The sequence below is a fragment of the Somniosus microcephalus genome, chromosome 5 (genome assembly GCF_052327205.1).
Source record: "Somniosus microcephalus isolate GS21.2 chromosome 5, FLI_Smic_1.0, whole genome shotgun sequence".
In the NCBI taxonomy this organism is placed as follows: domain Eukaryota; kingdom Metazoa; phylum Chordata; class Chondrichthyes; order Squaliformes; family Somniosidae; genus Somniosus; species Somniosus microcephalus.
In genome coordinates this window covers 52,065,808-52,137,896 of record NC_140991.1, presented here as the reverse complement: position 1 = coordinate 52,137,896, position 72,089 = coordinate 52,065,808, and positions in this window count along the sequence as shown.

The following is a 72,089-nucleotide window of genomic DNA, read 5'->3' as shown; positions in this document are numbered from 1 at the left end:
TGGAATACTGCGTACAGTTTTGGTGTCCATACTTAAGAAAGGACATACTTGCTCTCGAGTCAGTACAAAGAAGGTTCACTCGGTTAATCCCGGGGATGAGGGGGTGGACATATGAGGAGAGGTTGAGTAGATTGGGACTCTACTCATTGGAGTTCAGAAGAATGAGAGGCGATCTTATTGAAACACATAAGATTGTGAAGGGGTTGGATCGGGTGGATGCAGGGAAGATGTTCCCGGTGATGGGTGAAACTAGAACTAGGGGGCATAGTCTTAGAATAAGGGGCTGCTCTTTCAAAACTGAGATGAGGAGGAACTACTTCACTCAGAGGGTGGTAGGTCCATGGAATATGCTGCCCCAAAAAGCTGTAGAAGCTACATCATTACATAAATTTAAAACAGAAATAGACAGTTTCCTAGAAGTAAAGGGAATTAAGGGTTACGGGGAGCGGGCAGGAATTTGGACATGAGTCTAGGTTCGGATCGGTCATGGCCCTGTGGGTAGCGGAGCGGGCCCAGGGGCCGTGTAGCCTGATCCTGCTCCTATTTCGTGTGTCTAATTCTGTTAGATTCAGGAGATGGTTCTGTGATAGTGGATTGGCGGTTCGGATCAGATCAGCCATGATCTTATTAAATGGCGGAGCAGGCTCGAGGGGCCGATTGGCCTACTCCTGCTCCTATTTCTTATGTTCTTATGAACCCACCTGTTTCTCCAGTGATGCACGTTTTGCCTCTTTTTTGCTTTTTGATATTTCTCATCACATAACTTTTATTTCTTGGCCATCCCACTACTCAATCTGTCCAATTGATCATGTGTGACCTTTGACCCTCCATTCATATAAAACCGACACCAGCATAGCCTCCCCCTGGCCACCCAGTCCAACAAACATGCATTCCAACTCACCTGAGCCTAATTCAATACTGGGATGTACCCATTACAGCCAAGGCAACTATGAGCAGCGTGAAAAATCTATTAATAAAAAAAGCAAGAAGCTAAACTAATCAAATCACTCAAAATACTGTTTAAAAAATTTGTTTCAGCTGCCATTCCTTTTTTTTTAAGTCAGTCCTCTAAACACAGGTAAAATTTTTGAAAATAAAAATGTACATTTCACATTAAATATGATTAAAAGTACCCATGAAATCATCTTTCATGTCTTTGGGTGCTTTCATTAATGTTTACTTGAAGGCCTCAGCCTCTCTGAATATTGTGTTGATATTCTTGCCTGAACTTTCACTCTGTCAACTGAAAAGTTAATAATTCCACCTGTGTCTGCAATTCCTAGCATACGTCAGTGTGGTTCTTTTAGATAATCTGTGCAACAACTCAAAGCCTGTCTTCCCTCAGGCTTTGAGTTTGTTTTTCCAAATAATTTCAAAACAAGCTAGAGCATCAGCTTATGAACATTTTTTGAGGTAGTTTCTGACAGTTAAACTATTTTAAAGATCTTATTTTTTACTTCAGATGCTAACTAACCTGCTCTGCATTGCCATGATTTTATCTTTTTACTTCAGACTACCAGCAACCAGAGTTTTTCATTTTTATTGATATCGCTGAATGAAAATGGAGAACATCTCTGTTGGCTTAACCCCTTTGATAAAGGAGGCCCCCCCGCCCCCCCATAAAACTACAACTCATCAAAAAAAACACCACCCACATCCTATTCTGCACCAAGAGCCCTAAGCTATCAGCCCTGTCCTTGCTGACCACCAAAGCCACTCCATATCTACTCAATCAATTTTGCGGAGGCTTCTGAAAGAAAGGTAACTGGGCAGAGTGGTTCCAGAGTGTAGGGCCAGGACAACTGAAAGCACCCCCATCAAAGGTGCAGCTAAGAAAAGGAATGGCACAGAGGAGTCCAGCGTCAGATAGGAGGAGCATCTACACTGGTGCATAAGATTTTGAAGTTTTTGGGTAGATATGGAGGGGTTTTGGTGGTCAGCTTAGGACTTTTGGTGCAGAATGGGATGCGAGTGGTGGGGTTTTTGATGAGTTGTATGTAGGGTGGGACTTTGTTTACAAAGGGGTAAAGCCAATAGAGCTGTTTTCCATTTTCATTCAGTGATGTCAAGTGAAGCAATGATGCCTTAAAGAACAATCTTTTCACTTGTTTACTTTTGTTTATTTCAGGTCTGAGTTATTTTCTCTGTTTATACTGACAGAACTCTGAAGAACTGTACTGGTCCACTATAGAAACCATCTGTGAGAAAAGGAATAATTCAGAAGATATTTAGGCCCAAATTTTAACTCGGGTCGAAGGTCGGCATGTGGGGGCTGCTTTGGGTCGAAAGCTCCCATTTTAACTCCCAGAACTCCTTTAAATGATGCAATGCTGACTCTCCTCTGCGAGAATGGCGAGAAGAGGGGGGGGCGGGGGCAGGAGGGCAGGAGCAGGCTTTCGGGTGGCAACAGGCCGCCGCCAGGGAGTTGTCCGGAAGCGATCACAATCAGGGAAGGGGCATATAAAGCCTGGAGGTGGGGAGATCTAAGCTGTCCTTGTGGAGCAAAAGGAAATCTATACATTAAAAAAATATGTACTTCTGTTGTCCTTACCATGACCCCACTCCTGCTTGCTGCCAGTTTTCATTGGCAGCTCCAGCACTGGTCATCACTGCTGTAATTGGAAGTTAAAATCACGCCAGGCCCGAATGATGTCATTGGACCCCGACATTTAACTATTAATGAGGACCCTGCCTGCCTGCGGTGGGTGGCCCAGATGCTGCCAAAAACCCAGGCGTTAAAATGGCAGCCGGCGCGAACGCAGCAGGCCGTGCCCCCCCGCCATTTTAAACCTCCAATCGCTCCATTCCCGCCAGGAGGGCAGGATAAAAATTGGATCTTTTACTTCACATTGCACCTTCTAGCTGGACACAAACAGGAATGCCAAACATTATCTATCTAGACAGGATGCCTTCAAAGCTAAAATCTAAAATCTGTCTTGAAATTTGCCATAGGTGCTTTGCTCAGTGAGTGAATCTGAATGGATAAAATGGCAATATCAGCAATCCTTGAAAAGTAAGGCAAATGTAGCCAGGCAACAGGAGGCACCAATGTAATGACATATGCCACATTATTGATATTTCTGTCATGCAGTCGCTTGGGCCACTACACCAGACTCCTTCAGCATTCTCAGTCCTAATGTTGTTTCAACAGGGAATAGAAGCCAGCCCTGGAATAATTAAAGCAAGCTGGAAGCCAGTGAAATGCTTGCCCTTTAATATGTGCAAATGGGCTATCACTGTCTATCAAGGCTATAGTCCATGTTACGTGACTTGATGCAATGATTATGGTCAATCAAAATGTAATACAAGCTATTGGAAGAGAAATCTAGTGTGGTAGCTATTCTGAAAGCCATTAATAATTTGCTGCTTTGTACTGCATGTCTTTTGTTGCTTAATTGTCCCTGTAGAATTCTATAGGCACAGAAAGCATGGCTCGGAAGGCATTATCCTGGAAAGCAGTTTCTTTTAGAGCAGGACACCTGCAGAATTCAGGTCTAATGGCCCCAAGTCGATTTATTTTCTTATATTTGATTTATGCAGTTATTTCAGCCTCTATTTTTCTGTCCCATTCTTTGGCCTCCATGCATCAACTGAGCGAACATGTGATATTTCAGCTTTAAAAAAAGTCTCCTTTATTTAAAATGAGGGTGAAACTTATACAGCCACTGTATTTTCAAACTACAATAAGAACTTCTCGCTGTTGCTGTGATGGAAAAATTTATGTTTGGATATGCAAAATTGCATCATGCTTGTATGGAAGGAGTTTCATATCTGACAGAGCAATGCTTGTTGTGGAGTAGATTGTAACCTTTGAGATCATTCCACCCCACTGGCTGGAAGAGGATGTACTGTGGGGAGTAGCCTGTCAATTGTGCTAGCTTAGCATCTCCGGTACTATAATCAAATCCACATGGATGTAGCCCATGTGAATAAATTCATGGGAACATCCTGATATATGCAAATGGTTATCGTAGCCCTGATTTTAACCCCCGTGCCCGAGAACAGGACTATGGTGGGGGAGGGGCTGTTAAAATTGCGACAGTATCCTTACCTTACGCTGCACTCTCTCCGGCCAGTTTCGGGAAGGACATGCGGCACTTTTCGCAGGCAGTCCCAGGCCTCATCAATATTCAAAGGTCGGGGTCTGATGACATCATTCAGATTCCGGCGTGATTTTAACCCCAGACCATGTGAGCTGCGCACAGTCCCAACTGTGGCTGGGAAAGCTGCCGAGATTTGGATCCAGGGTCAGAAGAGGGCTCAGGTAAGTGACATTTTACATTGTTTAAAGGTTTTTCTCGTGGGCCAGGAGTAGGAGTGCTCTTCCTGGCCCACAAGGAATCCTTTGAGCAATCGCAATCACCTCTTCAGCAATCTGGGGACTATTTTCCCGCTCCCCCCCCCCCGCAGGTCATAGGCGGTGGCCTGGTGTTGTGTGATTTCCCGCTCCTGCCCGTCGGCCATCGTGCCATTCCTGCCAGCTTTGGCTACGGAAGATAAAATGGCCGGGGCCTCAGGCCAGCCGATCTTCTCACTCACGCCAGTCACACACTCGCAGCCCATGTTAAAATCTGGGCTCAATATCGCTTCTTACACAATAAGTTAGAGAGTAGCTATACTGCTGATCTGAATCCTGTTAAAAGTAGCATCCCCCTCCCCTCCTCTTCCCCCTCCACCCTTGACGTAGAAGAACATTCCACTCTTTATTCATTACATTCTGTACCATTTCTTCAACCTCCCAATCTTCTTTGTGTCATCTCCTGCAGGGAAACACCACCGTCATATTTGAGATCAATTGTGTCTGAAGGGAACAGTGCAGGACTGGTCAGGGTTTTAGAAAACAAAGATGAGACTACACACTATCTCCTTTCCTACTTAGTTCACTGATGGATTTCTGTGCCAGGGTGATACGTAGGGTGAGGAATCTGGGTTAGTGAGTCTAAATTATTTATTATTAATGAGATGACAAGAATTTGGAAGGAAAGAAGATAATTAAAGTGTTCCAACAGCCATTTAGATTTATAGAGGATTTATGAGGCTGGCTTTCAAATGACTATAGTTTACATCAGCATACAGGAAACCTCACTTTCAGACAAAAAAGGTAATATCAGCATTACTGTGGGCAGTAATTTAATACATCTTTAGATGTAGACTGAAGGAGAAAAAAATAGCTTGTTTAATGAAGAATAGCTTCACAGCCTCTAATGCTGCCTCCAGGGATTGTAGCTATAGGTAGAACGTCAAGTGATTGTAGAAAAAATAATTCAGAGTTGAGGTTATGCCAAGTACAGATGCACACTCATATACTTAGCAATTGTCCTTCTGATGCCAGAATGAAAATCTATGTTAAAATGAACAGGTCTGTGGGAACCCAATATATCTGTGCAAAATGTATATCAATTGTTCCATAGCAGGCCTGCATATTGGCTTTTCCAGACCAGTGCCTTGGTATGTGAGGTAAACTAATGGTCTCATAGCAGTAGAAGGACTTGGGCAATAAGAATATGTTGATTTTGAAGCACTTTAGAATCAAATGGAAATGATGCAATTGCAAAAGCTGCCTCCAAACCTGTAGGGACTGTCATGTGTAAATTGTGCATATTTAATTTTAATTCTGGATTCAATTAAAGTCAATGGGAGAAATCAGAGTATGCTTTCGGACAAAATTAAAAAGAAAGTACTTGGAGGCACAACGACTTGGACATTCATTTTGTGCGCAACCACCATGACGGCTTCCAGAGCCCGTGGTGGTAAACTCTAACTGTTCTTCCACACAGTGTACAATAACAACAATGACTTGCATTTTATAGCACCTGTAATGTAGTGAAATGCTCCACAGGAGTGGAATCAGACAAAAATTTGACATCGAGCCAAACAAGGAGACATTAGGACAGGAAGTTAGGTTTTAAGGAGCGTCTCAAACAACTACAACCCTTGGAGCTCTGCGCTCCTCTAATTCTGGCCTCTTGCGCAGCCCTGATTTTCATCACTCCACCATTGGCGGCCATGCCTTCAGCTGCCAAGGCCCTAAACTCTGGACTTCCCTCCCTAAACCTCTCCGTCTCTCTCTCCTCCGTTAATGTCACTCCTTAAAATCTACCTCTTTGACCAAGCTTTTGGTCACTTGCCCTAATACCTCTTTATGTGGCTTGGTGTCAAAGTTTGTCTGATAACACTCCTGTAAAGCGCCTTGGGACATTTTTACTATGTTAAAGACAACATATAAATGCAAGCTGTTGTTGTTGTAAACAATGAGAGAGAGGCAGAGAGGTTTAGTGAGGGAATTCCAGAGCTTGGAGCCGAGACAGCTGAAGGCACAGCCGCCAATGGTGGGGTGAAGGAAATCGGGGATGCATAAGAAGCCAGAATTGGTGCGACGCAGAGTTCTCGGAGGGTTATAAGGCTGGAGGAGGTTACAGAGATAGGGAGGGACGAGGCTATGGAAGGATTTGAACACAAGGATGAGAATTTTAAATTTGAGGCAATGTAGGTACCCAATGAAAGGAGCTGGACCATAGGTGCAATGAAGTCCTTGCAAGTGCTTTTATTTTCTTTGAAAAATCTGAGATTCTTTTAGGTATAATTAGGGTAAAAATTACACAACGTTTCTGGCCTAACAAGGGTGCAATTCCAGGGAGAGGGAATGGCTCTGAAAATTAGGTGGAACCTGAATTTGCTAGGTTTCTACTCCAATAATGCAGCCACAGACAATGCTAATATGGAGGGGCAGGCACTTATGCCTGAACCCCGAAATCCTTGTTGCGGTTTGCTGGTATGTCTGGGGATGTTCCTGGGAGAGCCCAGATATCCTGGCGAAGTACGCCTTTGATAGGCCTAGCAGACCCTAAACCAGCCAACACTGCTGTGAGTTTTGTTTTGGACCTAAAATGGGCCCCTTGAAGTACAGTAAACTCTTGTTTAAATGGCACTTAATCATCCGGAATACTTTAACAACCGGCAAAATAGATAACCGGTAATCTTACCGAATCCATCCAGCACTCGCTTTGCCGAGTCCGAGTCTCCCGCGGTGGCCGAGTTAGTCAATGGTTTTTTTATTTTTGTTTGTGTTAAAAATTGCCTTGGTAGGTATACCTCTCTGTTATCCAGAATTTTTCATCAACCGGCACCATCCTGGTCCCATAGGTGCCGGATAAGAAAGAGTTTACTGTAAAAGTTCATTGGTAACCAATCCCAGGGGAACGAGGCCCAGGCGTCACAGGGCAGTACTGAGTGAAAAAATAATGTTGCCCCTTTACCTCTTTGATGTAAGCTGATTCCAGCTCCTCTTCCTCACTGACCCTGTCCCCAGGATATTATTATTTTGGCTTGAAATGCCAGAATATGAAAACAAATAAAATGTCAAACTGTAAATAAAATTAAAAATTAAATCTTACTGAGAAATCCAAAATATAAATAGAAAATTCTGGAACTGCACACCCGGCCAAGCAGCCTCTGTGAAGAGAAATGACAGGTTTTGATATTTCAGATTTGCATGGCACAGCAGAACACCATCAAAAATCTAAGACCTGAAATGCCAGGAACCTGGGCCAGAAATCTGCTATTATCTAGTTGATGGGAGTGCCAAGTCTCCGCCCTGTTTTCTGCCTATCAGAAACTGCGAGTGAAGTGGGATGGGCACATATGATGATTTATTTCCCATCAGTTACATCCTTGCATCAGTCACCTGCTTGATACATCTGTGCACTGCAGATTGACTGCTGCTGATATTTCCCTGTGGTAGATTGGACTAAGCCATCTTGGTTACATTTCAGGAGTATGATGGCCTTAACAGTTACTTGTACTGCTGGCTTTATGGTAGAAATTTTCTGGGGATCAAATTCCAGGAGACAATGTAATCCTATCCCTGCCTCCCTCCGGAACCAAAGCCTGTAAAGGCATTTAAGGTAGGTATTCATTTGTCTGTAGTTACTACTTTATGGATAAAGGCAACTTGCCTTTATCAGATGCAACCTGATCTTCTATGCATCTTTTTCACACTTTAATTCCTCCCATAAATAACACAAAAGGAATCCCCATTGGAAAGCCCACCTTCAAAATTATAGTTGCAGCAACTAAAAATCTGACAGCCAGAATTCTTAACCAATAAACATTTTTTTTTAAATTCATTCACAGGATGTGGGCGTCACTGGCAAGGCCAGCATTTATTGCCCATCCCTAATTGTGGTGGTGAGCTGAATGGCTTGCTAGGCCAGTGAAGAGTCAACCATATTGCTGTGGGTCTGGAGTCACATATCGGCCAGACCGGGTAAGGGTGGCAGATTTCCTTCCCTGAAGGACATTACTGAACCAGATGGTTTTAATGGTCACCATTACTGATACTAGCTTTTTTATTCCAGATTTTATTTTATTTATTGAATTTAAATTCCCTCCGCTGCCGTGAAATCATTAGTCTAGGCCTACTGGATTACTAGTCCAGTAACATAACCACTATGCTACCGTACCCCGGTATGGTAGCATTCAGCATAAAACTAAAATAAAAACAACTTTCTGAGATTCTTGTCAAAATACAGTGAATTTCCTTTTAAAAATGCTGGTGTGGCGGAACCACCAGAGGATTACGGACAATTGTATATAATTCCTTTTACAGCAATGTAGTACAGCTGGGGGCGGCACCTTTAATGTATCTGTTAACTATACTAGGGCTTCTTTCCTGTACTCCACGTGATGACGTCATGCCGTCCGTCACGTGATCTCTCAACGGCGGGAAGAACGTGATGACGTCATGGCGTCAGAGCTCGGAACCTTCTAGCAGTTGAGCTCGGAACCTTCTAGCAGTTCCAGAGAGGCTTTCAAGCAGACCAGACCTATTTGCATTGTATCCTACAGTTTCCTGTACAGCTTCGTTTGTTCATTAAATTTTATTGTTTTTGATTTTCTGAGTCGATCTCAATTCTTCGGCTAGGAACCCCAGTTCCTACATTGGTGACCCCGATTTCTTCGAACAATTTTCGTTGAAGTTACATCATGGACACGAATGCTGTCACCCTCAAACTGCCGCAATTTTGGAAGCAACATCTGGCTGCGTGGTTTTTCCAGGCGGAAGCCCAATTTGCAATCCGGGGAGTAGCAGCGGATTCGACCCGTTATTATTACGTGGTCTCCGCCCTCGACAGCGCCACGGCCTCGCGGGACGTCAGCCTCCTCGAGAGTCCACCGAACGATGGCAAGTACGAAGCTTTAAAAGCACGTTTACTGCAGATTTTCGGTCTGTCCAAGTCGGAGCGCGCTCGCAGACTTATCTCCATGCCCGGCCTTGGGGACTCAAAACCCTCAGAGCTCATGAGCCAAATGCTCACGCTTTTGGGCTCGGAATCGCAATGTTTTCTGTTCCGCGAGCTGTTTCTCTGTCAACTACCAGAGCCAGTACAGATGGCCTTGGCCAATTCCGCGATCACGGATTGTGCTGAACTCGCCGTGGAAGTGGATAAAATATTCACCGTCTCACAACAATCTTGTGCAGCCACGAGGCACCCATCCCCCACAAGAGCGAATCCGACGACGCCTCCTGCAGGCTGGTGTGCATACCACGCTCGTTTCGGCGCGAAGGCCAGAAATTGCCGCCCGCCCTGCAGTTTCTCACCAAAAAAAAAACCTACCTCAAACCAGCGGTTTCTGAGAGGATCAATAAGGCCTAAGGGACGCGCCGGAGTTGCGATGGCCGTCGGGTCCGCAGGGAAACTCCTATACATTACAGACTCCCTGTCAGGGCAACGTTTTCTCTGTGATACTGGCTCCCAGTGCAGTATCCTACCAGCGTCGAAGCTAGATCTTCAATCCAGCGGTCAAGGTCCCCCCCTCGAGGCAGCCAATGGTGCGGCCATTCGCACGTTCGGAAAGCATAGGGTCCAGTTGAGTTTTGGCGGCCAATGTTTTGTTTGGGAGTTCATCACGGCGAAAGTCTCACAGGCCATCCTGGGGGCAGATTTCTTCTGTGCAAACGGGTTTCTCGTCGATGTCCGACACTGCCGGCTAATCAGTGCCTCCACTTTTCACTCAGCCCCCTGCCACCGAAGCACCGCGATGTCTTGGTCAGTTGCCTGTGCAGTCCCATCTCCAAATGAGTTCTCTCGTCTTCTCAGTGAGTTCCCTGAGCTCACCTAGCCCACATTTTCTTCTTCAGTCGCAAGGCACGGTGTGGCGCACCACATTACCACGACAGGATCCCCCGTTTATGTGAGAGCTCGAAGGCTGGAACCCGGTAAACTCACAGCCGCCAAGGCGGAGTTCCATACAATGGAATGCTTGGGTATTATTCGGCGTTCGAATAGTCCTTGGTCCTCACCATTACACATTGTTCCTAAGCCGGGCGGCGGATGGCGACCATGCGGCGACTACAGACGCCTGAATGAGGCTACCACACCGGATCGGTACCCAATTCCTCACATTCAGGATTTTTCGGCCCATCTGGCAGGGGATTCCATCTTTTCCAAAGTAGACCTCGTCCGAGGCTATCATCAAGTGCCTGTGCATCCTCAGGACATCCCCAAAACTGCCGTCATCACACCTTTCGGGCTCTTTGAGTTCCTTCGTATGCCATTTGGGCTGAAGAATGCAGCACAAGCCTTCCAACGTCTCATGGATTCCGTGTAGCGCGATCTGCCGTTCATCTTCGTCTACCTAGATGACATCCTTATTGCCAGTAACAGCACAAAAGAACACATTACGCACTTGCGTACCCTTTTGTCTCGTCCCAGCCAACATGGCCTTATTATCAACCCGGCCAAGCGCCAGTTTGGGTTGCACAGCATTGATTTTCTGGGACACAGAATCACCTCAGAAGGCGCCGTCCCGCTGGCCATGAAGGTGGAAGCAGTCACCTCGTTCCCTCTTCCTCAGACCATCAGGGCCCTCCAGGAATTTCTGGGAATGGTCAATTTTTATCATTGGTTCGTCCCCAAGGCGGCATTGTTGATGCAACCTTTGTACGAGGCCCTCAGAGGTAAATCGGGCAAAGACCCGATCGATTGGATACCCCAGATGGACCAGGCTTTCCTCGACACTAAGAACGCTTTGGCTGCTGCGACCATGTTGGCACATCCCCTTCCGGGTGCAACCATTGCCCTTACCAGCGACGCATCTGATTATGCCATTGGGGCAGTACAGGAGCAGTGGGTCGACGGCACATGGCAACCACTGGCTTTCTTCAGCCGCCAATTGCGGAAGAATGAACGCAAGTATAGTACTTTTGATAGGGAGTTGTTGGCATTGTTTCTGGCCATCTGCCATTTTCGCTTCCTACTGGAAGGACGCCCATTCACGGCTTTTGTAGACCACAAGCCACTTACTTTTGCAATGGCCAAGACAGCGGAACCATGGTCGGCACGGCAACGACGTCATCTTACGTACATATCTGAATTTACAACCGACATACAACATGTCTCGGGTAAAGACAACCTTGTGGCGGATTGTCTCTCCCACGCCCAGCTCCACGCAGTACACCTGGGAGTTGACTATGTTGGTTTGGCAAAAGAACAGAAGGCAGACCCTGAAGTGCAGGCATACCGGACCGCACCTTCCAGCTTACAAGTGGCTGATGTCAGTTTCCAGGCCACAGGGACCACACTCCTGTGTGACATCTCGATGGGCGTCCCACGTCCAATCGTTCCAGTCGAATGGCGCAGGAGAATTTTTGACACTATCCACGGGTTGTCACACCCTGGCATTAGAGCGTCACAACGACTCATGCCAAAGAAATTTGTCTGGAAGGGCTTGCATCTCGACGTCCGTGACTGGACCAATACCTGCGTGAGTTGCCAGAAGTCCAAGATACAATGCCATGTTAAGGCCCCAGTCGCCACTTTTCCGGTTACGGAGCGTCGATTCGACCATGTGCACGTGGACTTGGTTGGTCCTCTCCCTTCCTCTCGCGGGTACACTCGCCTCCTCACCATGGTAGACCGCACCACCAGGTGGCCAGAGGCAATTCCTTTGGTTGCCACCACAGCGGCAGACGTCTCCAGAGCCTTCATCTCGTTGTGGGTAGCTCGGTTCGGGGTACCGGCTGACATCTCCTCTGACCGGGGGCCTCAATTTACCTCTGAACTTTGGAACGCCGTAGCTCAAGGTTTGGGCACCAAGCTTCATCGTACCACCGCCTACCATCCACAGGTGAACGGTCTGTGTGAAAGATTCCACAGGTCCCTTAAAGCCGCACTGCGTGCTAGTCTCCGTGGGCCTAGTTGGGTGGACAGGCTCCCTTGGGTGCTGCTAGGTCTTTGCACGGCGCCTAAGGATGACCTGCATTCTTCTTCAGCAGAGCTGGTTTACGGCCAACCACTCAGAGTGCCTGGCGATTTTCTTCCTCCTCACACGGAACCCTGGTCCCCAGCTCAGCAGCTCGTCAGCCACCAGGAAACGGCTAGGAATTTCATCCCAGTGCATACGTCGCATCATGACCTGCAACTCTCCCATGTCCCGGTGGATCTTAAGAGCGCAGAATACGTGTTCATTCGGCAGGATGCTCGCAAAAACCCGCTCAAACCGCCTTACACAGGTCCGTTTCGCATCATCTCATCAGGTGACAAGTCCTTCACAGTCGGCGTCAGCGGTAAGCCTGACCACATCTCCATCGACCGGTTGAAACCGGCGCATCTGGATCTGAGCGAACCAGTCGTCACCGCTCAGCCGCCTCGTCGTGGTCGTCCACCATCGACTGCCGGTCCAGTACAGCCACAGTCATCCGCCGAGTCGCCAGTGCCCGCCTCACCGGGTCAACCACAGCCGGCCTCCTCTTCTCCTCCGCCTGCGGCATCATCCCAACCACAGCCAACGGCCAGTTCATCTTCTAGCACTCCGTTCCAGTTGCCGGGGTATCGCAGTCGGTCGGACAGACTCGTCAGACCCCCTTCTCGCCTTACCTTCTCTGTTAAAAGCAATTCTGGGGGGGTGCATGTGGCGGAACCACCAGAGGATTACGGACAATTGTATATAATTCCTTTTACAGCAATGTAGTACAGCTGGGGGCTGCACCTTTAATGTATCTGTTAACTGTACTAGGGCTTCTTTCCTGTACTCCGCGTGATGACGTCATGCTGTCCATCACGTGATCTCTCAATGGCGGGAAGAACGTGATGACGTCATGACGTCAGAGCTCAGACCCTTCTAGCAGTTGAGCTCGGAACCTGCTAGCAGTTGAGCTCGGAACCTGCTAGCAGTTGAGCTCGGAACCTTCTAGCAGTTCCAGAGAGGCTTTCAAGCAGACCAGACCTATTTGCATTGTATCCTACAGTTTCCTGTACAGCTTCGTTTGTTCATTAAATTTTATAGTTTTTGATTTTCTGAGTCGATCTCAATTCTTCGGCTAGGAACCCCAGCTCCTACACTGGCATCATATTCGACCAGAGCATGTCTGCTCCTGTCTCCCATTTAATATGGCACACAGCACATTCCTGGCAAGAATCATGAGAAATTAATGCAAGTGTTAGTATACACAATACAGCACATTTAAATATTAAAATGAGGCTCTTTTTGATGAGAGCCTTGTTACCCTGAAGTTCACTGATTAAAATTAATGGACGAAACGTCCTGCACTGCCAATGCATGAATTTCTATGCTATTTGTGTGAATTCATAAAGTCTTCCCCCTATGTTAATCATTCCACATACTTCCTGATACGATTGGACAATAATGAGCTTTGCTAGCCCAGCTTGCCAGGAATAGTTACCTAGCAATTAAATCTTGATCTAAGTTATACTGGTCAACAATGTTCCCTGTAAGCTGCACCATGTTCTGTGCCGCCTGTTTCTTTCAATGCGCGGTCCGTTTAAATTTCTGTGCATGCTCGGTGTTTCCAATGTAAAAACTTGTGCACGGCCTGCGCGGGAACTTGCAGATTACTGGGTGACCACGCACGTGGGCAGCTTAGAGAGAACATTGCTGGTCAACCTTGGTCCTCCTCTGGAACTTAAGACATCCATTCTTCTGTATCAAGCAATGACTTGACCATCATTTTCTTCGCCAAAGCTAACACAATCAGAAGCAATCTCCAGTTCTTTCTAGTAACAGGAAGCTTATGTGTTTGCCAGCAGCACCCATCTGGGCTCTGGAGGCAAGTACTCAAAGCCAGAAATTTTTATTATGCATGGAAAACATGCATGATTGATATATCCATGTTACATCATGCACTCTAACTTAACATTTTGCTCTGCATTGTGATCTGGTTTCAATTGCAGTTGTCTAGACAGACAAACTCGATTCAAACTGAACCCAGTTTCTCTCCAAAGTGAGGCAGATTGGAAAGTGTCCCTGCACAGCATGAGATCTGGGCTTGAATCCAACTCAGGCTGATAGGAAGAGCGCTCTCTCTCTCCCGCTCTTCTCGCTCTCTCTTTCTCGCTCTTCTCTCTCATTCTACATGATATAGTTCAACACCAATTGGCAGATGCATTGAAAGAAGCTAATGTTTGGGGAACTTGTTTTTTTTTACCGATGTAGCAAATGTGCTTCTCGGAGCGAAGAGAACTTTACTCTGCACATCATCTCCGCTGTATGTGATCCCTGAGTGCTTAATGACAATATCGGCTGAGGAAAAAGAAACGTGTTTCATTCCCAACACTGATATTCCTCGATTTTTAAAAAATAAGTACATAAAGTAGCCACGATATTTGGTAAATAAAAATAAATAAATGTATGCAGGGCAAAGCCTTTCGATGTGATGTTATAGCTACTGATCTGATGTCACGTTGCACTGCCGATGGCAGCCTTGAAGTCCGTGACTGACTGGTGAAGCATGGAGGGGGTGTGCCCCAAGAGAAGACCTGGTTTTAGAACCATCTTTAGAACCATCTCCAATACAAATGCCTGGCAGCTTGTCATGAGGGGCAGGGGTGGCCATGTCCATAAAGACTTCTCTAGAGTTTAGAAGAATGAGAGGTGATCTCATTGAAACTTACAACATTCTTACAGGGCTTGACAGGGTAGATGCAGGGAGGATGTTTCCCCTGGCTGGGGAGTCTAGAACCAGGGGTCAACAGTCTCAGAATAAGGGGGCGGCCATTTAGGACTGAGATGAGGAGAAATTTCTTCACTCAGAGGATGGTGAATCTTTGGAATTCTCTACCCCAGAGGGCTGTGGAGGCTCAGTCATTGTGTATATTCAAGGCAGAGATCGATAGATTTTTGAATATTAAGGGAATCAAGGGATATGGGGATAGAACAGGAAAGTGGAGATGAGGTAGAACATCAGCCATGATCCTATTTAATGGCAAAGCAGGCTCGAAGGGCCAAATGGCCTACTCCTAGAAACATAGAAAAATAGGAGCAGGAGTGGGCCATTCGGCCCTTCGACCCTGCTCCGCCATTCAATATGATCATGGCTGATCCTCTATCTCAATACCATATTCCCACTCTCTCCCCATACCCCTTGATGCCTTTTGTGTCTAGAAATGTATCGATCTCCTTCTTAAATATATTCAGTGACTTGGCCTCCACAGCCTTCTGTGGTAGAGAATTCCACAGGTTCACCACTCTCTGAGTGAAGAAATTTCTCCTCATCTCAGTCCTAAATGTCCTACCCCGTATCCTGAGACTGTGACCCCTCGTTCTAGACCCCCCAGCCAGGGGAAACATCCTCCCTGCATCCAGTCTGTCTAGCCCTGTCAGAATTTTATATGTTTCAATGAGATCCCCTCTCATTCGTCTAAACTCTAGTGAACACAGGCCTAGTCGGCCCGATCTCTCCTCATACGACAGTACTGCCATCCCAGGAATCAGTCTGGTGAACCTTCGCTGCACTCCCTTTATGGCAATTATATCCTTTCTTAGGTAAGGAGAACGAAACTGCACACAGTACTCCAGGTGTGCTCTCGCCAAGGGCCTGTACAACTGTAGTAAGACATCCTTGCTCCTGTACTCAAATCCTCTTGCAATGAAGGCCAACATACCATTTGCCTTCCTAACTGCTTGCTGTACCTGCATGTTTGCTTTCAGTGACTGGTGTACAAGGTCACCCAGGTCCCTTTGTACATCAGAATTTCCCAATCTAGCACCATTTAAATAATACTCTACCTTTCTGTTTTTCCTACCGAAGGGGATAACTTCACATTTATTCACATTATACTGCATCTGCCATGTATTTGCCCACTCACTCAACTTGTCTAAATCGCCTTGCAGCCTCTTTGCATCCTCCTCACAACTCACAATCCCACCAAATTTTGTGTCGTCAGCAAACTTGGAAATAGTACATTTGGTTCCCTCATCCAAATCATTGATATATATTGTGATGGACGGGTCACATTGTCCACATGCCCGATACGAGACTCCCAAAACGAGCACTCTACTCGGAGCTCCGGCATGGCAAAGGAGCCCCTGATGGGCAGAGGAAACGCTTCAAGGACACCCTCAAAGCCTCCTTGAAAAAGTGTAACATCCCCACCGACACCTGGGAATACCTGGCCCAAGACCGCACAAAGTGGAGGAGAAGCATCCGGGAAGGCGCCAAACACCTCGAGTCTCTTTGCCAGGAGCAAGCGGAAGCCAAGCACAGGCAGCGCAAGGAGCGCACGTCAACCCAAGCACCCCACCCACCCGCCCCTTCAACCACCGTCTGCCCCACCTGTGATAGAGACTGTAGGATCTGCATTAGACTCATCAGTCACCTGCGAACTCATTTTTAATGTGGAAGCAAGTCATCTTCGGTTCCAAGAGACTGCCTAAGAAGAAGAAGGATATATTATGAATAGCTGGGGCCGAAGCACTGATCCCTGCGGTACCCCACTAGTCACCGCCTGCTCCTATTTCTTATGTTCTTATGTTCCCTTGCCTGAATGACAGCCGTGCTTGTGCTAACCCATAAGCTGACCGTGGGCTTTCACTCCTGCTGGGATACACGGGCCTTCTGCAGCCACTGAGGAAGATAGTAACTCCTGGGAAATAATTGCAGTGGTTTTAAGGTATATCTCGCTGCTATAGATTCTGTTCTTTAATATAAATGGGGCAATGTCCATGCCAACAGAAGATGTACAATATTGCAGAACTGCTTTAAGAATCGTCGTTTACCGGGAGACAAGATTAGATTCCAGGATCGATATTGAATACACGCAGTTATGGCGCAATTATTTTTTCCCAACTCGGTGGCAGCTGCAACTTCAATGGCTGCAGAGTAAACAATGTGGGTGCTGCCATCACCAGAGGCTCTGAAACCCATTGAAAGAGGTGGTTTCCATAGGCTTGCTCAGTGGAATCTTGCTGTGTGGGGGTCAGAGGTGGGTCTGTTTCTTGGCCACAGGCAGGCTTTGCTGGTCAGACTGCCAAACCAAGCAAAGTGATTTTATGCTCGGTGGCTGGGAAAAGCACGGTGGCTCGTACAAGAGTCTAAGTGAACCTTACAAACACCTGCAAGAGGACAAGCTTGCACATGCACAGTTGTTCCCCTGTTGTTCCGACTGCTGTGGAACCTAGCCCTCAATCTAACTGGGATAGTTTCCACAGCACCAGGGCCCTGAAGCAATATTATAAAATTGCCACTCACCTGTTTCACAAAGCCCATTCTTTTTTTCTGGATTATCATTCTTTAATGATGCCTGAAGAGGTTGCACCCAACCGCAAATTAGTTGGGTTAATGTGATGACTGGAAATGTTCTGACTTGCACGGGGAAATCATTGTTCACATCGCCTATTTGCAAGTTGAGACAAGCTTGGGTGTAAATCAGATTTTAAAGTGTTTTAAAAAAAATATATTTTGTTACGGGTTTTTCTTCCATTTTTGGTCCTGCAAACCTGTACTTTACCATCCTGGTGCAATATGGCAGCATATCACTGTCTTCTACCATTGAGCTGTAAATACTGAGCCAAATCTAAGAAAAATCACAGAAATACTTAGCAGCAGAACTGGCAATTAAACACTCATGGGGTGGGAATTCTTTTTGCCCCATTTTCGGGCCTGAAATAGGTGGCACGCTGAGAGCACGCACCAGAGGCCCGAGGCTCACCCGAAATTAGGCCTCATCAGCATATTGCTGGCGAGCTGCGGATGGCAATCAAGAGGCACCTCACCGGTTCCACGAGGATGATGTTGGGTCGGGCCCCTCCCCGGCAACAGCCGTCGGGGGGCGCGATCGGGAGGGGACGGCTGGCAATGGCCTTTCATTCCTGCTCCTCCCGGCTCCACATCAAGTAATTACTTTTATTTAAACTTACCTTTCTGGTGTCAGCCTCCTGTAGACATGGTTATCCTGAAAGCAGCAGGCCTAGCACCGGCTGTGTTCAGGGCAGCCCAGTTTTGGGCGCCTATTTGCACACACTGTTCCTCTTTGGCTTCTTTTCCACAGACCATAATTCCTTCTCCTCTTTGAGCTCTGCATTAATGTGTCTTGTTGTAAGGGTGAATCTGTGAGGAACTCCCATTCATAGCTACTCTCTAATCGCTATAAGCACTATGTCATCATATCTGCCAGTAATTGTAACCTTCGCCAACTCTCCAGCATGAGTTTTTACTGAAGGATATCTTTTCAATCCTATTAACACGGTGCTACTGCTTCTTTCCATCTTTACTGGGTTTGTGCTCCATGGCAGGGGAATCCGAAGGCTATTTGTTGACGCCTCCTTTCAACCTTTAAAGCAGTTATGCATCCTTTTCCCTTAAGAACTCTGCAATACAACCCATGTATTTGTAGTAATCGTGCTTCAGTTGGCTTGTGACTCAATGAAGTTTTGTTATTAAAGTTTATTTTAAAACTTGTAAAAAAAATTTTTAGGAATCTTAGAAATATAATCTAGTAAAGCTACCGACCCCATTTTGAAGTTGTTACCACCCCGTTAACTCCAGGCAAAGGCAGTCAAAACCGACCCCACTGTGCTTGCAATCTTTCTTGCGCATCACAATGACTGGCACTTGCTGTACACCAGCCCTCATATAAACATAGAAGATAGACGCAGGAGAAGGCCATTCGGCCCCTCGAGCCTGTCCCGCCATTCAATGAGATCATGGCTGATCATCTAAATTCAGTACCCTGTCCCTGCTTTCTCCCCGTATCCCTTGATCCCTTTAGCCTTAAGAAATATATCTAACTCCTTCTTGAATATATTTAATAAATTGGCCTCAACTGCCTTCTGTGGTAGAGAATTCCACAGGTTCTCCACTCTCTGGGTGCAGAAATTCCTCCTCATCTCAGTCCTAAATGGCTTACCCCTTATCCTTAGACTGTGACCCCTGGTTCTGGACTCCCCCGCCATCGGGAACATCCTTCCTGCATCTAGTCTGTCTAGTCCTGTTAGAATTTAAAAGTTTCAATGAGATCCCCTCTCATTCTTCTAAACTCTAATAAATACAAGCCCAATCGACCCAATCTCTTCGTACGTCATTCCTGCCATCCCAGGTATCAGTCTGGTGAATCTCCGCTGCACTCCCTCCATGGCAAGAACATCCTTCCTCAGATAAGGCGACCAAAACTGCACACAATACTCAAGGCTTGAAGAAAAAGGTTTCCTCAAATACCTTCTCAGTGTCATGCAGGCTGCTTGAGCTCTGGGACATGGCCTCTTTCACAGCATCCAAGCCTTGCTGCACTGCACTCCCCATAAAGGCAGATGAAATTCCTACGTGATCCAGAGCCTCGACTAAGAAACCTTCCTCAGACACATCTAGAGAAGAATTAGAGAGGCTGGGCCTCCACTCAGCACTTTGAAAATGCTCAGCCTCTCTGAAGACTCCTCTGGTGGTATCCCCTCATGCACACTGCTGTTAACCTTCACCAAGTGAACCATGATATGTCTGTCCATCCTGTGAAGTAGATGATTCAGTGCTGTTAAAATGTCCACAGGGGAACTCTCATCCTGTTGTGTTCCACTTGATTCTGGTAAATTCCAGCAACCAGACATCTAGAGGTAGAAATTGTATCTCGTTGGGCCCATTTTACATGCATAAAATGGATGCGAGGGACAATTTCGGGAACTAACTTCCTGCACTCAAAGGAGGACTGACAGATGTTGAGCCGGGTATAGGGTCGGGTGAATTTTCAGGCATCCCTGGGGGCCGTCTAAAACAGGCGTAGGCCCCTTACATATGTAAATGAGGGACCTACCGCCTGTTTTAGGCGTCCTCGCTGAAATATGATATCGCGGAGCAGCAGAAGGGCGTGCTCTGCTCGGGATTCTTGAGCGATCGTTGGGACCACTGCTACCAAATTACGAAGACAAGTTTTTGCTGTGGAGCCAGGAGGGCGCAGGAGGATTCTAACTCTACTGTACCCCGATCGCTCCCCACTCCCACCATTGCCGCTTCACAACCCTCCTTCAGGCCACTGGCAGCGAGGCAAACAGCCCCGTATTCATTAATTCAAAGTCGGCGAGCTGCCTATGGAGCTCCAGCAGGCGGCCGCATGCTCGCCCAATGAACATTAATGAGGCTCGAGGCCCGATCTTGGGCCCCTCGGTTTGGGAGCGCGCTGCAGTCACATCACGCCTTCTCACCTGAAACCAGGCGCCAACAAATTTGTGCCCCCTGGACTCTTCATTTATAGGTTATACTCATTAATTCATTCATTGCAGGCCACCGGGGAGAACTCCCCTATGATTTATAATAACTGCCAGGTTGAGTTTACCACAAGTGCGGAGTTCTGAACTATTGTAGTCCACTTGAGCATCCATATTTGGATCACATTGTAATGCAGCAGGACACATACATTACAAATATCTTCCCAATCCACCTTTGCCCTTTGAACCATCCTTTATACATTAGTATTTGTTTGGCTTGTGCTTTTGCATAAGTTGTTGAACATCTCCTTGATGTCATCCCCTGTCCCGGGCTCGAGAACACACTGCTCACCTTCCCACTACGGCACGCTGACCTGAGGAAAGTCTCCCATCGCTCCAGTATCAAATCCTCAAATTCAGATAGAAACCTGTTGGTGAATCAAGTCACTTTAAAACTGTGAGAGCAGCATTATTAGAGATAAATTGGAATGAGCCAGATTGCCAGAGTTAACATTAATGTTAAAATGGCGAAAGGTTGTTGACAGCAGAAAACCCTGGAGATTTCACGCCGAAGAATGTTAATAAACCCTAAAACAGGCTTATTAATGCTCATAACCAAAAGTGGATAACGCATCAGCCTAGAAATTGGTTTGGCACAAACTGGGCGTAACAGACCAAAGGCCATAGAAACATAGAAGATAGGAGCAGGAGTAGGCCATTCAGCCCCTCGAGCCTGCTCCGCCATTCAATGCGATCATGACTGATCATCCAAATTCAGTACCCGGTCCCTGCTTTCTCCCCATACCCCTTGATCCCTTTAGCCTTAAGAAATATATCCAACTCCTTCTTGAATATATTTAATGAATTGGCCTCTACTGCCTTCTGTGGTAGAGAATGCCACAGGTTCACCACTCTCTGGGTGAAGAAATTCCTCCTCATTTCTGTCCTAAATGGCCTGCCCCTTATCCTTAGACTGTGACCCCTGGTTCTGGACCCCCTTACCATCGGGAACATCCTTCCTGCATCTAGTCTGTCCAGTCCTGTCAGAATTTTATAAGTTTCAATGAGATCCCTTCTCATTCTTCTAAACTCCAGCGAGTACAAGCCCAGTCGACCCAATCTCTCCTCATACGCCCGCTCAATATTTGGCCTCGGGTCTCATTTACATTCAGCCAGCAAGCTGCAGACACCTGCTGGGCATCCCCAGGCAGCTCGCCAGCAGATGATTAGAATTTCAGGCCATCAGGTAGATCTTGGAAGAAGGGGGGAAAGCGATCTGGATGGAGGGGGAGCCAACCGGAAATGGGGGGGGGGAAGGGGATGTGATCAGGAGGGACGGGGGCGACTGGGAGAGCAGGTGAAACGATCGCGAGAAGCAGAGGTTGGGAGAGGGAGGCAAACAATCGGGAGGGGGGCGAGCGGTGGTCGGCAGCAGCCCGTGGATTTAATGTGCGGTCGGGAGGAGCACTCCTGAATCTCCCGGCTCCACGTTCAGGTAAGTATTTTTATTAACCGTTTAATCTTTTTGGTGGCAGCCTGCAGCCATTCTTGAAAGGACGGCTGATTAGGTTGCATGTGGACCACATTTCCCTGAACGCAGCTGGCCCAGCACCTGCTACATTTAGGCCATCCCAATTTTACAAAGGGGCCCTCAAACAGGCTTCAGGCCTCCTATTTGAATATCCTGTTTCAGGCGCGGGCCCTGGAGACCTCTTATGATGCGAATGCTAATATAGTAGGTGGTGGACTTCCAGCTCAGAATGCTGGGTGGGAATGTAAGTTGTGAGGAGGATGCAAGGAGGCTTCAAGGGGATATAGACAGGCTAATGAGTGGGCAAGAATATGGCAAATGGAATATAATGTGGAGAAATGTGAAGTTATCTACTTTGCTAGGAAAAATAGAAAAGCTGAGTATTTTTTAAATGTTGAGAGATTGGGAAATGCTGGTGTTCAGAGGGACCTGGGTGTCCTTGTACACGAATCACTGAAAGCTAACATGCAGGCACAGCAGGCAATTAGGAAAGCAAATGGTATGTTCGCCTTTATTACAAGAGGATTTGAGTATAACAGTAAAGACGTCTTACTGCAATTATATAGGGCCCTGGTGAGACCACACCTGGAGTATTGTGTATGGAAGGATATACTTGCCATAAAGGGAGTGCAATGAAGGTTCACCAGACTGGTTCCTGGGATGGGGGGGGGGGGGGGCGGTTGTCCTATGAGGAGAGATTGAGTAGACTAGGCCTATAGTCTCTCGAGTTTAGAAGAATGAGAGATGATCTCATTGAAACATACAAAATTCTTACAGGACTAGACAGGGTAGATGCAGGGAGGATGTTTCCCCTGGCTGGGGAGTCTAGAACCAGGGGTCACAGTCTCAGAATAAGGGGTTGGCCATTTAGGACTGAGATGAGGAGAAATTTCTTCACTCAGAGGATAGTGACTCTTTAGAATTCTCTACCCCAGAGGGCTGTGGAGGCTCAGTCGTTGAGTATATTCAAGACAGAGATCGATAGATTTTTGAATATTAAGGGAATCAAGGTATATGGGGATAGAGCAGGAAAGTGGAGATGAGGTAGAAGATCAGCCATGATCTTATTGAATGGCGGAGCAGGCGCGAAGGGCCGAATGGCCTACTCCTGCTTCTATTTCTTAATGCACGCACACCAATCGCCATATAGAACACCATTGCACCTGTTTTACGCCTGTAATTTCTATGCCATTCTTTCTTTAGAAAGAATGCTGAGAAATTCTCCTGAAGATATTGACTCCTTGCTGAGCTGCAGTTCCACAGGTGCTGGCTGTCCTCCAATACCTCAGCCAAGTGATCATTATTCACTTGTGAGCCGTGGCAGTCAGTATCAGCAGGCTGCTTGATAGAGGTAGACATCACAGCAGAGCCTAATTTTGTTCTCGCCTTGATGTCCACAGAGGTTCACTTCCAGCAAGTTTACTAATTAACAATCAGGGTGGAAATTGTGGTCGTTTTTTTTTACCATTACCAACCCTGAGAATTATATCACCTCATCTGCTACCCTAGCTGTGACCAAATAACTCAGCATAGATTGGGGATCGAATTTGGACCCTTCCTGGTCCTTATGTCTCAGCCACTCACTAAATAAACTCAGTAAACCATCATGGGGGCTACATGTTGACACGTTTTGACATTAGGATATGAAAATCTCGAGTGAAATGGTTTCTCTCTCAAGCATGCAAGGTACAGTATTGAAATTATTCATTACGATAAAAGTACCCTAGTGGCTTTCTCAAAACAAGTTCACTAAAATTACATACAGGCACCAGGACCTACCATATATCTTCATCTGACATGTGAGTAATAGTATTGCTTTGCCAAATACGTATTCTGAGCACTGGTGCAGAAAAAGAATGTTGAGGTGACAGCTGAGCCATTATTTTATGCAAGCTATCATGAAAGACAAAACAATGTATTAAACCTATGTTTAACCCATCCCTGGCAAGTGGAAATGTTATGTGGACAATCTAGGAGGCAGACATGCTCACATTTAATAGTTCATAAAATCATAGAAATTTACAGCACAGAAGGAGACCATTCGGCCCATCTTGTCCGTTCCGGCCAGCAAAGAGCTATCCACCCTAATCCCACTTTCCAGCACTTGGTCCGTAGCCTTGTTAGGTTATGGCACTTCAAGTGCATATCCAAGTACTTTTTAAATGCGATGAGGGTCTCTGCCTCTACCACCCTTTCAGGCAGTGAATTCCAGACCCCCACCACCCTCTGGGTGGAAAAGATTCTCCTCGAATCCCTTCTGAACTTCCGACCAATTACTTTAAGTTTATACCCCTGGTTATTGACCCTCCTGTTTAGGGAAATAGGTCCTTCCTATCCACTCTAGGCCCCTCATAATTTTATACACCTCAATTAGATCTCCCCTCAGCCTTCTCTGTTCCAAAGAAAACAACCCCAACCTATCCAATCTTTCCTCATAGCTAAAATTACCCAGCCCAGGCACTATCCTCGTAAATCTCCTCTGCACCCTCTCTAGTGCAATCACATCCTCTCTGTAATGTGGTGACCAGAACTGGAAGCAGTATTCTAGCTGCGGCCTAACTAGTGTTTTATACAGTTCAAACATAACCTCCCTGCTTTTATATTCTATGCCTCAGCTAATAAAGGCAAATATCCCGTATGCCTTCTTAACCACCTTATCTACCTGTCCTGCTACCTTCAGGGATCTGTGAACATGCACTCAAAGGTCCCTCTGATCTTCTGCACTTCTCAGTGTCCTACCATTTATAGTGTATTTCCTTGCCTTGTTAGCCCTCTCCAAATGCATTACTTCACACTTCTCCAGATTGAATTCCATTTGCCACTGTTCTGCCTACCTGACCAGTCCATTGATATCTTCCTGCAATCTGCAGCTTTCTTCTTCATTATCAACCAATTTTTGTATCATCTGCAAATTTCTTAATCATACTTCCTACATTCAAGTCCAAATCATTGATACAGGAAACTTTGTGCTATCCGGCACCGACGGGACCGAGCTGTTGCCGTTCCCTCAAAACTGCCGGACATACCAGCGCTAATGTTGAAAGATACGGAAGCTTTTGAGCTCCGTATCTGTCAACAAACCCTGTTGCTTAGCAACAGCTTCTAAACAGTCCAAGCGTCTCTGTAGCTTAGCAACAGCTTCAGCAGACCTTGCAGAGCTTGACTGTTGAGGAAAAAAGCAACGAGAAGAAAAAAAACCTAACGAAAACGGCTCCTGATTTTTGCCGGTGGCTCGAGCATTCCGGACAGATAGCCTCCGGATAACACAAAGTTTCCTGTATACACCACAAAAGCAAAGGACCCAGTACTGAGCCCTGCGGAACCCCACTGGAAACAGCCTTCCAGTCACAAAAACAAGTTGTGTGAATAAACGGACCAGAGTACTAAGGTTTTGTGCGTACGTTGTGCGTAATCTTTGACTGTGCACATTTGACCTTTGCAAAGGCAAATGGCAAGAACATAGGTTTACACACATTCTTGATTTTCTGATTGGGTCGCTGTTGGCGTTACATTAATTTTAAATGGGTTATCATCACCATTACAATCGGAAAATCTGGGGCCATAGAGTCCGTGCAATATCAACAATTAGCCCCTAGCATTATTATCTGAAATAAATTACACATAGACATCAGTGTTGTGATTCTGTGTCTTTATTGCTTGAAAGTAATTGTTCATTTTAGTTTCTTTTCTTAAACTTCAGTATCCCGGGCGATGGGTCAAAGCCAATCCTGTCAGCCACCACTACGATTGGACAGAGTAACAGGAAATACAAAGGAAATCAAAAAGTAGTGGTTAAGTGACACTAAGTTTGGGTTTTGAAAGAAAGTTCGAGCAGGACAGTGCAGAGGCAGGGAGAGTGTACAGTATTTGAAGATTCAGAGGAACAAGGGATGAGTTTTCAAGAGAGCAACAGCCATAGCAGTGTGAATAAAATAAAGACAACATTGTTCAACAGAAAGATATATTTGGCTTTGTTAAAGGTGCTTTATGAAGAAGGCAATAAGGTTTCTAACATTAAGGTCATCATTGAACACTCCAACCATATGCATAACATTTTTCAGATGTAAAACTCTCCACTACCTCAACAGTATGGTTGAGGTTGTAGGGGGTTTCTCTTGCTCGTTCTGGTCTCCTACCAGGCTTCGTGCAATAATTACCCTTGAGTGGTTCGACCCACTCTTCCCTACGGTTCTAGACCTTGGACTTAGGTGCAGGGAACTGTAGTGCAGAGAAAAACTCAATAGACCAGGTTGAATAACACGAAATGGATGTTTTTATTATTAAACAGTTTGCAGCATTATAGAATACATGTCATAAGCACAGATTAAAGTAACTACAAGCATGCACATATCTATAAACTTAACTCTATGGAAATGGGAAACACACGGCACATCGTAAAAGGGGAAACACATTACGATTACCCTTAACCCCCTCCCCTAGACCTAAACTAAGTTTCGACTTGAGGAACTCGGGATCATGCTCACCACTTTCAGATTCGCGAAAAGGGGGTTCGCAGCCTTTTGGCACAGCTTTCCGTCGTCACGTGGATTTGGAAACTTCTGGCGCCGTTTGTTTTTGTTACGCGATGAAGCAGCAGATACAGCCTTGATGAGCGCTCGTCATGGATGAATCCGTTAAACCTGTGTTACCTTTACTGAAAGGCTGCCGAAGAACTGGATGCACCTTGCAGACTCTGCTACCGATGTGATGTTGTAGAAATGGATGCACATGGAATGTCCGTTACCGAATGGGATGTTGAGGCACTGGAGTGCTAGGCCCGGAGTGTCCTTTTCTCCGGCCTGGATTGTCGTTTTTCCCGAGGGTGTCTTCTCCTTCGGCCTGGGTCGTCGATGATCTCCCGACAAAGGTACCCGGGCCACCCTCCTTCGTCTTCCCGTCGTGGCCGAGCCTTGTTTGGCCGAAGAGTCCGTCCCGAAGCGTTCTCAAAAGAAGAGATGTCCTGAATTGAATCGTAACTACTGAATCGTGTTCCCGAAGCGTGAATCTGAAGTGAAGCGTCCTGATGGACCTTTCAATCCACAGTTATACCTTTTTGGGACAGTCTTATCTCCCGCCAAATCATAGTCCAGTCTTTGTAATATTTTTGGCGGGCAGAAATCTCTGCAGGGGTGCTTTGTCTTTGTAACGGGAGCCAGTGATAGCTTAACTGGCCTTCCTGGGCCGATAATGTCTTTTTCTTTGTCACCGCAACTCGGTTCGTATATTGATCGGTCTGGAGATTGCCCTTGATGGCTGTTAAACGGTTTTCCTTTGTACAGCAAATGGGTTTAAGTGTTCATTCAATTGTCTGCCCATTTCTTGATGGGCCTCATCCTGTTACCCAAAACTGTCCTGTACTTAGAATCTAATTAGTATGTATGCTCAGTTCCATGAGTTTCGGTTTCCCGATACTGGCTTTCGCGGGCTTACTGTCCTCAATCCACAAGCCTGTCTGGCTTGCAGTAACAGAAATCAAATGGTCCCAGAAACTGATCACGAGGTCCGGCGGCCATTTTGTATGCCCTTTTATCAAAGGTTTTTCTGTACAAGCTTCTTTTGGTCAATAAACTGTCTTATTAACCCTATTTTCTTGCGTGATTAATTACTGAAAATTTTGAATCTTACAGTCCACCCTGTGATACTGAGAGCTTGCTTAAAGTATCAATAATCCTTGGTGAGCCAAATTTTCCCTGATTCCTCACATCCAAACATTCCTGGTAATTAACTATCTATGACCCTCACGACACATGCAGTTCCCATTTCAGAAAAATTACCTTGTGTACAATTGGACAATCATAGGCAGTACTACCTTAAACTATAACACATTCATCTTTCAGATGTGAAGGGGCCGATACCCCTTACACCACCTGCATACACCTTTTATTAATCAAAAAAACAGAAAATCTTATCAACGGCTATAACACAACAGTATTCACACACTTAAATCATGTAGTGGCTAAAATCAAGAGTGGAGGGACGCTTTAACTTTTAATACTTAGCAGCTTAAACTGGGGTGTCCTCTTCCCCCACTCGTACATAGCGTTCTCTCCATTCTCCTGTGTTCTCATGCTTCTGGAGCCGTTTGCCTCTCTTGCAATGCACGAACAGTAGGAATATTACAATTAAAACCTGACACGCTACTAGGATATGGGATGCTATTCTAATCCAGGCCGGGATCTCTATATTAGTGAACAGGTCCCACCATGGTGGGGTGACTATGTCCAATATGTCTTTCCCTATCTCTAATGTCTTCTGCTCCAGTGTGTAAAAATGCTTCTGTGAAACTATAACGGCTTTTAAAATCTTGGTGAGGTGTTCGGGAAGAGGCGGAATGACATAACCAAAATGCGCGACGAATCACTGCAAGTCCGTGAAATTCTCTTTTACAGTGAGGTGAACGGTGGAAGGTACAGGAATGGGGACAATCCGTTGTTGTGCCACTTGAACTTCAGCCCTGGGTTTAAAACAGAAGCTGCTGTCACTGACCGGACACCACCCGTGCTGTCCGTGGCGGTAGTGAGGCGCTGCAGTGGTGACACAGTATGTCCCACCTCCGATATATGCCACCTGCGGGGGCACATGGTCCTTTGCCATTGCCTCCATGGTGCAATTTATCGGCTTCGCGCTAGCGGCTCTGAACCCGCACTGTGGTTTCAAAAAGGCATTCAAGTGCTGGGGACACAGGATGATGTGTGCTCCCCGGCTTCGACACCCCGAGAGGTCGGTGCCTGTCATCGTACGCTCCCATCTGATGACATAAGGCGGGACCACTGCGTAACGAATGTGCGCACCCCCCTGAATGACTCCAATGTTCTCCACCCTGTATACCGGGGCGGGCTTTGCTGCGGGACCCAACACTGGCATCCTTACCACTATTCCCATGATAGTGTGATTCGAGCGTCTGCAGTCCACTGGGACTGGGTACGCCTCTGCAGCTAGTCTGAGCTGGCACGGACTTAATGCGTTCTCGAAAGGGTGGAGCGCTTGCAAGTGCTTGTTGCTGATCCAGGACGGGACCAAACCTTGTTTTAAATCCTCCAGATTACTGCGGCCCTCGCCCAGTAACCACGCCCCGTATAGCACACAGGCCTCGTTCTGCGCAGCCTGATCAGACGCATTCCGATCCTCCCTAATGATTGCATTTACCATTCTAGCGTGTTTCTCCAGCTCAGCAATTATTTCTTTTAAGTGTAGTGTCATGGCCTGGTCCTCATGTAGCTCAGAACCCACTACCCTATTTTCGTTAGTCAGTATGTTCTTTAACTGGGCTTTTAAACCATTGATCTGTGTCTGCAGCTCCACGTTGTCTAGAGCGTTGACAACAGACGTCCCGGTGTTAAAAACAGTGAAAATGTCATTTACAGTACCCCTTCTTTGCCTCCCTACCCGATCCAAAACTTCCTGTGGTGTGGTGTATAATTTGGCCTTGTCGATGTCGGCAAAGTCAAACTCGTAAAATTGTCTGAACATTTGGGTTAACAGGACCTGGTAAAACTGTTCCGTCTCCTTGGAACACCACTCCGGCAATCGTACCTCAGTGAGGTTTAAAATCACTGAGGCCACCGCGTAGTGTACCCCTTGGTACAGCACCTGACCGGTGGGTACCAATACTAAACCGTTCCCGGGTCCCTTTGTGGCGGTGGGGCACCCTTCCTTCTGGGCTAGCACTACCGGAATCGTGGGCAGGGGCTTGCGTGGGCGGGTGATGAGTTCAGTGGCGTTTACCGGAATCGGGGAGAATGGGGCTCCACACGCCCGAGTGCTGACATCCCATCTCATCCCTTTCCCTTCATCCTGCCACTGCCTCTGGAAAAAGATGGATATGCCCTTGGGGCAAACGCGTTTTGAACCCCACATACAGACATATATCCCTTCATCTGGTTTCCACCATTTGTCCCAACACACACGTAATTGTCCGTCAGTCCCCGTAATTGTCCGATGGGTATTGTTACCCAGTCGCTCCCACTCAATAGTAGAGTTCTTCATGTCCTTTCCCAGCTTTCATAGCCACCACCATCTACTTAGCGGTATGTTCCCATTACACACCAAACAGATCCTCTTTCCCACGGTAACGCTGACTCTGGGTGCAAGGATCCTCACCCGAGGGCACGATAACGAAGTCTCTTGGTAGGCAAAACCGAAATTGCTGGAGTATTCCGTAGAATTCGTCCCCAGCCATCCTGGCCATCTCCCTTGGTGGAAGTAGGTGGCGGTTTCCTCAACCTCTCGCTTCCCCGTCCCATCCGTCGCGATGAGGGCTGTGTCCCCGGAACATCTGAACACGATGACGTCCTTGGTGCGGCCTCGGTAGGCCAGCGCGCACCCGATCGCCGCGAGCGCTACGAGAATCCTTTCCATTGTATCCCTGGTTTCTGTAATCGATAAGAGGATGTAGCCAGGCTCCCAATAGGTGCTGGCCTAATTAAACGGACGCGCGGGTCCCTTGACCCCGCTTCCAAACAAACACACATACTGGGCAGACTTCGAAAACTACCTTTTAAAACGTCCCCATCCTCTTAAACTTTACATACCTTAAACTATCATTATAATCACCTAGCTTAACTTATCATTACCTAAAGCTATGTACAGCACCGCCCTCCTTCGGGCGGCCTACTTAATTCCTGTGAGGGTTGCAGCGTGCCGCTCCCTGTGGCGGGGCTGCACTGACCTTCGGCTTTGATCCCCCGCAGCCTGTCGCTGCTGAACGGGAACCGTGCCTTTCCTGGGCTGCTCTGGACCGAGGTTGGGGGAAATAAGGAGAATTTGGCCAATGCTTTCTGGGCTGAGGCGTTCGAGTCGACCTACGAGGGGATGCCTTGGGCAAGGCTCCCAGGGCTGACGGACCGGGGGTCGGGACCTTCACCGTCACAGCCTGTGGTCCCACCACAGCTGCCGGCTCTGGCTCCCTTCCCTCTGGCTCCGCCCCCCCGGGGCCGGGATTTGTGGCATCCGACCCCACCTCACCTGTCCCTACAGGTGGTGAGTCTCCGCCCCCAATCCCTACCTCCCCTAAGCTTGAGTCGAGGGCGGGATCTTCGTCCTCTGACTCTTCCTCCTGCGTGATTGGGTCAAGGGCGGGGTCGAGCTGTTCGGGCTCTTCCTCGTCCGAATCCCAAATTAGAGGGGAGACCTCCCACTCCATTGGGATGACTCCTCCCTTCACGCAGGCTACAGTTCCAGCCTGTGTGGTCTGTGACTCTGTCGCAGGCTGAGGATTTTTGTCCTCAGACTTGGCCCCTGTTGTTGGCCCTTGTGCACCCGGCTTAAACAGCTTTCCCCACTTCCCACTAAACCACTTGTTGCGTCGGGACACCTCCACTGTGTGAGTGGCGTAGACCGGCGGATTTTGCACTGATTCCGGCTCATCCTCCTGGTCTACGTTTCTCTCGCCAGCGCATTGGGTTAGACCCAAGAATTTTACTTCTCGCCGGCCAACCCGCGCCTTTGTGGGGGTTTCCTTAACACTCTCTATCTCCTCCACACTCGTACCCCCTCCCCAGAGACAATGATTTCTCAGGTCCACGTGGATCCCGTGGGCTACCAAGAAATCAGACCCCAGGACTCCCGCTCCACCTCCCTCTTCCCACTTCATCAGGATACACTTCCACGTGGTGCGGAGTGGCCCTAAACGAATGGAGAGGGGAAGGGAATGTGCGCCAGCCTGTTCTTCGCCCGTGAAGCCCAACAGACGATATGGGGCCCCGGTGGACAGAGGCGAGGCAGTGGGGTTATCTGCGTGGATTACGGTGCACGATGCTCCCGTGTCCAACAGATAGGTTTCCTTCACCTCCTCTACCTCCATCTCCACGAGGAGTCGCCTCCATGCATCGTAGCGGAGCGGACACAGGTAGACGGGTGGCGCCGACTCTAGTCACTTGGGTACAGCGATCGGAGTTTCGGGAGCGACAAGGCTGGTGGCAACCGCTATTTTTCCCTGCGAGGTCGTTAGAGACCGCATTGCCTCTAAAACTGACTCGATCGCATCGGGATGGATCGACACATCGGTTCCTTTCTCCCGGATGGGCGTTTGGGCTGGGGCTGAGGGAGTTTTTCCCTTTAAATCCTTCCAGGGATTTTTACAGTCCCGGCGCCAATGACCCTCCTTCCCACACCCGTAACAACTGCTCTTGGCTTGGGGAGGGCGATTCCCCTCCTGATGCCATTCCTTTTTAGCAGGAGCTGCAGGCCTCGCCTCATGCACCTTCCCCTTTGAGGAAGGCACATCCCTACTCTTGTTGTTCCTGTAACTTATCGTGAGCTGATCAAGTGCTACTTCCTCCGTGGAGCGGGGGGTTAGTGGGGTCAAACCATGCTTTGGCCTGCTCCCTCACCGGTGGCAAGCAATTGGCGACCAGACACCGGAGCCAATGAGCCCTTTGGTCATTATTCAGCCCGTTCCGGTCCGGCCCTCCTGGGCAGCTGCGCCGATACACTGGCCACAACCTTCCGGCGAAAACCTGTGGGGGTTCTCCCTCTAGCTGTACCGTCCTTTCCAATCAGAGGAACGGAGTTCCATCACCCTCCCCTATAATCTCCAGGATCTCGTCCCGTACCTCCTCATACGTCTTGCGCCCTCTCTTGCTCTCGTCAGGGAGACACTGGAGGAGTGAGCTGTCCAGGGAGAACAGCAGCATTTTGGACAGTTCAGCCCCGTTGCAGTCATTAACTGCTGCGGTTTGCTCCACGTCCCTAAAATGTACGGAGGGATCTCCTGACTCGGAGAGTTTTGGGATGTGACTGATCATTTCCCTTAGCTGTCGTGCGCTATGGGGCATTATGATCTGATTCACGAGGGGTCCGTCCTCGCCATCCTGGTCCGGACCGAGCCTCCGGTGTCGTGTGGGACACATCGGTGCCGGTCCCGACTCTACTACCTGGTGTTGCTCTACCTCAAGAACCTCTGTGTCTGACTTCTCCGTTTCCTTCCCCGGAGTCCAAGACTCAGTATAGGCGGGAGGTGCCGAGGGCTCGGGGGTTGGTACCCCAACTGCCTCTTGTGGAATCGGTCTTTTGGATTCCTTGGCTAACAGCAGCTGCTCGCTGGTGGGTTTATGAGACACACCAAGCCGTTTGCCTTTGTTAGGGCCATTCTCAGGTCCTCTAGCTCCCTGTGGCAAGCGCTATGGTTGGTGTTCTCAGACCTATCCTCCATGGCCATCTTATAAGCTGCCCTAGCCCCCAAAATACTTTCCTCCTGTGTCGCTACCTGCTTAGCTAGGCGGAAACACCTATCTCTCATTCTACCTTCACTGGCCTTGGCCTCAACGACCTGACACACCAAGTAATCTATCCTGGTCTCATGGCGGTGAGTTACGGATTAGCATTCCTGATTCAGCGCGTTACGCGATTGAATCAGTTTCTGACCTCCCGCAACATTTTCCTCTACTTCTGTTAGTAGCCCTTTGATCTGGGCCGTCTGTACTACAACGACCTGGTCCAGAAGCTGGACTTGCTTCTTGTAGCACATCAGCCAGACCGCCTTTTCTACCGATTTCTTATGCTCTTTGCTTTCTGTCCACTTGATGGCTGCGTCTAGCGGGCGCCTATCTCTTAATAGGTCAGATATCCATTGTTTTGTAAGGTTTACCTTCCCAAAAATATAATCCGCTATTCTCTCATCCATCACATTTCGTTTATTCAGACCTTCATCTAACACACTACATTCCTGCTGCCAAGGTCCTGCCGCGGTCGCCATCTCTGTAGGGGGTTTCTCTTGCTCGTTCTGGTCTTCTACCAGGCTTCATGCAATAATTACCCTTGAGCGGTTCGACCCACTCTTCCCTATGGTTCTAGACCTTGGACTTAGGTGCAGGGAACTGTAGTGCAGAGAAAAACTCAATAGACCAGGTTGAATAGCACAAAATGGATGCTTTTATTATTAAACAGTTTGCAGCATTATAGAATACATGTCATAAGCACAGATTAAAGTAACTACAAGCATGCACATATCTATAAACTTAACTCTATGGAAGTGGGAAACACACGGCACATCGTAAAAGGGGAAACACATTACGATTACCCTTAACCCCCTCCCCTAGACCTAAACTAAGTTTCGACTTGAGGAACTCGGGATCATACTCACCACTTTCAGATTCGTGAAAAGGGGGTTCGCAGCCTTTTGGCACAGCTTTCCGTCGTCACGTGGATTTGGAAACTTCTGGCGCCGTTTGTTTTTGTTACGCGATGAAGCAGCAGATACAGCCTTGATGAGCGCTCGTCATGGATGAATCCGTTAAACCTGTGTTACCTTTACTGAAAGGCTGCCGAAGAACTGGATGCACCTTGCAGACTCTGCTACCGATGTGATGTTGTAGAAATGGATGCACATGGAATGTCCGTTACCGAATGGGATGTTGAGGCACTGGAGTGCTAGGCCCGGAGTGTCCTTTTCTCCGGCCTGGATTGTCGTTTTTCCCGAGGGTGTCTTCTCCTTCGGCCTGGGTCGTCGATGATCTCCCGACAAAGGTACCCGGGCCACCCTCCTTCGTCTTCCCATCGTGGCCGAGCCTTGTTTGGCCGAAGAGTCCGTCCCGAAGCGTTCTCAAAAGAAGAGACGTCCTGAATCGAATCGTAACTACTGAATCATGTTCCCGAAGCGTGAATCTGAAGCGAAGCGTCCTGATGGACCCTTCAATCCACAGTTATACCTTTTTGGGACAGTCTTATCTCCCGCCAAATCATAGTCCAGTCTTTGTAATATTTTTGGCGGACAGAAATCTCTGCAGGGGCGCTTTGTCTTTGTAACGGGAGCTGGTGATAGCTTAACTGGCCTTCCTGGGCCGATAATGTCTTTTTCTTTGTCACCGCAACTCGGTTCGTATATTGATCGGTCTGGAGATTGCCCTTGATGGCTGTTAAACGGTTTTCCTTTGTACAGCGGGTTTAAGTGTTCATTCAATTGTCCGCCCATTTTTTGATGGGCCTCATCCTGTTACCCAAAACTGTCCTGTACTTAGAATCTAATTAGTATGTATGCTCAGTTCCATGAGTTTCGGTTTCCCGATACTGGCTTTCGTGGGCTTACTGTCCTCAATCCACAAGCCTGTCTGGCTTGCAGTAACAGAAATCAAATGGTCCCAGAAACTGATCTCGAGGTCCGGCGGCCATTTTGTATGCCCTTTTATCAAAGGTTTTTCTGTACAAGCTTCTTTTGGTCAATAAACTGTCTTATTAACCCTATTTTCTTGCGTGATTAATTACTGAAAATTTCGAATCTTACAAGGTCAAATGCAACAAGATCACTCCCGGTTTCCCTAGTGTGATATTTCTATTAACTGCACCAGCTCTCCTTGTGTCCGCTCTGTGTGAGATTGACAATTAGTGCTAATTATGCCAAGTTTTATGCTGTGAACTTGTCTCCATTAGAAACTGTATTGAGATTACTGAAACCCATATCAACAGGGGGCTGGGGGGGGCTTTTAATCAGAGAGAAAAGAGACTTTTGCTGCATCGAGTCTTTCCTAGATTGAAACTCAAGCCCCAGTGTCGAAGAACAATGATGTATCACAAAATCCGCACTGTATGGCTTTATGTAAGGTGGATTTTCCTGTCAGCAGGAATAATCCTGTTTCAAAGTTCTGTGGTGTTCAGTGGTGGAGTTGAAGGGAGAACCTGAAAGTTTCTAAATTGACTAGCCCTCTGCTCTTATTTAGCGAAATCCTGTACTTGGTTGTCCACCAGCGTTAATTAATCTCACGCAGAATGTGTAAGAGCTTCATTTTAATATCTCATATTATTGAAATGAGTCAAGTTTACACAGCACACCTACAGTGTACTCAGCTAGCCAGTTTATAATGCACATTAAAGGTCAGTCGTGTTCATGCCTATCAGGAAGTGTTTTCTTAAACAAAAGCAAAGCACTGCGGATGCTGGAAATCTGAAATAAAAACAGATAGTGCTGGAAATAGTTGGAGGGGGTTGGATTGGAAGAACAATTGGTTCACAATATGGTGTCGGCCACGGCTCAGTCGGTAGCAGTGCTGAGGGAGCGCTGCACTGTTGGAGGTGCCGTCTTTCGGCTGAAACATTAAACCGAGGCCCCGTCTGCTCTCTCAGGTGGATGTAAAAGATCCTATGGCACTATTTCGAAGAAGAGCAGGGGCGTTATTCCCGTTGTCCTGGTCAATATTTAAACCTCAATCAACACCACTAAAAAAACAGATTACCTGGTCGTTAACACAGTGCTGTTTGTGGGAGCTTGCTGTGCGCAAATTGGCTGCCGTGTTTCCTACATTACAACAGTGACTACACTTCAAAACAGTACTTCATTGGCTGTGAAGCACTTTGGGATGCCCGGTGTTCGTGAAAGGCGCTATATAAATGCAAGTCTTTCTCTTCTTTCAGAGAGAACTGCCTTGACAGGCTTAGCCTCATCAGAGAGACAGTCATAGAATTGAGCTACTTGGTGAAAACAGACCGACATAAATCTCCATCACAGGGACAGCACTGCCAGTGACCACCACCCCCATTTCTTACAGCACTGACTCTTTCCAGGCCCCCATGGGGGTGGGGGCTCTGTAATATAAGCCAATTTGTAGTGCGCAGATTTATTGTTTTGTTGAAACAAAGAGCTGAATGTCTGTAAAATCACTGGAAACTAATTCTAATTGAAGCCTTTAGAAGAATTCAGCTAAACAGCCAAAGAAGACAGAACTTGCATTTTTATAGCGCCTTTCATGACCTCAGGACCTCTCAAAGCACTTTACAGCTAACAAAGTACTTTTGAAGTGTAGTCACTGTTGTACTGTAGAAAACACAGCATCCAATTAGCCCACAGCAAGGTCCAGCAAACAAAGTTAATCTCTTTTCTGGTGTTGGTTGAGGAAGAAATATTGTCCAGGACACTCCTGCTCTTCGAAATAGTGCCATGGGATCTTTTATGGCCACTTGAGAGGGCAGACGAGGCCTCGGTTTTAACGTCTCATCTGAAATACAGCACCTCTGACAGTGCAGCACTCCCTCAGCACTGCACTGGAGTGTCAGCCTAGATTTTGTGCCTGGAGTGGGACTTGATCCCACAACCTTCTGACTCGGAGGTTGTGGTTATATGGATGGTGGAACTGTTGGTGTATTGAAGAGGGGAGGGATGGTTCAGGTGAGGCGCTCTTCTATTAGTTATTGTCTGGCAGCTGGCCACATGGCTCTTATTATAAGCCAGCTAGGCATCTGTGTCTGAGCTCCTGACAGACGAGAGGCTGTCCCTTATCACCAAGTAGCCAGCCTCTAGCCTGACCATCTGGGTGAAATAGAGCTGGGACAGATGACTGGCACAGGATGAAGATATCATGATTACTGCCAGGAAACCAAGCACAGATCACAATTAGCCACTGCCTGTCGTTGTAAATAAGCTGGACATTGAGAGAATGGTATCCGTTTCTGTTCATATAGATGCCAGGCTCTTCATGTGGAGCACGCAGGATAATGTGTGTACAGTCTATCGTTCCTTGCACACTTGGGAAGCCTGCAATCCTCGTAATCCTCGCAAAGCCTGTTGGTCTCTTATGCTGCATAACTTGGTCCATGGGTAAGGAGATGCAGTTATCTCTCCTGGAATGGAGAGCCTCGGCTACATCCTTTATGCAGCAGTGGACAGCGAACTGGCCGGTGTTTGTGATGTCATCTGTTGTGGCCTGAAAGAAACCTGTGGCATAGAAGTTAAGGGCTGTGGTCACCTTGACAGTCACAGGCTGTGCTGTCCATGCCCTGGGTTGGGGCTCCAGTCGAGGTGTTGCAGCCTCCCTGGTGAATCTCCGACACCTCAAACATTGCTCCTCCGTCAGGTTGAGATAGGAGAACTGTTGCCTGAAGACCCATGCTTGATAGGGCCTCCTGCTCAGTGCCCTCCTCCTTCCTCTTCTCCCAGCTGCTCCTACTCTTTGGAGTTATCTTTGCTGCTGATGCTCCCACACCTCCTCCAGCCCCAAATGCAGTGCCAGCATAGCACCTGTCAGGCAAATAATATAGTTACAAGATAAACAACCACTCCCGCACCTCCAAAATGTTGTTCCCAGAAATTCAGGCATTGGGGCATACCAATTTGACAAAAGTGTCATACGACCAGTGTAGGATCCTTATTTACATATTAAAATGAGCTCTGCGCATGTTACCGATGAGTGCGCTAGATGACTACAGGGTGTCTGATCCAATATAGCACTCCTCTGCCACTGGGCAATCGATTTTCTAGGCTGCAGACTTGATATGTTCAAACAACACATAGAATAGTGACTGACGTGCTCAACCTATGGCCCATCATGTGGTCAGTCAGTGACCATCCATAATGCAACTAGATTGTGTTGCAATAATTTTAAGTATGAAGCCCTTTAAAGATGGGAGTGTGCCAAGGCTTTCAATTATAAGTTGCAACGTAAATTAATGCATTTCTGGTAAATGGAAATGCATGTTGAATAATGAAAAATCTGTATGGTTGTGTGAAGACTTGGCATTAAATGTGAAACAAGTTGACAGTCAACACTGTGATATGCTACTTGGGCCATCTACCTGGTAAGTGATACTGTTGAGAAGGTTTACCTTGGCAGATTCTTTGAAGTGTTCTGTCTTCTTCTGTATCTGTTCCCATGGTAGTGTTCACAGCATTGGCCATGGCCACCTCCTCCAGCCAGGCATTCTGCACTCTTGTCCTCTGCGGAGGACCGTTCTCCTTATAGTTACATTATGCTGCAGCACTTCCACTGTTACATCTATAAATTTGGGTTTAATGCATCTGGTTGTGCTTCCCTTCAAGTGGCTGCTGTAGCCCTTTAAAGAGTTGCAGTAGTGCTCTAAGTTATACTTTTATGTGTGCAAGCTCCCAGAGACAGACCACTGTGTGGGCATCAGCTCCCTATGCATAATTAATTAGGGCCAAACCTGGAAGTGCTTGTGGGAACAGCTATAATGTCTTCCTACATTACAACAGTAACTGCATTTGAGAAAGTACTTAATTGGCTGTAAAACGCTTTGGGATGTCCTGCGCTCATGAAAAGTGCTATATAAAGGCAAATCTTAATTTTTTCTTTCTATCTGCAGTACATCAGGTGATGTCCAATTGTACTGATCTTGCACAAGGAGTGCTTATTATGGAATTTCAACCTTTATGCGTCTATGATTTCCCATGGGAATATTCCATTCATTTGGGAGAGAGGGCTTGCGATGCAGGAATCACATTACTAATATATTAGACCTGACGGGTCTAAGAGAGTTGAATCACTTAAAGTTTAACCGGGCTAAGCTTAAGATTTCCCGACCTGAAATTAGCTTTCTTTTCCTCCAAAAACAAGGAGGTTTGTGAAATCCCCGTGTGCTGATATTACCTGTTAGAAAGAATCTGAAGGCACTTTAAAATCCTGGACTCGGCCATTACTAATTAAAAGTCTCTAGTATTGATTTTTTTCTCTCTCTGCACAAAATGTGCAGCTTGCAAAAAAAAACCTATTTAGCACATGAGCTATAAAAGGTGGTGTAGTGTTGATTTACATCTGGGAATTAAAGCAAGCCTTCTGTGTTCCTGTGGGTACCTATGTTGTGGTTTAGTGTCCCAACAGCAAAGCCACAGAAAAAGGCTCTTTGAAGTTGGAATGATGTAATGGTTCAGTGGTAGTTTCGTTCCCAACAGAGTTCGAAGAATGTCATCATTATTATATAATAATATAAGTGCCTATTTCTGACATGCTCAATCACATCTTTCATATCGTTGCTTTCTTTTTGAAAACAAGATGAAGGCCTAAGATCCATGGTAAACGTTACCACCAAGGTTGGAAAGATTACAAGAAAAACATAGGAGTAGTGATTAAAAGGTTTAAATTAGCAGGACAGGTTGCATAGACTAGGCCTGTATTCCCTAAGTATAGAAGATTAAGGGGTGATTTAATTGAGGTGTTTAAGGTGATTAAAGGATTTGCTAGGGTAGATGGAGAGAAACTATTTCCTCTAGTAGGGGAGTCCAGAACAAGGGGGCATATCCTTAAAATTAGAGCTTGGCCGTTCAGGGGTGATGTCAGCAAGTACTTCCTCACACAAAGGTTAGTGGAAATCTGGAACCCTCTCCCCCAAAAAGCTCAACAGTTTTATTTGAAATCACAAGCTTTCGGAGCGCTGCTCCTTCGTCAGGTGACTTCACCTGACGAAGGAGCAGCGCCCCAAAAAGCTGTTGAGGCTAGGTTCATTGGAAATATCAAAACTGAAATTCAAAGAATTTTGTTAGGCAAGGAAATTGAGGGGCATGGAACCAAGGCAGGTAAATAGAGTTAAGATGCAGATCAGCCATGATCTAATTGAATGGCGGAACAGGCTTGAGGGGCTAGGTGATTAGGTGATGCTGAGCTTGGGTCTTAGATGCCTTAAGGTGATAAATTGTTCCACAGCTTTCGAGGCCCAGGGAAAGAATGAGTTGGAGTAGGTGGTGCTTCAGTGAATCTTGATTTCAACACAGTGGGAATGTAGGAAGGTGGATGAACGAGTTGAACAGAGCTAGCAAGTTAGAAGACGTGGGAAGTTTAGAGGAAAACTGACCATAGATGAAGGTAAGATAATTTAAAATCAGGTGATTCAAAAGAAGATGAAGTGAGTAGCAGTAACATCAGAACGAACATAAACACGTGCACCTCCTTTGGAGCCGCGGTTGGAGTAGAAAATAGGAAAACAGAAAGGTCAAAGAGAGACAAAGTTGTAGAAATTTATTATGGGCGGTATCGCATTGGCCGCCTGTTATGCGCCACACTTGATATTCACTTCTATTGAAGTCAATGGAACTGAACATCGGGCGGGCAGTATAATGGGCAGCCGATTCGATAATGCCCGTGTTGCGTTCCGCCCAAGGTGATATTCTACCCGAAAATGTACTGGGAAAAAAAAACTTTCTTTTTTTCCCTTTTATAAGATGTGTCTTATATATTATCTGAATTCTTCCATAAACACATCAGGGTAAATTTTAACCTTAACCGCCTGAGTGCTAAAAATTGCCTGGTGGTAGGAAAATCAGGAGGGTTCTGTTACTGGCATGCCAACTTTCCTCTCTACACACCACCCAAGCAGTGCTGAACACCCAGGCGGTAAAGACAAAAATCTAGTGCATTTATATAATTGTCAGGCATTTGGATCTGTGCTTAAAAAAATGGATTGCATTAAGTACAGCCTATAAATGATTGTTTGTCAGGTTACAATACAAAGATGTTTGTTTGATGTTCCTCTGTTAACAGAGGCATTAACTTGTTTATTTTAAGTGAGGTAATGTCTCCATTAAAATTGCATACATGTCATATCAATGTGTTAATTGTTTGCACATCAATATTGTAAACAGTCACTTTTAGGCTCATTTGTGTTAGATGTTGAAACAATACGATGAAGCTAAAAGGAACTGTGGCAAATTCGGGTTAGATTTAAGTTACGGAGCACACCAGCACTGCTGGCCATCCATTCCGGCAGAAAGGAGGTTGCCGCAATTTTACGTAGAATTACTTCGAATTTACAGCACAGACACAGGCCATTCGGCCCAACTGGTCTCTGCCGGTGTTTATGCTCCACATGAGCCTCCTCCCACTCCTGCTCACCTAACTCTATCAGCATAACCTTCTACTGTATTCCTTTCTCCCTCATGTAATTATCTAGTTTCCCTTTAAACGCATCCATGCTATTCGTCTCAACTACTCCCTGTGGGCAATTACCAGGCAATTTTTAGCACTCAGGCGGTTAAGGTTAAAATTTACCCCTATGTGTTTATGGAAGAACTCAGATAATATATAAGGCACATCTTATAAAAGAAAAAAAGAAAGTTTTTTTTTCCCAGTACATTTTCGGGTACATTCTCACCACTTTCTGGGTAAAGAAGTTTATCCCGAATTCCTTATTGGATTTATTAGTGACTATCTTGGACTCCCCCACAAGTGGAAGCATCTTCTCTACGTCTACCCTATCAAACCCCTTCATAATTTTAAAGACCTCTATGAGGTCACCCCTCAATCTTCTCTTTTCTAGAGAAAAGAACCCCAGCCTGTTCAATCTTTCCCTGATAGTTATAACCTCTCAGTCCTGGTATCGTCCTTGTGAATCTTTTTTGCATCTTCCCCAGTGGCTATGCATCCTTTTTGTAATATGGGGCCAAGAACTGTGCACAGTACTCGAAGCGTGGTCTAACCAAGATTCTGGTAGTTTAACATAACTTCTCTGCTTTTCAATTCTATTCCTCTAGAAATGAACCCCAGAGCTTTGTTTGCATTTTTTACGGGCATCCCGAGGAAGCTCGCCGGTTTGGGCCATAAGAATGTCGGTAGGCCCGGTAGGTCAGTCCTGGGAGGGGGCAGGCGAGGCCAAGGGGTTCGTGCCCTTGCCGACAGTGGCCCACAGTACTTTTGTGGGGTCCAGAGGAGCACCCCTGGTTTCCTGCCCCCCCTTCCCCCCCCCCCAAAAAAAAGAAATATCATTTAAAACCTACTTTTCCAGTGCCTCTTTGGCTCTATTGCCAGTGAAACTGGTCAGAATGTACACAATGCACGGTCTGACCAATTCTGGCCTAAAAAGGCAATCGGGTCCTATGTACATCATAGGACCCCAATTTGCATATTAAAAGGGGCCTACAGCCTAAAACAGGCAGGCAGCCAGCGGCAGGCACCTGTGAAAGTGGCAGCATGTCGATCGTTGGGGTTAACGGGGCGGGAAGTCTACCAACCCCATTTTGAAACTGTTATTGCCCTCTTAATGCTGATTTCTGCAGGTTAAAATCAGCTTCACTGTCCCTTCCTAAATTGACCCTAATGTTTGCTGGAAGCAAAGGAACACATGAAAAAGCTCTACAGGGGTGCCAATATCATACTAGAGAATACAAGACTGTTCCCATGTCTCAGCTGATGGTGTTCTTACACTGGTCAACATGTGCATGGGAGTTGCTGAGGTACGCTCTCCCTCCCACCCAATGAACAAAATTGCGCTTGGCATATCCTCTTGATGCTTTATAAAAACATAAGAAATAAGAGCAGGAGTAGGCCATTCGGCCCCTCGAGCCTGCTCCGCCATTCAAAAAGATCATGGCTGATCATCGACCTCAGCTCCACTTTCCCGCCCGATCTCCATATCACTTGATTCCCCTAGAATCCAAAAATCTCTCTGTCTCAGCCTTGAATATACTCAAAGACTCAGCATCCACAGCCCTCTGGGGCAGAGAATTCCAAAGGTTCTGAGTGAAGAAATTCTTCCTTATATCCGACAGTGTGAGCTCACCAGCCCCACAGATGCAAAGGCAAATCCCCGACTACACTATACTACTAGACATTTGGTTTTACTCTCATTACCATTTCTCCATGTGTGTGTTTTCATTTTACTTTGGACTGTTTCGAGTTTCATTTATGTAAGCAATGTTGAGTGTAAACCGTGCAGTTTAAATGTCAAGGTTTAAAAAAGCAGTCATTTAATTGCTGGAATTCTTATTTAGATGCCTTGGAGGTTTCGGTCTAGAAGTGGAGTCAAACATACTGAAAGCATCAGCACAGTGTGTGGAGAATTCTGCGGCCAGGGACCTGAGCACATAAAGCTAGGCTGACACTCCAGTGCAGTGCTGAGGGAGTGCTGCATTGTCGGAGAGCCGTCTTTCGGATGAGACGTTACACCGAGGCCTCGCCTGCTCTTTCAGGTGGACATAAAAAACCCCATGGCACAATTTCGAAGAAGAGCAGGGGAGTTCTCCCCGGTGTCCTGGCCAATATTTACCCTCAATCAACATAACAAAAACAGGTTATCTGGTCATTATCACATTGCTGTTTGTGGGACGTTGCTGTGCGCAAATTGGCTGCCGTGTTTCCTACATTACAACAGTGACTCCACTCCAAAAGTACTTCATTGGCTGTAAAGCCCTTTGAGACATCCGGTGGTCGTGAAAGGCGCTATATAAATGCAAGTCTTTTTTTCTCTGCATTTCCCACTTGCTAATGCATAATTCTGTTGCGGATAATCATTTTTAAAAAGCGTCTTTTCGTTTGGGTAGCCAACACTGTTAGGACAGTGGGTCCTTAGGATAATGTCAAATATTTGCAGCGGGTCCCCCTGCACAGGGAGGAATGAAAGTCACTGCTCTAGGAGATTGTCCTTGGCAACCGAGCGCTGAGCTCAGGGTGGAACATGCATGCATCTGTGAGGAAAGGCAGATACCCACCAAACCAATTGGATCAGACAAATCAACCTGAGCCACCAAAGGGGTGATAGATGTTTCAGCCAGATAGCTTTCACGCCCTAGTTAAAAGTCTAGCAGTATGCCATTCATCACTCTTATTAATTTTTTCCTTAGGATTCAATTTTCTGGATCTCTCAAATCAAAGACATCCACAGTGTTGAAAATGTCCATGAAAATAACAGGTTTCACAGTGCAATGTGTGTATTTACAAGGTTAACAGGGATTGTGTACATATTCAAGAATGTGTACGATGGGCTGGCTTCTGTAGGATTCACAAAATTCCGGGACCCCCTACTCAATGGACATGTGTCTGGAATTTAAAAAGGGGCTGTGTTGGACCTTTTGGAGGAGAAATGTGGACAGAAATATCTCACTATTAGGCGCCTTTGGACTAAACTAGGGCCTATTGGATTGAGTTTGGACATTTTAAATTGTATGCTGACTCTGCACAGGGAAATGGAATCCTTATAGGGCTGCTAGCCCACCCCCAGGGAGACATTGGCAGTCCAACAAAAACCCACTTACCAGGGACCCAGATACATACATATTTTAATAGTTCTTAAAACGGCTGTACAGAAAAACCCTGGCATCAGCAAAACACACAATGGACAGTATCAAGACCTGTTTACATTCTAACAGCACCATTCAAAAACCCCATCAACACCTTTGGGAATCTTGTATCATGCTAATGCTCAATCAGCCCACCAAAATTCTCACAAAGGGATCACATCAGAGTTGATCAGCCTGCCAAAATCGCACAAAAGGGAGTCATCTAAAATTAATTGTGTACCCGAGTTTTGGCGCAAAAATTTAAGCAGCCTCTCGGGTATAACTGGGGGCGTGCTAGTAGCTAAAGAGACCTCAACAGACGGGCTGAAGAGAGAGAGTGCCGGCGGGCAGCAGCAGCAGCACACCGGAGCAGAAGAAACGTACCCGAGAACACGCTGGAAAAGCACTTGGACTCTGGGCTCTTTGACTCTGGCTTTGAAACATCTAACTTGCCACACGAGGTTACAGCAACGCAACAAGAAAACCGAACAAGAAGCCTCGGAGTCACTGAAAGATCAACCATCATCCAGCGCTGACTCTAGGAAAAACTTGTTTACCATCAAAACGTCGACCAGTGCTAATACCGAAGACACCGCAACCAGCCAAGGAGTCCACAAGATTGAGGAGAGAGAAAGCAGCGTGCAACTCGTCTAAACTGTGGAGAAATCCTTTGGTGAGCATAGTCCCTGTAATTTCAGAGCCTAACTTAGTGTAGTGGTGGGAGGTGGTTTTATTTTTATTTTTTTTCTCTCACTGCATAACCTCTGTACCCATTGCGTATACGTTTTTGTTTGGTTAATTCGTGTGGTGTGCGATTTCTAAATAAAATATTTGTTCTTGCACCAAACAGTTGTCTGCCTACATCTATCACATCCCCTAAATAATTCCAAGCCCCAGAACCAGGGAGTGGGAGGATTCGAACCGTCAAGGTCAATTTAAAAGGCCAACAAACCCACCACCCACTACACTTCCTGCCCTTCCCTGCCCCCCTCACCCATCATCATTTTGTTTTTGTTTTGGGTTTCGTATGGGAACTGCCCCCCGTAATGACCTGCTGGTGTAAACATGAGAGAAGAAAGGTAAGCGCACAGCAGAGAAAAAAAAAGTGGATACAAATTTTTTTGTAACTTTCCAGACCAGATACTTAACTATGGTCTATACGTGTTACGTGTTATCAGACATTCCTATCTTGCAAGGCAGAATTTTTTTTTCATCTGAAGACGTGAGTTGCTTAACAGAATGGTCAGTTCACAGCAAATAGATAGATTCTAAAGTTTTCAGTAAATGCGATTCCAGACCACAGGCTCGTGACCGGGGTCTTGCTAACACACTTGAATTCTGATAAATGCATGAGTTACTTTGCCGAGGGATGTTCTGCTCGGATTAGGATCTGAGATTCAAACAGCTAATTCGTACATTGTTTTTGTCCCACAGCCCACCTACTGCCCTATTCAATCTAACGTGGAGAGCAGAATACATTTACTGAACAGAACATATGGGTTCAAATTGCACTGTGATGTTAGTAACGCACCCACAGGTTAATGACTTTGTTAAAGGAGCAAAGGAATTTCATACGGCGCATTGAAGTGTTTGTTACTGATATTGTGCCGCATCATTTGAACACAATACACAAATCTGACTTGACTTCTAAAGTGTACTGCTATCCCAAATATAACACAATGCATATTGGAACGACAATGACAACATTTTGCATGCTGCAGAGCGGCCATTAAAAACAAAGCAGAAAGGGAAGTTGTATGGTGTTACTGAGTGTGATTATTGTCCTTCAGCCTCCAGTCAATCTAAAGCTGTTAACCAAAATGTTTTATCAAGAAATAGAATACATCTTGAGGGCACTTGATTGCGAGGATAAAACATTTATTCCAACCTTGAATTTCATTTTTGGAATAAAAAGAAAAAGACTGCATTAAATCTGAATAAAAAGCAGAAAATGCTGGAAATACAGAGTAGGTCTTCGGGTGTGTACCCTGTATGGTGTGCATTTCCTTTAAAATGGCATCATCTATTGGAGAGGGTACAGAAAAGAATGACCAGGGTTATTCCAAAACATTAAAAGAATTTGCATTTATACTGCACCTTTCATCATCTCAGGATGTTCCAAAGCACTCACAGCCAGTGAATTACTTTTGAAGTGTTGTCACTTTTGTGATGTAGGGGCAAGGCTGTTAGATCCATGTTTCTTAATGTTGTGTCCTTCAATAATCAGACAACAGACTGCAGGGAACGATTCAACAGGTGTTTACTGAATGAGGGTTACTCTAGAACTAACTGTACAGATCACTACTCAGGGTTTATATACAGGTGTGGTCACTGCCGGTACTACAGTATACAGGAGCTGTAAAAAGTAGTTCTCCCCTTAAAGGTACATACATTACAATTCCTCCCCTTTTAGATTAACAGTACCATAACACTCACTTAACAATTAAATATCAAACTAATTACAATTAACACTTTTAACATGCAACATTAGCTGAAAATAGTCTATTTATAAATTCAGTCTTTGGGGAGGCTTCCTGATCCTTTCTGGATAGCGCCTTTCCCGAGTGTCTTGCTCTTGGTGCGGAGGCGATTCTGGCCCCCTGTCGTTGGTTGGTTCATCAGCTTCCGATGCTACTGTTTCTGAGGTAGATGCGACCTGTACATCGGGTTCCTCACCAGGTACGTATGGCCGAGACATGGGGTTGACTCGTTCCTGTGACTCTAGGATCTGGTCAGCATGGCGTCTCACAATGTTCTCCCCAACATCCACTGTGTACATTAGTGGCCCCTGCCGTGTGCATATCGTTCCTGGTTGCCATTTCTCTGTTCGGTAGTCGCGGGCCAAGACTGGTTGCCCTACATTGAAGCTCCTTGTCGGCTTCTCATTGATGTGCTGGAATTGCTCACTCTCAACATCTGTTCGTACATTTGGTCTGAGCAAATCCAGACGAGATCTCAACCTTCGGTTAAAGAACATCATGGTCGGGGCCCGGTTGGTGACTGCATGTGTCGCATTTCTGTAGGCTAACAGGAAATTGTCCACCTTAAGCTGCTGTGGAATGTCATCATCGCACGTGGCCTTTACTGCTTTTTTAAAGGTTTGTACGAACCTCTCAGCCAATCCATTTGTGGCTGGATGATACGGGACGGATGTGTAATGCCTTACCCCATTCCTTTTCATAAATCTTCGAAACTCTTCGGACACAAACTGTGGTCCGTTATCAGAGCAAATCTGCTCTGGCAAGCCGTTCCTGGCAAAAATGGTCCGTAGGACTGCAATAGTTTTCTCCGTGGTGGTGGAGGACATTTTGATCACCTCAGGCCATTTCGAGTGCGCATCCACGGCTATTAAAAACATTGACTCCATGAATGGACCAACAAAATCAATGTGCACCCTTTGCCATGGAGATGAGGGCCACTCCCATGGGTGTAGAGGGGCCTTTGGTGGTGCATTTTGGACTTTCTGGCATCCTGAGCAGCTCTTGGTCAGGTCCTCGATTTGTTTATCGATTCCCGGCCACCACACACAAGCCCTGGCTAGGCTTTTCATTATTACCCCTCCCAGATGACCTTCGTGAAGCTCATTGAGCACTCTCTCCCTTAACTTGGGTGGAATTACCACTCGGGATCCACACATCAAGGTCCCCTGGCATACTGACAGCTGTTCTCTTCTGGATGAGAATGCTGGCAACAGTGAGTCGCCATGTGCTGGCCATCCCTTCACCGTCAAATCATATACCCGAGACAGTGTCGGGTCATTTCGGGTCTCCTTCTCTATACCAGCGTTAGTTACTGGCAAGCATTCAATTATAGTCGAATGAAATAGTTCGACAGTATCCACTGCTGGTGCTTCCTCCGCAGTAGGCAGTGGCAGGCGTGATAGCCCATCAGCGTTTCCATGCTGTTTCGAGCCCTTATACTCGATTTCATATTGGTGCGCCCCTAGAAAAAGGGACCATCTTTGTAGCCGTTGCGCAGTCATCACCGGAACGCCCTTCTTTGGATTAAAGATGGAGACAAGTGGTTGGTGGTCAGTCAGCAAGGTGAACTTCTGCCCGTGCAGATAGTGATTGAACTTTTTCACTCCCCACACTAGGCTGAGGGCCTCCCTGTCAATCTGGGCGTAGTTACGCTCGGCTGAGGTTAGTGATCGTGACACAAAGGCTATTGGCCTCTCTGAGCCGTCCGAGAATTTGTGCGACAGCACCGCTCCAATGCCGTAGGGTGACTCATCACATGCCAACCGAATTGTTAATGCCGGGTTGTAATGGGCCAATACCTCTTTCGATGTGATTAGTGTTTTGCTCTTCTGGAAAGCTTGTCTACATTCGTCACTCCACTTCCATGGCACCCCAGTTTGCAGTAGGGTGTTCAGTGGGTGTAGTATTGTAGACAAATTTGGCAAGAACTTATGGTAGTAGTTTACCAGCCCGAGGAACGACCTCAGTTGTGACACATTTTCCGGTGCTGGAGCCTTGACTACTGCCTCAATCTTCTCTGGGGACTTATGTAACCCCTCTTTATCGATAACGTGGCCACAATACGAGATCTGTTTTCTAAAAAACTCGCATTTGGGGCTGTTAACTCGGAGCCCATATTCCTGCAATCTAGTGAGCACCTGCTCCAGGTTGGCAAGGTGATCACTGTCATTTTCGCCCGTGACCAGGATGTCATCCAAATAACACTGGGTCCCTGGGATCCCTTGCAGGACTTGTTCCATTGCCCTCTGCCAAATAGCCGGAGCTAATGCTACCCCGAATACCAGCCGGTTGTATTGGTAGAGACCTTTATGGGTGTTGATTGTGAGGTATTTTTTTGATGCTTCTTCTACCTCCATTTGCAGATACGCCTGGGCCAGATCAATCTTAGTGAAGCGTTTCCCTCCAGATAGCGAGGCGAAAATATCTTCAATCCGCGGAAGTGGATATTGTACGGTGTGAAGGACCGGGTTCACTGTTACCTTAAAGACCCCACAGATGCAAACCTTCCTTGGTTCCCCAGGCATGCTGCTCAATGACTTTTTCATCACAGGGACGATGGGTGTAGCCCACTCGCTCCAGTCTACCTTGGACAGTACACCTGAACGTTCCAGATTCTCCAGCTCTGCTTCGACGGCTGGGCGGATCACATAAGGTACCGGTCTGACCTTAAAAAAAGTTTTGGGCTTGCGTTTTCTTCAATTTTAATCGTCGCTGTCATGCCTTTTAGTGTTCCGAGTCCTTGCTGGAACACTTCTTTCGCGTCAGTTAGGATCTTTGACAGTCGCCCAGGTGTGACGTCGTCATCCTTTTTGTCAGCCACTGTCATTGCATGTATGGAATGCCAATCCAGCTGTATCTTCCGGATCCATTCACGTCCTAGTAGTGGTGGTCCTCCATCTGGCAATACATATAGGTCCATTTTTGGTGTTTCCTTGCCGTTATATATAACATTCACCCTTATTTTTCCTTTGGGGTAGACTTTTTGCTCTGTGTATATCTTCAAGACAATCTTTGTATCTCTCAAGGGTATATGTGAGAATAGCTGCTTGTAGTCCCTTCGGTTTATGACTGTTAGGGCTGATCCTATGTCCAATTCCATTTTCACTTGGACTCCTGCTATCTTGAGCGTGACCCAGATAGTTTGGTGATCCTCCATTTTGATCACATTATGTAGTTTCAGACAACCCAGCTCCTTGCTTCCGGAGTCTGTATCACTCTTCTGTTCGCCTGAACTACTCTCCGTCACCTTATGTACCTTCTTGTACTTCTCCTGTGGAGATTTCTTGCTGCTGGTTTTCTTTCCCGACCTGCAGACTCTTGCTATGTGTCCTACTTTTCTACACTGTCTGCACACTTTGTCCTTGAACCAGCAATCATTATGGTCGTGTGTTGTTCTGCCGCAGCGATAGCACTTCACTGTTCCGTGTGACATTTCATTTGTGCCATATTCTTGCGGTCTCCGTTGTATCTCTGCAGCGCCCCGTGCTGTTGCTTCGTGTGATACTGCAATGCTGAAAGCCTTGTCCAGCGTAAGATCCTTTTCTGATAGAAGCCGTTTCTGGGTTCCTTCACTTTGAAGCCCACACACAAACTTGTCCCTTAAAGTATCTGCTAGTCCCGTTCCAAACTGGCAGTGTTTCGATAGCTTGCGCAGTTCCGTTAAATACTCAGCATTACTTTCATCTTTATGCTGGTTCCTTTTGTGAAACTTAAATCTTTCTGCTATCAGCAGCAGTGTGGGGTTTAAGTGGTCCTGTAGGATTGACACTATGTTTTCAAAATCCTTTTCTACTGGCTTCTCTGGGGTTACTAGGTTTCATAGTAAGCCATACGTTTTTGCACCCATTGAATTCAACAATACCAGCGCTTTCTTGTCATCTGGCACTTCATTCACCTTGCAGTATATTTCTATGCGTTCGACATATGTCGTCCAATCTTCGACTTCATTGTCGAACGCTGTGATACTGCCACTCTTCGGCATTTTTGGGTGTGGTTAGACTGGCTTAAAATGGCGTCTCCCGCGCTTTCCTTTCTTCCCCGCTGCGGCTTAAAATGGCGTCTCCCGCGCTGCTGCCAACGCCGCTCTCGGCGGTCCTCGTGGCAAATGGCGACACCCTGTGGGTTTCGTGCGCTGCTCCTGCGTTGCTGCCAACGCCGCTCTCTGCGGTCCTCGTGGCAATGGCAGCGCCTCGTGTTTTCCTGCGCGCCTCTCTCCCCCGTTGACGCTGCTCGGCCCTTGAACACCGGCTGCGCTCTGCGCGTTTTCCTGCGCGCCTCTCTCCCCCGTTGACGCTGCTCGGCCCTTGATCACCGGCTGCGCTCTGCTCTCTCTCACCTCTTTCCCCCATTGACGCCGCTCGGTCCTGAACACCGGCTGCGCCCTGTGCGCTCCGCCCTCTCTCTCTCCCCCGTCGACGCTGCTCGGCCTTTTTCTGTACCGCTCGGTCGGGCTCTAGCCCGTCGCTGTCCGGGAAGGGCCTGCGCAGTACCTGTTGCCAGCCTGTTTCGCTGGACCACCGTGACTGGAAAGCCAAACCTAGCTCTCGACAGCCTCCCCTGCGATGCTCAAATCTCCGCTGGATGACTGGGCGGTTGCCCGTGGTCGATGCCCGTGCTTCTGGACTCGACCTTCTTCCACTGTTCTCGAGGAGCGAATCCCTGGGAGGTGATGCAGAGTTGCAGGTAGGTTCGAACTTGCTCGTCGCCACTGTTAGATCCGTGTATCTTAATGTTGTGTCCTTCAATAATCAGACAACAGACTGCAGGGAACGATTCAACAGGTGTTTACTGAATGAGGGTTAATCTAGAACTAACTGTACAGATCACTACTCAGGGTTTATATACAGGTGTGGTCACTGCCGGTACTACAGTATACAGGAGCAGTAAAAAGTAGTTCTCTCCCTTAAAGGTACGTACATTACAAAGGCAGCAGTCAATTTGTGTACAGGGGGCACCCACAAACAACAATGACCAGTTAAACTGTTTTAATGATGTTGGTTGAGGGACAAATGTTAGCCGGGACAGCAGGAGAACTCCTATGCTCTTTTACATCCACCTGAGAGAGTAGACAGGACCTTGAATTCACATCTCATCAGAAAGACAATACAGCACTCCTTCAGTACTGCACTGCAGTGACAGCTGAGGTTATGTGCTCAAATCCTAGAGGTGGGTGGGGGGTCTTGAACCTACAACCTTCTGACTCAGAGACAAGAATGCTACCACTAAGCCAAGGTGAACACCTAATAATTTATGAAGAGACTCACAGGCCGCAATTTTGCCAGCGCTCAGAGGGCGGGTTTGGAGGCAGATCAGAGATTAAATTCGATTTGATTGACGGCGGTTTCCAAACCCGCCATCAACCTGCCTCCAAAAAGCTTTTCCAAGTGTTGGGTCCCCGATTTGCGAATGGACCCAACACCTAGCGGCGGGAAACGGATTAAAGGCAATTACCTGCCTATTAACAGGCACTTGTCAGTAGTTTTCAGCCTGCTTTTGGATTTTCCCGCTTCTGGGTCGGGTTTCCTGACGTCCAAACATCACGCCAAGTGTGGCATGTTGTGAGTCTGCTGTAATGTTTGTGGAATGATGACAGCTGCAGAAGTGGTGTGAAGGATCCAATGTTGCACATGGTGAGTTTCAGAGCAAAGAAAATGTTGGTTACTGCACTTTTAAAACATTTACAGATTTCTTTAGCTTACAAGTTTTTAAATCCAACTATATGTCCAGTGCCACCTCATTGGGATAACCTCTCTCACCAGTGACAGACCGCTTCTGTCATCTCACCTGCAGCTGCCATTTATTCCAGCCTATGGAGGGAGTCATTGGAGAGCCTGGGTGCAAGAGTTCACCTTTGTGCTGTGATTGTCAGTGTTTTCAGCACCTCAATGCTGTCAAACACTGAGAAATCAACTGTCAAAATAAAATTGTGCGTGGTCCCTTTAAGAAAAACCGGCAGATGACGCGTCATCAAATGACGTCATCAGATCCGCTTCCTGTTAACTGGCAGGCAAGCCCGCAGGGGCGGGCTTAACAAGGTCAATCAAGGGAAAATCACGTCTGTGGAGCGGAAGCAGCGGGGGTGGCTGGACGGGATGCCGGAAACCAGCTGTCCCACACCCATTCCAGTACCACTGACAAAATTGCGGCCGCAGAGTTTAGCTTATTTACATTTGAGAAAAGAAGAATAAGGGAAGGCATGACCTGTGGGCCTACAAAGGGCTTGAAGATGACAATTAGCAAAGATAATCCATCCTAGGGGGATGAATTACCTTCAATATACCAGCCTAAGTTCCAACTGGGGATAAAGGATTTTTTAAACCTGAACTTTCAGTCCATCAAGCCGTTGCGCCCACCGGAAATTCAGTTTGAGCGCCCCAAGAGGGACGCGGGGCGCTGCTCGAGGTGCCCTGCGTCCCTCTTGGGGCGCTGAAACTGAATATCGCAGCGCAACGTGCCGCAATGCCACACGCTGCGGCACGGCACGCTGCGGTACTGCAGGCCTTCCTCCCCTTCTTAAGGGGGAGGGGCCTGCACCAGCGCGATGACCGATCGCGAGTGCCGGCAAAAGAGCCCGGCACCGAGGAGAAGTGCCGGGCTCTTGGGACACAGCTGGCACTGCCCGGGGAGGGGGATCAGGAGGCCGGGGACAGAGGTGCTGGCAGGCGGCCACTGAAAAAAATGGCCGCCCCGCACCTCCACCTTCATTTGTGCCACTACCGCCACAGGTAGACCCCATGAACCGGGCGCAATTTGCAACCGGCGTTACAGAGGCAGGCGCGACCAAATATCACGATCGGGCGGTAGCGGGGCGCTGCGCACACCGATGACGTCATCGGTGGCGGCGCAGTGCTACAGGCTAACGTTGCCATTAACGCCCCGCTAAATATCGCGGGAGGCGTGGCCAGTGACGCTAAAGCCACTGAGTGCCCTCTTTAGGCGCTAACTGGTGGCGCAGCCCACCGAATTTCTAGGCCAATGTTCCTTTACTAAACTGTCATAAAACTTCCTGGTTTCATAAATGATTTGAGGGAAGATCTACCTCTTTATGATGCTTTGGGAACACTCAGTTGCCAGGTGCAGCGATAAGGAAGATGGTGTAGCCACGGTGTTGTGTTAGGTCTCCACTATCATTAAGCTATCCAGGCATTTCCGGGCCTACGCGATTCAGTGTAACTGGGCCTGGACACTCAATAGATGTGGACCCAGCGTAAGGATGACAATCGCTGGGAGGGGGCACGCCTGGATTTCCACCTCAACAACAACAACTTTCATTTCTATAGCACCTTTAACATAGTAAAACATCCCAAGGATTTTCACAGACGTGTTATCAAGCAAAATTTGGCACCGAGCCACATAAAGTGATGTTAGGACAGATGACCAAAAGCTTGGTCAAAGATTTTAAGGAGTGACCAAAAGGAGGAGAGAGAGGTGAAGAGCTTTAGGGAGGGAATTCCAAAGCTTAGGACCGAGGCAGCTGAAAGCGCAGCAGCCAATGGTGGAGCGATTAAAATCAGGGAGGCGCAAGAGGCCTGAATTGGAGGAGCGCAGATATCTCAGTGGGTTGTAGGGCTAGAGGAGGTTACAGAGGTATGGAGGAGTGAGGCCATGGAGAGATTTGAAAACAAGGATAAGAATTTTAAAATTGAGGCGTGCCGGACCAGGAGCCAGTGTAGGTCAACGAGCACAGGGATGATGGGCGAACGGGACTTGGTGCGAGTTAGGATACGGGCAGCAGAGTTTTGGATGAGCTCAAGTTCAGGGTGGAAGATGGGAGGCCGGCCAGAAGAGCATTGGAATAGTTAACTCTAGAGGGAACAAAGGCTTGGATGAGGGCTTCAGCAACAGATGAGCTGAGGCAAGGGTGGAGTCGGACGATGTTACGGAGGTGAAGTAGGTGGTGTTGGTGTTGGAGCGGACATGTGGTAGGAAGCTCATCTCCAGGTCAAATGTAACACCAAGGTTGCGAATGGTCTGGTTCAGCCTCAGACAGTTGCCAGGGAGAGGGATAGAGTCGATGGCTAGGGAACAGCGTTTGTGGCAGGGACCGAAGACAATGACTTCGGTTTTCCCAATATTTAGTTGGAAGAAATTTCTGCTCATCCAGTACTAGATGTCAGACAAGCAATGTGACAAATCAGAGACAGTGGAGGGGTCGAGGGAGGTGGTGGTGAGGTAGAGCTGGGTGTCGTCAGCGTACATGTGGAACCTGACATTGTGTTTTCGGATGATGTCACCAAGGGGCAACATGTCAAGGAAAAATAGGAGGGGGCCAAGGATAGATCCTTGGGGGACACCAGAGGTAATGGTGCTCACTATTCTCTGTCTTCATTGAGAGGCACCTAAACAGAGAGGTCCCTCAAGAAACCTGTCCGTCCATCGTGTTCTGCCCCAGGGCAGGTCCTGATTCAAGTCTCATACGTGAGATTCTTAAGCAACTAAGAGTAGCTGAGGTCATTTCCCATTGCCTTCCTTATGGTTTTTATCTTTGGGCAACCTTCGAGGTGGGCTGCAACCAAGGCTAAAGAGTCCCACCTACCCTTTACAATGGGGCCCCACAACCATCAGACGCAAGTCTCCCTGATGGATGTCAAACTAAGCTCTGGAATTCCCTCCCAAACCGCTCCACCTCTCTCTCCTCCTCCTTTAAGACGCTGTTTTAAACCTACCTCTTTGACTAATGTTTGATCACCTGTTCTAATGTCTCCTTCTTTGGCTTGGTGTCAAATTGTTGTCTGATTATGCTGCTGTGAAGCTCTTTATGGTGTTTTACTACGTTAAAGGTGTCGCTGTATAAATGCAAGTTGTTGTTGTTGAATAACTCTGAGCTAACTCCAGTTACATCTCTGCACCAAAAAACACACATTCAATCTTGGTTTGCTCCAAGAATACTGACAGATTGAAAAATGTTCAATTATTTTAGATATTGAATTAATCCTATACTACCCCATGTCTGTGCTCCATGAACTGTAGAGACCTCCCCACTTCAAGATGTTTGTTTTCAACTTTGTTGAAGAGTGAATGCACCCTTGTGGCATAAATAGACACTGAGGCATGATTGATATATACGCTTGCAAAGTAAGATTATAAGTAAGGCAAGTGATTTGTTGGAGCAGGTGATTTATGACTCGGGTCTGCTCAGGAAGCAGTATTTTCACCGTCTCCAGGACTTTTTTTTGCTGGTGCTCAGGTAGTAAATCACACTGCAAGTGTGGACATTCACAAGAATTTTGTTATGGGACGTCATGCTCTGCCAAGTCACTTGCCCCAGATATAAGGCAACTTCATTGCTTTCAAGTTAATCTTGCTAATTGAGGTTGAATATTTTTTCCTGTGGGGTGATTCAGCGCTTGCGACAGGAAATGGCGCTCACAGGTCACATCTCTTGGGAATTCTGCAATCTGCCAACACCTGGATCGTAGAATCAGCCATTATATCTCAGCCCAGTCTGTGGTACGATGTCGCTTTTATAACACCATTTGTTCTCTGAGCAGAAATAAAAATTCATATTCCCACATGTGGTTCATATTCTATTCTTAGAAAAAACTATTTTCAATGACAGAAGTCTTATAAACAGAACCCTTTATCTATGCCCGGATAATATGATCTTTTATTTCCACTTGTAAGACCGACCACAACTTGTAGAAATAAAAATTAAGATCATACCAACTTCCATGAAGTAGTCTCTGTTTATAACAGTAAATTTAGAAAATTGCAGAAAATGACGCTAACAGATGTTATATAATAGAAGCCAGGTGTGTATTTTTAAAGCTGAAAATAATTCTTAGTTCTCAGAAAGTCGGATATTTTCCATAATTCAATGTTCTCATTATTTTAGAACATCGTCTAGAAGGCCTTGGCTTCATAGCTTCTGGAAGGATTTCAATATTTTTGAATATCATAAGATTCCCCTCTCTCTTTCTATTAATTAAATTATTTTATAACTGCTTAGGAAAGATCCTAAGTGAATTGAAGCTGGGAATTTACTATTTATTTTTAAGTCCATGCTTGAAAAATATTACCTCCTAATTTCGCATTAATCAGGATCTGTACACCAGCCTTATTAATATAGAAAAACAAGATGAGATTTTAACCCGAGGCCCTGTCTGCCCTCTCAGGTGGACGTAAAAGATCCCATGGGACTATTCGAAGAAGAGCAGGAGAATTATCCCTGGTGTCCTGGCCAATATTTATCCCTCAAACAACATCTCTAAATCAGATTATCTGGTCATTTATCCCATTGCGGTTTGTAGGACATTGCTGTGCGCAAATTGGCTGACGCATTTCCTACATTACAACAGTGACTACACGTCAAAAGTACTTCATTGGCTGTAAAGCGCTTTGGGAAATCCTGAGGTTGTAAAAGGCACTATATGAAAGCAAGTCTTTGTTTTTTTATAAGAATACCACAGAAAAAGGGAAATGGCATAATAGTACAGGAAGAAACTTTATCTAAGATTGCAGCTGAGGCAAATTGTCAAGCCAATGTAATTATGATCTGTAACAAACTAATACCTCTACATCTAGTGGAGGTTAACTCTTTACAGTTTAGTGCTTCAATGGTTAGTGTGTGTGAGATTTAATTGTTTACTGGTTGGTGTAATATATAGGGGTAGAACAAATGAAGGACAGAGACAGGATGAATTGCTAGTAAAGGAGATTGCTTACTAGGCCAGAGCAAACTGAGCATGCTCATACTAAACCATGTGACAAACCATGTGATAATACATTACACTGCTTTTCCCTTTAAAAAAAATGCACATATTCCCCTCTCAAATACAACAAAACTATTGTTCCACCTTTCCAGCATTACATGTACCACATAAAAAAAACTCCTGGCTTTTTATTTCTTTTAACTCAACTACAAATGCTACAAATGAACTACAAATCCAGTTTAATAACAGGTTTGCAGAGCCTTCCTGATCTCCTTACAAAAGGTTTTGGTGTTGAATCAATTTTCGGGCTGTTTTGTTCTGGTTCCAAACTCGAAGATGATCCTGTTTCTATCTCAGATTTGTTTGAACCTGGTACTTCAGTTACTGATGTCTGAACTCAGTCAGGCTCATGATCAAGTGGTTCAAGATCACGTCTTGGTTCATCTCTAGCAGAGATCATTTGATCTACATAAACACTTCGAATGTTGTCACCAATCTCAAATAAATATCTCTTGGTTCCAGCAACCTCTGCCACAGTTCCTATATCCCACTTGTGTGAACGCGACTTGCCGGGGGGACTGAGAACACGAACACACTCGTTTTGTCTGAAACTGCATTCTTTCCGATTGCTGTCATAATAACGTTTATGACTCAACTGTTTCTGTTCAACTCTTGAGGCCAAATTTGGTTGAACAAGACTCAATCATGTTCTCAATCTCCTCTTCATCAAGAGTTCTGCTGGGGTATTTCCAGTTGTAGTGTGCGGAGTAATTCTGTACTTCAGCAAGAAATTTGCCAAATGTTGCTTCATGCCGAGTCCCGAACAACCCTGCAACACTTGTTTTTTGAGAGCTTCTTTTACTATTCCGACTGACCTTTCGGTTGCTCCATTTGAAGCTGGATGATGTGGTGGAACGAGCGTGGGTTTGATACCGTTCCATTTCATGAACTCTTGGAATAGAGCAGAAAGGCACTGAGGGCCATTGTCAGAAACAATCTCTTCAGGTAAGCCATGACATAAGAACATAAGAAATAGGAGCAGGAGTAGGCCATTTGACCCCTCGAGCCTGCTGTGCCATTCGATAAGTTCACGGCTGATCTGATCTTGGCCTCAACTCCACTTTCCTGCCCACTCCCCATAACCCTTGACTCCCTTATCGTTCCAAAATCTGTCTATCTCCACCTTAAATATATTCAATGAAGAAGGCCCAGCAGCACCTATATTTCCTAAGGAGGCTGAAGGGATGTAACCTGTCACCCCTGATCCTCTCTAACTTTTACCGCTGCACAATAGAGAGCATCCTGACGAACTGTATCACAGTATGGTATGGCAGCTGTAGCTACTATGACCGGAAAGCCCTGCAGCGGGTAGTCAAAACTGCCCAACGCATTACCGGCACCCGGCTACCGACCATAGAGCACATATACCAGAAACGCTGTTTACGGAGGTCACGGACCATCATCAAAGACCCTACCCACCCAGCCACAGTCTGTTCGCCCTCCTGCCATCTGGGAGATGCTACAGATGCATTTGCACCCGTACGACCAGATTTAGGAACAGCTTCTTTCCCAGGGCTGTCATCCTACTGAACTCCACAAATAAACTCTAAAGCCTGCACATCTGCCAATGCACTTTATTATGGTTATGTTTATGGTTATGTTTATGTTAATGTATTACAAGCCAAATGTATGTTGAATGTTTAAATGTCTTAATCTAAATGTACACTCTCGGGAGCTGCAAGCCTACATTTCGTTGTACTGCACTTGTGCACTAACAATGACAATAAAGTTGATTGTGATTATGATTATGATTAAGAGAATTCCAAAGGTTCACGACACTCTGAGAGAAGAAATTCCTCCTCATCTCAGTTTTAAATGTGCGACCCCTTATTCTGAAACTATGCCCCCTAGTTCTAGATTCCCCCACGAGGGGAAACATTCTCTCTGCATCTGCCTGTCAAGCCCCCTCAGAATCTTACACGTTTCAATAAGACCACCTCTCATTCTTCTAAACTCCAATGAGTATAGGCCCAACCTGCTCAACCTTTCTTCATAAGACAACCCCTTCATCTCAGGAATTAACCTAGTGAACCTTCTCTGAACTGCCTCCAATGCAAGTATATCCCTCCTTAAATAAGGAGACCAAAACTGTACACAGTACTCCAGTTGTGGTCTCACCAACGCCCTTTACAGCTGTAATAAGACTTCCCTACTTTTATACTCCATTCCCCTTGCAATAAAGGCCAACATTCCATTTGCCTTCCTAATTACTTGCTGTACCTGCGTGCTAACTTTTTGTGTTTCATGTACGAGGACCCCCAGATCCCTCTGTACCGCAGCATTTTGTAGTCTCTCTCCATTTAAATAATAATTCGCTTTTGTATTTATCCTACCAAATTAGATAACCTCAAATTTTCCCACATTATACTCCATCTGACGAATTTTTGTCCACTCACTTAACCTATCTATATCCCTTTGCAGATTCTTTGTGTTCTCTTCACAACTTGCTTTCCCACCTATCTTTGTATCATCAGCAAATTTGTCTACATTACACTCGGTCCTTTCATCCAAGTCATTAATATAGATTGTAAATAGTTGAGGCCCCAGCACTGATCCCTGTGGCACCCCACTAGTTACAGTTTGCCAACCTGAAAATGACCCATTTATCCTGACTCTCTGTTTCCTGTTAGTTAGCCAGTCCTCTATCCATGCTAATATATTATCCTCAACCCCATGGGCTCTTATATTGTGCAGTAGCCTTTTATGTGGCACCTTATCGAATGCCTTCTGGAAATCCAAACACACAACATCTACTGGTTCCCCTTTATCCACCCTGCTCATTACATCCTCAAAGAACTCTAGAAAATTTGTCAAACATGATTTCCCTTTCATAAAACCATGCTGACTCTGCTTAACTGTATTATGATTTTCTAAATGTCCTGCTACTACTTCCTAAATAATGGACTCCAGCATTTTCCTAATGACAGATGTTAGGCTAACTGGCCTATAGTTTCCTGCTTTCTGTCTCCCTCCTTTCTTGAATAGGGGTGTTACATTTGCTGTTTTCTAATCCGCTGGGACTCTCCAGAATCCAGGGAATTTTGGTAGATTACAACCAATGCATCCACTATCTCTGCAGCCACTTCTTTTAAGACCCTAGGATGTAGGCCATCAGGTCCAGGGGACTTGTCCACCTTTAGTCCCATAAGTTTGCCTCGTACTTTTTCTCTAGTGATGGTGATTGTTTTAAGTTCCCCCCTCCCTATAGCCCCTTCACTATCTAGTATTACTGGGATGCTTTTAGTTTCTTCTACCATGAAGACCGATACAAAATATTTGTTCAAAGTCTCTGCCATTTCCCTGCTTCCCATTATTAATTCCCCAGTCTTATCATCTAAGGGGCCAATGTTTACTTTAGTTACTCACTTCCTTTTTATAGACCTGTAGAAGCTCTTACTGTCTGTTTTTATATCTCTTGCTAGTTTACTCTCGAACCTATCTTCTCTCTATATTTATTATTTTTTTTAGTCGTCCTTTGCTGGTTTCTAAAAATGTCCCAATCCTCTGGCCAACCATGAATCTTTGCATCATTTGTATGCCTTTGTTTTCAATTTGATGCCATCTTTAACTTCCTCCATTAGCCACGGATGGTTCATTATTCTCATAGAGTCTTTCTTTCTCACTGGAATATATCTTTGCTGAGAGTTATAAAATATCTGCTTAAATGTCTGCCACTGCTTATCTACCGTCTTACCCTTTAATCTATTTTCCCAGTCCAGTTTAGTCAACTCTGTCTTCATACCTTTATAATTGCCTTTATTTAAGTTTCACTTCAATCCACTTTGAGTGACTATCTACAAGTACTAGGAAATAATCATTTGCTTTCTCGCAGAAGTCTACATGTACTCCCTGAATAGGTCTACTTCACTATGACCAGGGTTGTAGTGGAGTTTTGGGTAGTTTGTGTGGTGATTATTCCTTGATTAGTAAAAGTATTGTGATTCGTTGTTTGTTAACTGCCTTGGGATATGTGTTGTAATCTCATTGGTAGTTGATGATCACATGATGTGTTGTGGCTACCTTAAATTCAGTCCTTTTCTAGCTTAGTTGGGACTGGATGTGGAAAGATATGCTGCTGATTTTAAAGTTAATAAAGCCTAGCTTTGGAAGGCAAATCTATTCTTTATTTCAATTTATTAACTTTATGTTAGAATGGAGCGATATCTTCAACCAGAACGATTCAAGGCTGACCCCAATTCTGCTGGAGTGGATGATAAATGGAAACATTGGTATTGTACATTTAAAAACTTTTTGGGCGTGTTGGATCAAGAGGCTCTAAATAAGCTGAATATGCTGATCAACTACATTGACCCGGATGTATATAAATATATTTTGCACTGTAAAACTTATGAAGAGGCTATTTCTACATTGGAAAAGATTTTTGTTAAACCAAAGAATGAGGTATTTGCACGTCATCTTCTATCTGCCCATAGGCAGCAGGAGGGAGAATCTTTGGATACTTATTTACAAGCACTTCGGTGCCTTAGTGTTGACTGTAATTATAAGGCTGTGACGGCTGAAGAATATAAGGACGAATCGGTACGGGATGCTTTTATTAATGGATTACTGTCTAGATCAATTCGTCAGCGGTTGTTAGAAAATAAGACTCTGGATCTTAAAAGTGCTTTTGAGCAAGCTTCTACATTGGATGTGGCTCAGAGAAGTTCGGATTCTTATGCTCTTTTTAATCGGCCTGCGACTATGGTTTCGGATGAAAAGGAATTATGTGGACTTAATGGGAGTGGTTTACTAGATTTTGAAACAGTTTCTACTTCGGCGGCCATTGCCTCTAGGATTCAGAAGTGTTTTTTTTGTGGGAATATCCGGCACCCTCGTCTGAAGTGTCCTGCTCGGGAGGCTGTGTGTAGTAAATGCGGCAAGAGAGGTCATTATGCACGTGTGTGCAAATCATCAGGTTCAATTACCTTCCCTTCTCCTGGTGTGGGAGGGTCTTCCTCCACTACCTCTTCTGTGACTATTCAGCCTTTAGATAGGGCGTTTATTGCATCAATTTCTGCTGCATTTGCTCATGGCCTAAACAAAGCTATAGTTACGGCTCAAGTTAATGGGTTGGAAGTGAAGGCCCTTATAGATACGGGCAGTACTGAGAGTTTTATAAGTCTTCAGTTTGCGAAGGAGAAGCATTTGAAAATTTCGCCTGTTACGTATCAGGTGTGTATGGCTCAGACGACCCTTACTTCACAAAGGTTGTTGCTTTGTGAAAATGGTTCTTCTAGGTAATACGTATACTGATATACGCCTATCTGTTTTGCCTAATCTCTGTGCGGATATTTTGATTGGACATGATGTGCTTCAGTTACACGAGTCTCTTAGTCTTTCATTTGGAGGGACTAAGCCACCTTTATCTATTTGTGGATTAACCTCTTTATCTATTCCTCCATTATCACTTTTTTTCAATTTGATGTCGGATTGTAAGCCAATTGCTACCAAGTCAAGAAGATATAGTAGTCAGGATAGAGAATTTATTAATTCTGAAGTTCAACGTCTCTTATTGGAAGGAATCATTGAACCTAGTTGTTCGCCTTGGCGAGCACAGGTAGTTGTCACGACTAATGAGAGACACAAGAAACGAATGGTGATAGACTATTCCCAAACTATTAATAGGTATACTCAATTAGACGCGTACCCTTTGCCTAAGATTGATGAGCTTATCAATAAAGTATCTCAGTATAAAGTTTTTAGCACTATTGATTTAAAGAGTGCTTATCATCAGATTCCTATTGTTAAGAAGGATCAACCATATACGGCCTTTGAGGCTGGTGGAAAGCTGTATCAGTTTTGCCGAATACCATTTGGTGTTACTAATGGTGTTGCTTGTTTTCAACGGGCAATGGATGCTTTTATAAGTGATAACTCCCTCTCTGACACCTTTTCATACTTAGATGACATCACAGTGTGTGGCAAATCAAGGGTGGAGCATGATTCTAATTTAAAAAGATTCCTGCAAGCTGCGGAAAAAGTTGGTTTAACTTTTAACAAAGAGAAATGTATCTTTTCGACTACTGAGGTAAATCTATTGGGGTATATTATTTCGGGAAATAAGATTAAACCAGATCCAGAACGTCTGCGACCATTGATCGATTTACCTTGTCCTACTAATTCTAAGGCTTTGCAACGAGTTGTTGGACTGTTTTCTTATTATTCTAATTGGATTGCAAATTTTTCACAGAAGATCCGGCCTCTTATTCGGGTTATGACATATCCTCTATCATGGGAGGCCAGGACATGTTTTGAGAATTTTAAAAAGGATATTTTAGGAGCAGTTGTGCATTCCATTGATGAGCAGGTTCCCTTTGTGATTGAGACGGATGCTTCGGATTTTGCAATTGGGGCTACTTTGAACCAAAATGGAAGACCTGTGGCCTTTTTCTCACGTACATTGAATAATAGTGAAAAAAGACATTCCTCAATAGAAAAAGAGGCATACGCAATAGTAGAAGCATTGCGTAAATGGAGACATTATTTATCGGGGCGACATTTCACGTTGGTAACTGATCAAAAATCTGTGTCCTTTATGTTTGATGTTAAACATTTTGGAAAGATTTAAAATGATAAAATAATGAGATGGAGGATTGAGTTGGCATGTTACCATTTTGACATAGTTTATCGTCCGGGGAAGGATAATGTTGCTGCTGATGCACTGTCGAGGGCTTATTGTTCTGTGATTCACGGAGATACGCTTATTAATCTTCACAATGCCTTATGTCATCCTGGGGTTACGAGGATGATACACTTTGTACGCAGTAAGAACTTGCCTTTTTCAGTTGAAGACGTCAAGCGGATGACTTCATCATGTTCTATCTGTGCTCGGTGTAAACCGAATTTCTTTAAGCCTCAACGAGCTCATCTTATAAAGGCTACTTCTCCTTTTGAATGTTTGAGTGTTGATTTTAAGGGACCTCTTTCTTCAACTACTCAAAACCGATATATATTTACTGTTGTGGACGAGTTTTCAAGGTTCCCTTTTGCTTTTCCTTGTGCAGATGTATCAGCTGCTACAGTTATTAAATGTTTGACTCAACTTTTTGTCATCTTTGGGATGCCTGCGTATATCCATTCGGATCAGGGAAGTTCTTTTATGTCTTCCCAGTTGAAGGAATACCTTCAGAGTCGGGGAATTTCTACTAGTAGAACTATCCCGTATAATCCCCAGGGTAATGGACAGTGTGAACGATACAATGGGGTGATCTGGAAGGCAGTTATGTTGGCGTTGACATCCCGGAACCTTAAGAATACACAGTGGGAAATGGTGCTGCCTGATGCCCTGCATTCCATTAGATCATTGCTTTCAACGGCTACTAATGTGACCCCCCATGAAAGGCTCTTTAACTATCCACGGAGATCTACTACGGGATATTCGGTACCTTCATGGCTTACTATGCAGGGACCTGTGTTGCTTTGACGTCATGTTAGATTGTCAAAATATGACCCCTTGGTGGAGGAGGTGGAACTGTTGGAGGCAAATTCCCAATATGCTCATATTCGATTCCAAGATGGGAAAGAAAGTACTGTTTCAATTAAAGACTTGGCTCCTTGTGGGGGCCAGCCCTCTTCTGAGAATATTAATAATGGTCATGATTCGGATAATGTGGATGCTGTTACAGATACTACGAATATTTCCAATCCGATTGCAGATAATCATACTTCTATTAGTCAGCCTTTGATAGATGTTTATGACCGTCCTAGTTCATCTTCTGATGGGATTTCTAATCCGGAAACCGTTGAGAATCGGGATATGGATAGCCTTCCTGTTGAAGATACTTCTGTGCCTTCTGGCGTGGGAGGGCAAGGAATTTCACCAAGGTTAAGAAGGTCGACACGAACAAGATATCCGGTCGACCAATTGAAAATGGACTTTTAAATTGATAGTAATGTTTTAAAAATTGTTGAAATATTATAGTATATTGTTTTAGTTGAGAGATACTTAATACTTATGCGTAATGTTATTATTTGTTGTTGTTCATTTAGTATTGTGTTATGTAAATAGTTTTATTCTCGTGCATAGTTTAGTTGTAAATAATTAATTGTAAATTGTAAAAGTTATTAGGTTGGAGTATATTTTAAAAGGAGGGGTGAATGTGGTGATTATTCCTTGATTAGTAAAAGTATTGTGATTCGTTGTTTGTTAACTGCCTTGGGATATGTGTTGTAATCTCATTGGTAGTTGATGATCACATGATGTGTTGTGGCTACCTTAAATTCAGTCCTTTTCTAGCTTAGTTGGGACTGGATGTGGAAAGATATGCTGCTGATTTTAAAGTTAATAAAGCCTAGCTTTGGAAGGCAAATCTATTCTTTATTTCAGTTTGTTTCTGCAATTTTGGCAAACACTGCATTTGCTGACAAGTGATTCAAGATCACTGTCCAATCCAGGCCAGTAAACAAAGCTTCTTGCAATTGATTTCATACTGACAATCCCTGGATGTTCAGTATGAAGTTCGGCCAGAATTCTATCTCTCAAAGAAGTAGGTACCCCCACTCTGTTACCCCACTTGATCTAACCTTGCTCACAAAACAATTCTGTATGACAGTTATGGAATGGTTTCAACTCTGTGTCCAGACACTGATCAGTCCATCCACTCAAGGTGTTTTCATACATTCTTTTCAGTACTGAGTCCTTTTGAGTCTCATTTGCAATCTCAGTTGCATTCACGGGAAAGTCATAGTCATAGAGTCATAACGGTACAGAAGGAGGCCATTCAGCCCATCGAGTCCATGCCAGCTCTCTGTAGAGCAATACACTCAGTCCCATTCCCTCGCTCTATCCCCGTAGCCCTGCAAGTTTATTTCCCTCAAGTGCCTATCCAGTCTCCCCTTGAAAACATTGAGTGTCTCCGCTTCCACCACTTCCGTCGGCAGCGAGTTCCAGGTCCTCACCACTCGCTGCGTAAAAAGATTTTTCCTCACGTCCCCCCCTTTATCTCTTGGCCAAAACCTTAAATCTGTATCCCCTAGTTCTTGTACCGTCAACTAGTGGGAACAGCCTTTCCCCATCTAGCCTATCCAAACCCGTCATAACCTTGTACACCTCACAGAATCACAGAATCACAGAAACCCCACAGTGCAGATAGAGGCCATTTCGGCCCATCGAGCCTGCACCGACACATATCCCACCCGATCCCCGTAACTCCACGTATTTAATCCCCCTAACAGTAAGGGTCAATTTATCATAGCCAATCAACCTAACCCGCATATCTTTGGACCACCTCTACCAAATCACCCCTCAAATTCCTTTGCTCTAATGAAAACAAATCCAGCTTCACCAACCTGTCCTTGTAGCTAAGATCCCCCAGCCCCGGAACCATTCTGGTAAATCTCCTCTGCACCCTCTCAAGTGCCTTCACATCCTTCCTAAAGTGTGGTGACCAGAATTGTACTCAATACCTCTATTTATGAAGCCCAAGATCCCATATGCTTTGCTAACCACTCTCTCAATATGTCCCGCCACCTTCAGGGACCTATGCACATTAACTCCCAGGTCCCTCTGTGCCTGCACACTCTTTGAAACTGTGCCAGTAAGTCTATATTGCCTCTCCCTATTCCTTCTGCCAAAATGCATCACCTCACACTTCTCTGTATTAAATTCCATCTGCCACTTGTCTGCCCATTCTGCTAGTCTTTCTATGTCCTGTTGCAGTTGATTGGTATCATCCTCACTGTTTGCCACCCCCCCCAAGTTTGGTGTCATCGGCAAATTTAGAAATTCTACTCTGTATTCCAATATTCAGGTCATTTATATATATCAAAAAAAACAGTGGCCCCAGCACTGACCCTTGGGGAACACCACTGTCTACCATCCTCCAGTCTGAAAAACAGCCATTTACCACAACTCGCTATTTTCTGTCCTTAAGCCAATTCCTTATCCAAGCTGTTAACCAGCCTTCTATGTGGTACATTATCAAATGCTTTCCGAAAATCCATGTAGACAACATCCATTGCATTCCCATCATCAATCCTCCCTGTTATTTCATCAAAAAATGCAATTAGATTAGTCAAACACGATCTGCCTTTTACAAATCTGTGTTGGCTCTCCTTAATTAGCTTAAACCTCTCCAAGTGCCTGTTAATTTTTTCCTTGGTTATTGTTTCTAAAACTTTACCCAACACTGGCCTGTAGTTACTAGGATTGTCTTTACACCCTTTCTTGAACAATGGTGTCACATTTGACAAGTTTTTGTCAACAGTACCTAGCGTGAAAATCTCACCTTCACTCCCAACACATGAGTCTTCATGTGATAACCTGGACAAAGCATCTGCGATTGTATTTTGCTTTGAAGTGCGATATTCAATCGTGTAGTCACATTGTGACAACAACACTGTCCAACGTTGCATCCTTGATGCAGCCATTGCAGATTTGGGCCCCAATATTGCTCAGAGCAGTTGGTGATTGGTTATCAGGATAAAGTTTCTGTCAATCAGATCTTGATTCCAAACACTATGGCGAGTGCTGCCTTTTCAATTTGTGCGTAGTTTTTTTTGTTCTTTGTGAGGGTTTGGGATGTGAACGTGATTGTTTTCTCTTGGCCGTCATCCATTACGTGGCTTATGACAGCTCCCACACCATAGCTAGAAGTATCACACACTAACTTAAGCTCACACTCTGTGTCATAGTGCACAAGTAGAGCATCGCTAGAGAGACTTCTCTTACAAGCGTCATAAGCTTCCTGTTGCACTTTTGTCCACTTCCACTGGACATTTTTCTTGAGCTCATGCAATGGAGCTAACATGCATAACGTGCATAGTACTGGACCATTCCAAGGAAAGATCTTAACTCAGACACGTTCTGTGGCTTTGGAGCATTGATTACCGCATTAACCCTTTCCTTAACTGGTTGCAAGCCATTTGCATCAACTTTCAGACCAAGGTACACAACCTCGGGCTGCACAAAAGCACATTTGCTCCTTTAAAATTTGATATTGTGGGATTTTCTTCCTCGCTGCTTGTTTTGATCAGCACATCGTCTTGATTTCATAAGCAATTAGGAATTCCTCGCAAAATCTTATCCATTGTAGCCTGGAAGATTTTGGGGAAAGACTTTACACCATATGGCAGCTTGGTGTATGAGTACAGTCCCTTGTATGTGTTGATAGTGAGATACTGTTGACTCTCTTTGTCAACATTCAGCTGAGTGTAAGCATGCGACATGTCAAGCTTAGAGAAAATCTTTGACCCAGAGACTGTGCTGCATACAAATCTTGTGATGTAGGTAACGGGTAATGTTCATCATCAACTGCTTGGTTGATAGTAACTTTGTAGTCTCCGCACAAGTATCACACTACCACAATCGAGGTAGCCCATTCACTTTTGTCAGTTTTTACTAGCACTCTGTTCTCTTTCAGTTGCTCTAGCTCTTCCTCCACCTGACCTTTCAATGCATAGAGGACCGTCCTTGCCTTGCAATAGGCAGGCTTTGTGTTGGACTTGATGCGGATGTGCGCGTCGTACCTAGTGATGCCCTCAGAACTGTCTGTGAACATGCTTTTATACTTGTTCAGTATTGTGTCAAGTCACTTCTTTGAAGCATCTACATTGAAGACGTTTTCCAGTCTAGTTTTAACTTTATCAACCAGTCTTTGCCCATGAGGGTTGGCCTGTTGTTGTAGTTCGCTACTGGCCTGTTGTTGTAGTTCGCTACAATAATAGGCGGCTTTACTGACTGGCCATTGTATTGAACTGTACTTTCCATTTGTCCACAAGCCTCTAGGATTTCTCCGGAGTAGGTTTTTAACTCTATGGTCCTCTTTGTAAGTGGTATTTGATTAAACTTACTCTCATATGTGTCCTTACTCATGATAGAGCAGTCCGCCGCCGTGTTGATACACATATCAATATATTGCTCGTTGACCAAAAATTTTGTATGGAAGTCTTTCTCATGACTGCTAACATTGCCGTTAGTGTAGGTGGCTAGTTCTTCAGTATCAGGTGTGTTCACTTCAATATTGTGAACTCCTCCCTTTTGTTGCCGCTGCTTTGCATTGCCACTAGAATGGTTCTTACTGCCTGCTTTCGATCTAGCTCTGCAAGCTATTGAAATATGGCCTTGCCTATGACAGTGAAAACACATTGCATTCTGTTTTGGCAGGACTGTGGTGAGTGATTTCCATTGCAGCGATAACAATTCACTGAACTGCTCTGACCGACATGCTTTTGACTTCATCTCACAACTTTAGGTTTGGCGGTGGCTTTGTGGCTGTAAACCTCAGCTGCACTAGTCAATTGAGTTAGACGGAGCTCCCTAGCATTCTTAAGACACCACCTCCATAGATAGGGCAATTTTGCATGCTATGTCAAAAGTTAGGTTCGGAGTGCTCAGTAACTTGGACTGTATTCGCTCATCCACCAGTTCACACACAAACTTATCTTACAACGCACGATCCAAAAATGTGCCGAAGTTACAATACAAAGACAGGTTTTTAAAAGCTACAAATGTACTCACTGATGTTTTCACTTTGTTTTTTGTTTCTGGTACCAAACTTATAGCTCTCTGCTATTTCTGAAGGCTTTGGGTCAAAATACTCCTAGTTTCTCGACAATGTCTTCAAATGACACATCCTTCGCTTTCCCTGGCGCGAGTAGGTTTGTCAATGTTCCGTAGACATCGGGCCCGATCGCCATTAGAAAAATTGCTTTTTTACGTTCACAAATTACTTTATTTTGAGCTTGAAAATTTTCATCTGTACCTTTGGTCTGAATAATGTTATTGGCCTTAAAAATCATCTCCATCCACTCGTTGTAAGAACTGAATTGTTCGCGAGCTCTGTAATGTATATACCTTTAAGGGGGGGGGACTATGTTTTACAGTTCATGTATACTGCAGTACCGGCAGTGACCACACCTGTATATAACACTGAGTAGTAATCTGTACAGATCAGTTGCAGTTTGAGCCACGTTGAGTAAACACCTGTTGTACCGCTCTCCGCAGTCCATTTCTTATTATACACGGATGTAACATTGGCGACGAGGCAGGTTCGAAACTACCTGCAACTCTGCATCACCTCCCGGGGATTCGTTCCTGGAGATCAGTGGATTGGAGGTAAAGGCCAGAGACTTGGGCGTCGACCACGGGCAACCGCCCAGTCATCCAGCAGAGACTCGAGAATTGTGGGGGAGGCTGTTGCGAGCCAGGCTTGGCTTTCCAGTCGAGGTGGTCCAGCGAAACGGGCTGGCGACAGGTAGTGCGCAGACCCTTCCTGGACAGCGGCGGGCTAGAGCCCGACCGAGCGGCACAGCAAAGGGCCGAGCAGCGTCGATGGGGAGAGAGAGGACAGAGCGCACAGGGTGCAGTCGGTGTTCAGGGGCCGAGCATGGTCGGAGAGAGGGAGAGCGAGATGCGCAGAAACCCGTGAGGCGCCGCCATTGCCACGAGAACTGCCGGGAGCGGCGTCGGCAGCAGTGGGGGAGGAAGGAAAGCGCGGGAGACGCCATTTTAAGCCATTGGGAGATGCCATTTTAAACCACACCCAAAATGCCGAAGAGTGGCAGTATCACTGCATTTGACAATGAAGTCGAAGATTGGACTACATATGTCGCACGAATAGAGGTGTACTGCAAGGCAAATGAGGTGTTAGATGACAAGAAAGCGTCGGTATTGTTAAATTTAATGGGTGCAAAGACGTATGGTTTATTACGAAATCTAGTAACCCCAACGAAGCCAATGGAAAAGAGTTTTGAAGACATAGTAACGCCTCAGGGTAGGGCAGCACAGGGGGTGACCATCAGGCGGAGCAACAAAGGCAGGCAGGTGGTGCAGGGAACCCCTGCGGACATCCCCCTTTCAAACAAGTATACCGCTTTGGATACTGTTGAGGGGGATGACTCACCAGTGGAAGGCAGCAGCAGCCAACTTCCTGGCACTGGCGGTGCTCCTGCTGCCCAGGAAGGGGGGAAAAAGAGTGGGAGAGCAATAGTGGTAGGGGATTCTATAGTAAGGGGAACAGATAGGCGTTTCTGTGGCCGTAGACGTGAATCCAGGATGGTTTGTTGCCTCCCTGGTGCCAGGGTCAAGGATGTCACTGAGCGGCTGCAGGGCATTCTGGAGGGGGAGGGTGAACAGCCAGTGGTCGTGGTCCACATTGGTACCAACGACATAGGTAAAAAGAGGGATGAGGTCCTGCAGCAAGAATTTAGGGAGCTAGGTGAAGGATTAAAGAGCAGGACCTCAAGGGTTGTAATCTCTGGATTACTCCCGGTGCCATGTGCTAGTAAGTATAGAA